General features: G+C 48.0%; 1 protein-coding gene, 2 long non-coding RNA genes and 1 other non-coding gene across 7 annotated transcripts; 3 read left to right on the top strand and 1 right to left on the bottom strand.

Annotated features, from left to right (window-relative positions):
• Nucleotides 1-1,845: 1,845 nt before the first annotated feature.
• On the bottom strand, nt 1,846-11,665 carry LOC140421861 (uncharacterized). Its single transcript, XR_011947136.1, has 3 exons — nt 9,969-11,665; nt 9,129-9,235; nt 1,846-5,231 (listed from the first exon to the last, which is right to left on the bottom strand). It is a non-coding gene; the product is annotated as an uncharacterized lncRNA (long non-coding RNA).
• Nucleotides 10,252-21,215, top strand: LOC140421871 (uncharacterized). Its single transcript, XR_011947145.1, has 2 exons — nt 10,252-10,378; nt 20,758-21,215. It is a non-coding gene; the product is annotated as an uncharacterized lncRNA (long non-coding RNA).
• trnak-cuu (transfer RNA lysine (anticodon CUU)) lies at nt 11,293-11,365 on the top strand. The gene has a single exon. It is a non-coding gene; the product is annotated as a tRNA-Lys (tRNA).
• A 6,537-nt stretch (nt 21,216-27,752) lies between the features above and the next one.
• LOC140421810 (uncharacterized) lies at nt 27,753-45,604 on the top strand. 4 transcript variants are annotated; one of them, XM_072506736.1, is made up of 3 exons: nt 27,753-27,809; nt 34,027-37,983; nt 39,371-45,604. In XM_072506736.1, exon 2 carries the CDS (start codon nt 34,383-34,385, stop codon nt 35,250-35,252), a length of 870 nt encoding a protein of 289 aa, XP_072362837.1. In that variant the 5' UTR covers nt 27,753-27,809; nt 34,027-34,382; the 3' UTR covers nt 35,253-37,983; nt 39,371-45,604. The 4 variants fall into 4 exon arrangements, with proteins under 4 accessions (XP_072362837.1, XP_072362836.1, XP_072362835.1 ...); XM_072506735.1 differs by lacking the exon at nt 34,027-37,983 and having other exon boundaries at nt 27,769-27,809; XM_072506734.1 differs by lacking the exon at nt 27,753-27,809 and having other exon boundaries at nt 35,256-37,979.
• The last annotated feature ends 15,344 nt before the right edge of the window (nt 45,605-60,948 follow it).

Below are 60,948 nucleotides of genomic sequence, written 5' to 3'. Positions count from 1 at the left end.
GGGGGGGTTATTGTTTGTAAGGGGAAAAAATTATGTTGTTTAAAAACTTTAATAAATATATTTTTTTTTAAAAGAGATTATGAAGGGATTCAATAATCCAACAGGAATTTCAGTAGAAACCTCTTTACTGAGTGAGTGATGGGAATGTGGAACTCACGACCACAGCGAGTGGTTGAGGTGAACAGCATGAATACATAAAGCTAGATACATACATGATGGAGAAAGAATAGAAGATGCTGATGGGGGAGATGTAGAGGGGTGGGTGGAGGATCATGTGGAGCATAAATACTGACACAGACCACGGCTAACCTCAGCCAGTATGGGAATTTAACCTGTGCTGTTGGTGTCACTCAGCACGAACCAGCCAACTGAGCTAACCGATCCCCGTGTAAATCTGTAATAATTCCTTAAATATTAGTGATTGCCTGTCTCCCACCTGTAGCCACCTGGGTTGGCCAACTCCCGACGTAAAATGGAGAACAGCAAAGGTTGCAGGGAAATTCAGCCAACAGAGGCAGAAACTAGCAGGTGCAAGTTACTGTGTATTAAACTCTGCAAAAGCCCAGACAGCATCGATACAAGCAGCCTTCTGCATAATAATGCAGCAGCCATCTACATATTAATGAGCAATCCCCGGGAACAATCGAAACATTTGGGATAAACAAAGCCAAGCCAGACTCCTCGGCGCCAGCAGGAGCCAACACAAAAGAGGTTAACGGACACCTCAAGACCGCCCATCGATCAGGGAACCGCTCCAGTATTGGAGACCTCAAACCAAGCGATTGGAACAAAGTCCAATCACTTGGAACCAGGTACAGGGTCCGCCCCGAAAGGTGGGAAGCCCCTGGGGACTATAAAGTTAAGCCCCCAAGTTCAAATCATTTTTCTTGACCGGGTCACTCAACAACCCGAACCAACCCTTAACAATGACCGGTGCAGCTGCCGCCGAGATCCAGTAAGTCTTAAGTCAACGCTCGCTACGAGATAGGCGCTCCTAGCTACCAATCCGTACCAACTTCGAATCCCGCAGACTCAGAACCCGAACGAAAGGCCATTTGTTCCCCTGACCTGGTGGGCCAGTCCGAAGCTAAGTATAGGCCTGTTAGTTGTAGAAATAGCTTAGACGTAGAATTTATGCATGAGTAGCGATTACTGTGTATAATAAATGTGCTTTGATTTGAATCTTACTAATTGGTGTATTGAGTCATTGATCATTACTTGAACTTGAACCTCGTGGCGGTATCATAAAGATACCTGGCGACTCGAGAGCAAAGGTTATAAAACAGCCAATTGAACCAACCAAAAGTTAGCAACACACCATCCTATTTAATGTAGTTTCCCAGTGCACCTCAGAGAACTTGCCCCTCATACCCTGATGGTTTTCTTCTGTGAGAAGCACCAAGATTAATTAAATAAAACAACCGTGTAACCACCTTAGACCATCTTCATGACAATGTGGCATGATTTTTGGGGTTTCCAAACAGAAAAGAGAAAGAAACATCTTATAACCTTCAACAGAATGAACAAAATGCAGTCCTGGATGTAATTGAGAACAGAAACAGTAACAGCAGAATCCAATCCCTGTAATCAGTTGTAAACTTGTTGGTGTCTCTGAAAGTGTGATGAATTACTAAATCCCATCGCATATTGAGAGCAGGTGAATGGCCTCGCCCCAGTATGAACTCCCTGTTGTCACGGCAGATGGCATAACCGAGTGAATCACGCAAATAGACGTAAATGGGTGTGAGGTAATCGGGATTATGGAGACATGTCTCCAGGGGTGGAAACTGAATATATTCAGTATTTAGGAAGGACAGACAAAAAGGAAAGGCAGTGGCGTGGCACTGCTGGTTAATAATAATAATCTTTATTCTTGTCACAAGTAGGCTTACATTAACACTGCAAAGAAGTTACTGTGAAAATCCCCTAGTCGCCACACTCCGGCACCTGTTCAGGTATATTGATGGAGAATTCGGAATGTCCAATTCACCTATGAGCACATCTTTCGGAACTTGTGGGAGAAAAGCGGAGCACCCGGAAGAAAACCAGCAGACACGGTGAGAATGTGCAGACTCTGCACAGACAGTGACCCAAGCCGAGAATCGAACCTGGGACCCTGGCGATGTGAAGCAACAGTTCTAACCACTGTGCTACCCATGTCACCCATGGTTAGAGGAAAATAATACAATAGTGAGGAAGGATATTAGCTCTGACAATGTGGAATCTGTATGGGTAGAGCTGAGAAACACCAAGGGGCAAAATAATAAGTGGGTGTCGTATATAGACCCCAAACTGCAGTGGTGATGTTGGGAATGGCATAAAACAGGAAATTAGGCTGATTGTAAAAGTTTCTATAGGAACGTGAAGAGAAAATGATTGGTGAAGACAAATATAGGTTCCTTACAGTCAGAAACAGGGGAATGTATAATAGGGAACAAAGAAATGGCTGAGCAAATAAATACATACTTTGGTTCGGTCTTCACATATGAGGGCACAAATCAGAAATGTTGGGGACGCAGGATTTAGTGAGAGGGAGGAACTGAAGGAGATCAATATTAGTAGAGAAATGGTGTTGGGGAAATTGTTGAAGGATGATAAATCACCAGGGCCTGATAATTTGCATCCCAAAATACTTAAGGAAGTAGCTCTAGAAATAGTGGATGCAACGGTGGTCATCTTCCAGGATTCCATAGACTCTGGATGAATTCCTGCAGATTGGAGGGTGGTTTATGTAACTCCGCTATCTAAAAAGCGAGATAGAGAGAAAACAGGGAATTATAGACCAGTAAACCTGACATTGGCAGTGGGGAAAATTCTGGAATCCATTATCAAAGATGTTATGGCAAAGCACTTAGAAAACAGTGTCAGGATCGGACAGAGTCGGCATGGATTTATGAAGGGGAAATCATGCTTGACAAATCTATTGGAATTCTTCGAGGATGTAACTGGTAGAGTTGACAAGGGGGAGCCAGTGGATGTGGTATATTTGGACTTTCAGATGGCTTTTGACAAAGACCCGCAGAAGAGATTAATGTGTAAAATTAAAGCACATGGGATTAGGGGTAGTGTATTGAGATGGATAAAAACCTGGTTGGCAGACAGGAAACAAAGAGTAGGAATTAATGGTCTTTTTCAAGTTGGCAGACAGTGGCTAGTGGGGTACTGCAGGGATCGGTGCTCGGACCCCAGATATTCACAAGATATATTAAGAATTCACCTCCCTGCACATCTTTGGGTTCTGGGGGTGAGACCCATGCAGACACGGAGAGAGCTTGTCTCCACACGGACAGTGACCTGGGGCTAGAATTGAACCTTGGTCCTCAATGCCGTGAGGCAGCAGTGCTAACTGTTGCGCCACACTATATATTAACGATTTAGATCAGAGAACAAAATGCAATATCTCCAAATTTGCAGATGACACCAGGTTGCGTGGCAGGGTGAGCTGTGAGGAGGCTGCAGAGATCCTACAGTGTGATTTGGACAAGTTTGAGTGAGTGGGCAAATGAATGGCAGATACAGTATAATTTGGAGAAATGAGAGGTTATCCACCTTGGTAGCAAAAACAAGGCAGACTATTAGCTGAATGGCCATAAATTAGGAGAGCGGAATGTGCAACGAGACCTGGTTATCCTCGTACACCAGTCACTGAAGGTAAACATGCAGCTACAGCGGGCGGTAAAGAAGGCAAATGGTATGCTCGCCTTCATTGCGAGCAGATTCGAGCACAGGAGCAGGGATATCTTGCTGTCATTATACTGGGCCTTGGCAAGGCCACACCTAGAATATTGTGTGCAGTTTTGGTCTCCTTATCCGAGGAAGGATGTTCTTGCTGTAGAGGGAGCGCAGCGAAGGTTTACCAGAAGGATTCCTGGGATGGTGGGACTGACGTATGAGAGATTGAATCAGTTAGGATTGTATTCGCTGGAGTTCAGAAGAATGGGGGATCTCATAGAAACCGATAATATTCTAACAGGACTTGACAGGGTAGATGCAGGAAAGATTTTCCCGATGGTGGGAGTGTACAGAACAAGAGGTCGCAGTCTGAGGATACAGGGCAGACCATTTAGACAGAGATGAGGAGAAATTTCTTCATCCAGAGAGTGGTGAGCTTGTGGAATTTGTTACCACAGGAAATAGTTGAGGCCAATACATTGTATGTTTTCAAGAAGCAGTTAGATATAGCACTTGGAGCGAAGGGAATCAAAGGATATGGAGGGGAAAGCGGGATTAGCTATTGAGTTGGATGATAAGCCATGATAATAATGAATGGCAGAGCAGGCGCAAAGGGCCAAATGGTCCCTTCCTGCTCCTATTTTCGATGTTTCTCTGTAATCCCTTCCCACACTAAGAGCAGGTGAATGGCCTCTCCCCAGTGTAAACTCGCTGGTGTCTCTGCAGGTTGGATAACTGTGTGAATCCCTTCCCACACTGAGAGCAGGTGAATGGCCTCTCCCCAGTGCGAACTCGCTGATGTCTCTGCAGGTTGGATAACTGAGTGAATCCCTTCCCACACTGAGAACAGGTGAATGGCTTCTCCCCAGTGTGAATTCGCTGATGCTTCTGCAGGGTGGATGAATCAATAAATCCCTTCCCACACAGAGAGCAGGTGAATGGCCTCTCCCCAGTGTGAACTCGCTGGTGTCTCTGCAGGGTGGATAACCGAGTGAATCGCTTCCCACACTGAGAGCAGGTGAACGGCCTCGCCCCAGTGTGAACTCGCTGGTGCGCCTGAAGGGTGGATAACTGAGCGAATCCCTTCTCACACTGAGAGCAGGTGAACGGCCTCTCCCCAGTGTGACTGCGTCGATGAATCTCCAGCTTAGATGGGCATCTGTATCCCTTCCCACAGTCCCCACATTTCCATGGTTTCTCCATGTTTTGGGTCCCCTCGTGACTCTCCAGATTGGACAGTCAGTGGATGCCTTGTCTACACACAGAACATGTGTGCTGTCTCTCCTCACTGTGAATGGTGTGATGTTTTTTCAGGCTGTGACCAAGTTGAAGCTCTTTTCACAGTCAGTTCACTGGAACACTCTCACTCGGGTGTGAGTTGTGTGGGTCTTGGTGCTTTTCCAGTCACACTCACGTTTAAAATTTTTTGAAGCTGACAGATTGGCCAAACATTTCTCCTTCTCGCCGATGATATTCAGGTCAGAAAGAATCGAGTGAGTTTGTCACATCGAGACGTGATGTTTGAGATTTCGGTCTATAATTCCTCCCCTTCCAATATCCTTTAAAAACAATTTACAAAAGTCATATTTATTAGTACAGGAGAACAGACAATTCTAGTTCCTATGGAACATTATTTCCTCTCTCATTCTCCAAAAGCTGTAAATCTCCATCCCACACAATCTCCCTCCATTCTTACTCTACTGTATCTAATATTCACCCTCCCAATTCTCCTGAAGGTGCTGATTCATGTTGATTGACAGATCCAAGCTCAGCTCGCTGTTTCCTGACCAGGACACAGAGATTATAACAGGAGCAAGAGTAGCCATTCGGCCCACCGAGTCTGCTCAACCATTCAATGAGATCCTTGGCCGATTGACTTCAGCACTATTTTCCCCACACGATCCCCATATCCCTCGATATCTTCAATATCTAGAAACCTGTCAATATTTGTCTTGAACATACCTGATGACTGAGGCTGTATATTCCTCTGGGGGTAGAGAATTCCAAAGCTTCACCACATCCTCGAGTGAAGAAATCCCTCATCTCAGCTTTCGCTCTATTTTCCTACCTGTTCCCCAGAACCCTTAACTCCATTGTCAATAAAATATCTGTCAAACTTGTGCTTCAATATATTCAATAACCCCCAGATACAACTGGTCCCTGTGGAAGAGAAATCCAAAGACTAAAAACCCTCTGAGGGAAGAGATGACTGGAAATCTATAACGTAGCCACAGTCTTATATTACAAGACGTTTACTTTATTACAGAACCGTAATAATATATCTAATCTATGCCATGTAACAATACGGGACATATCTCTGTCCATTATTAATTTACGGTCCAGTGAAATGTCAGCCATCTCCTTGGGAACCCATCCTTTTAATTGTGAACATTAGTAAAGAGACCATCCCTTTCAGACAGACAAATAAATATGTCAAGCTGAGGGAGAGACCGAGACAACAAGGGAGAACAATAAATCAGAGGTCTCTCGGATGGCAAGGAAGGAAACCCTGGCAGGTGGGTGGGGAGGATTTTAAAAAAAACCGCTGGAGGTCCCAAACCCCCAATAAGACCCATTGATTTTATTGTCAGTCTGCAGACAGGAGATGGAGAACTGAACCCAGGCAGAGGAGAGGGAGGGAGAAAACTGGTGGTGGAGGAAAGAAATGGTGCAGAAGGGCAGCACGGTGACGCAGTAGTTAGCACTACTGCCTCATGGTGCCGAGGTCCCAGGTTCGATCCCGGCTCTGGGTCGCTGTCCGTGTGGAGTTTGCACATTCTCCCCGTGTTTGCGTGGGTTTCTACCCCACAATCCAAAGATGTGCAGGGTAGGTGGATTGGCCACGCTAAATTGCACCTTAATTGGAAAAAATGAATTGGGTACTCTAAATGTAAAAAAAAGAAGAAATGGTGCAGATGGGTTTGGATTTCAGCTCAGGGAGGAGGGTGAGTGTGTGGGACTGGGATTGACAGCTTTGGGGGAACAAGAGAAGAAAAGATGTTCCAGAGAAACTAGAATTGTCTGTTCAGAATTTCTATCCTGGACTGACAGTGCTGACTTTTGTAAACTCCTTTTATCGGGGGTTAGAAGGGGAGGATTTACAGATGGAAACTCAAATCAAACTTCACATCAAGATTTAACAGAGTCACTCCATTCATCAGGACCCGAATATCATTGGCCTGTGAATGTGGAAGAAGAAATGTTTGTCTGGTCTGTCTGTGGGAAAAGATTTTCCAAGATCAGTGTGACTGCAAAAAAAACCCCGATACACACACACTCGACCAGAGTGAGCGTTCCAGTGAACTGACTGTGGAAAGAACTTTAACCAGTTACACAGTCTGAAAAAACATCACACCATTCAGAGCGGGGAGAGACCCTCCTCTTGCTTCGGTGGAGACAAGGGCACCACGATAGCACAGTGGGTAACATTGTTGATTCACAGCGCCAGGGACCCGGGTTCGATTCCCGGTTTGGGTCATTGTCTGTGCGGAGTCTGTGCGCTCTCCCGTGTCTGTGTGGGTTTCCTCCAGGTGCTCCTGTTTCCTCCCACAAGTCCCCCAAAATATGCTTGTTTGGTGATTTGGACATTCTGAATTCTCTCTCTGAGTACCCGAACAGGCGCCGGAGTGTGGCGACTATGGGATTTACTCAGTAACCATTGCAGTGTTAATGTAAGCCTATTTGTGACACGAATAAAGTTTATTACTCAGTTAATCGTCAAACGTGGAGAGGGACTAGGACACCAGCAGCATGCTGAAACCGTGGAATAAGGAGCTGGTTTAGCACAGGGCTAAATAGCTAGCTTTTAAAGCAGACCATGGCAGGCCAGCAGCACAGTTCAATTCCCGTACCAGCCTCCCCGAACAGGCACTGGAATGTGGCGACTAGGGGCTTTTCACAAGTAACTTCATTTGAAGCCTCCTTGTGACAATAAGCGATTTTCATTTCATTTTTCATGTGGGGACCGTGGGAAGGGATTCAAGTCCCCATGTGAGCTGGGGACTCATCACCACAGTCACACCGGCGACAGACCATTCACCTGTTCGGAGTGTGGGAAGGGATTCACTCAGTTATCCGAGTGAGGATTTACCAGGATGTGGGAGCCGAGCTGGTGAGGAAGCGAGCGGCCTTTAATAAGGTTCAGGCTGCTCTGTCTCAGAAAGGAGTTTGATTCGGGGTGGTATACCCGGCAAAGCTGCGGGTTACAAATGAGTCCAAAGACTTCCATTTCGCGACACTGGAGGAGGTGAATGCCTTTATTATAAAGCATTTACTGGGTCCAGTTATCTGTATTGGACAAGATCTACATTCCCTGTGGGGTGGGATGGGTGTTGTGATATACTGTATATAATTTTTGACATTTTCTGATAGAATCTGTTTTTCTGTGTGGAGATGAAGAGAGATTTTCTTTACAAAGCACAACTTAGATCTATGGGGAGGGGTGGCGGTAGGGGGCCCCCGTTGGAAATTGAGTCTAGTAAGGGACTGCATTCTGAAGTATGTTTTATTCTCAAAGTGGGCAATATTGTTGTTTTTATTTTATTGGTTATAGATTCATGTGTCTAGGTGGGGCGATGGTGAAAAATGGGAGAGGGGGATCAGTTTGCTGGTGATGACGATAAAACTGTTTTTGTTTTACTCTGAAGATGTGTTTGCGTGGCGGTCATCTTGGGTGGATCCTTGGCCTGTACTTTTTGAAGATTTGCTGGATAGTCCCTCACGGTGGAAATGGCTGATTCCGTGATGGGGGTTGGTGCAGAGACCCTTGATTCAGCTGGTCACCTGAAACGCAAGGGGATTGAGTGGACCAGTGAAGGTCGAGGGTTTTCGCTCACCTAAAGAATCAAAATGCTGGTGTGGTGTTCTTGCAGGAGACTCACTTGCGGGTTAGAGATAAGACCAGACTGCGGAGGGGTGAGCCAATTGTTTCACTCGGGCTTTGACGAAGGACTCGAGCTGCTGCAATTCTAATCAATAAACAGATCCCTCTTCCGGTCACTGGGATCATTGCGGACACTAATGAGAGTTACGTGGTGGTCAGTGGGTCATTGGCGGGTACATTGGTGGTGCTGGTGAATGGCTAAGCCCCAAACTGGGCCGATCTGGCATTTGTAAAAAGAAATGGTTGGGATCCATCCCAGACCTGGATACACGTCAATCAATGCTTGGCGGAGACTTCACTTGTGTACTGGATCTGGAAATGGACTGGTCCAAGCCCATTCAACCGCTATAAATACACAATAACGGAGTGGAATCTGGACGGACCATCTGGCATGACCCAGGCACCGGAAACGATAACAGCAAACCCGGAAAAAAGATAAATCAATCTGTTCCCATCAGTAGATTGTAAAAGAATTATGGGACACAGATTTAAGATTGTGAGCAAGATCTACAGGGAGGATATGAGGAAGACATTTTACACAGTGAGTGATAATGATATGGAATTCAATGCTTACACACAAAGGTCGATAATCTCCAGGTCCTGGTAACTCAAACAGTGGTGTTAGAATTTGATGTGAGGATTGGTTGTGAATTTCCTGTCTGCAAAACCCTAGCTAAGTCCCTGTGAAAGAAGATTACAAAGGCATCACAGTCAGTCCAGAAATAAAATTTGGGAAAGATAAATACTTCTCCCAGTTTGTATTTGCTGAGTATAAATCCTCCCCTACTAATCCCCTGTAAAAGGAGTTTCCAAAATTAATCACTGTCAGTCCAGGATAGAAATTCACAACATTCTCCCCTCCTGCTCCCTGGTCCAGGATGACCGTTCATGCCCCCCCACCCACCCCTCTCCCCCCCACCCCTCTCCCCCTCCTTGAGGGTGATGTTGACTCAGGGTTGTGAATTTCTACCCTGGGTCTTCATGTTGCTGAACAGAGCCGCAGAGCTTTGGACACATGGGACAGGATGTCTAATAAGACAGTGATATCTGGAGAGCAGGATTGGCTTCCTTTTCTTTCCATCTCTGCCACCGCTTTCCATCATCAATAAGACATTGAGACTCAAAGACTAATGCAGTTTGATGGACAAGTTGTCTCCATTCTGAACAATGGGGAACAAGCTTCTCCCACTCATTGAAACATCGCCCCGACAAAGATGACAAACGCGCATGCGCCCTGATGCACATCCAATAAAGATGGCGGCCGTTAACCTGAGCCGAATATGAGGAGCTGCAGCTCCACTCAGTACAAACTGGGTACCGGAAACTCTTTTCCTTTTTAAAAAAAAAAACTTTTTATTGGCATTTCTCATATTTATAAACAATCATGAACTCTCTTCCGAAGTTTGCGGCTTACAACAGCTTTACACAACGTTTCAGCCCACCCCCACAATCTCTCGCTCCCTCCATATTGTTAATCGCCTCTCACGATTTTGGATCTGAAGACACAGCCCTTCTGCATCGCCATTACCCACACTGCGCATGCTTCAATCACAGCGGGCCCCGCCCCTCATTCACTCCGATTGGTTGGAGGTCTAGCCGCTTTCGGTCGGTCCTCCAATCCTGCCCCTCCACCTCCTATTGGTCCGGAGCTGCCGTCAATCACCCAGGCATTGTGACGGTTCCAGATGGTGAGAGCGGCCACAGGCTCAGGCTGACTCGCTGATTGTCCAATAATAACAGTGAGAGTCTCAGTGGGACAATTAGAAAATAATCGTGGAGATGGGGCCCAGAGGAGAAACAGCAAAGGATTCACTGACATTGAGGGTAACAAACACAGTGTCTATTCCAATAATAAGAGTCAGGCTGCAGTGTGTGAGTGAACATATCATTGGATCCAATGTAGAATCATAGAATCCCCCCAGTGCAGAAGGAGGCTATTCGGCCCATCGAGTCCGTAGCAACCCTCTGAACGAGCACACTATCTTGGCGAATTCCCCACCCTATCCCCTTAACACCTCCCGGGGACAATTTAGCACAGCCAATCCACCTAATCTGCACATTCTTGGACTGTGGGAGGAAACCAGAGCACCCAGAAAGGAAATCTACGCAGTCGCAGGAAAACTCCACAGAGACAGTGACCCAAGGTCGGAATTAATCATAGAATCTACAGTGCTGAAGGAGACCATTCGGCCCATTGAGTCTGCACCCGCGTTACCTGATCTGGCCAACTCACTGAAATGTGGTTAATTCTGAATTGCCCAGCAAGCCACTCAGTTTAAGGACAATTAAGAATGGGCAACCAAGCTGGTTTGCCCGTGACACTCACACCCCATAAAGAATAGAGAAAATCAAAGGGCTGTTTCCAGTGCCGGTTCCCACAGAATCAGTACTGGTCCCTTCACTCCTGGTTTACATCATTGATTTGAAAGTAAATGTAGGAACAGGAATAAGAAGTTTACATGTGACACAAAAATGACTAAACACTAGTGATAGTGAGTAAGAGAGCTGGAGGGAAAACAAGGCAAAGGATTACATGATAAATGGCAGGACAGGACTAGTTAGGCCAGAGCTAGATTCCTGTGCACAGGAAGATTGCACCAGAGAGAGTACAGAGGGGATTTAAGAACATTGACCAGAAATTGAAAATGTTTGCTCAGAGGAAAGTTTGGATAAACTGGGGCTGTTTTCTTTGGAACAGAAAAGACTGAGGGGAGACCAAAACGTAATTTTGAAAAGCAGCCTGGCTAGCTCAGTCGGCAGAGCATGGGACTCTTAATCCCAGGGCCGTGGGTTCAAGACCCACGTTGGGCGATTCAGCTTCTTTAATCTGAGAACATTGAGCTGGACTGTTTTATGGGTGGCACGGTAGCACTGTGGTTAGCATTGTTGCTTCACAGCGCCAGGGTCCCAGGGTTCAATTCCCACTTGGGACACTGTCTGCGCAGAGTCTACAGGTTCTCCCAGTGTCTGTATGGGTTTCCTCCCACAAAGTCCTGAAAGACACGCTTGATAGGTGATTTGGACATTCTGAATTCTCCCTCTGTGTACCTGAATAGGTGCGTGAATGTGTTTATGGGGATTTTCACAGTAACTTCATTGCAGTGTTAATGGAAGTCTACTTGTGACAATAGTAAAGATTATTCTAAATGTATAAAAATTCTGGAGTTTCATGGTGGCACAGTGGTTGTGTGTCTGCGTGCTGGGGATCCGGGTTCGATCCTGGCCCCGGGTCACAGTCTGTAAGGAGTTTGCAAATTCTCCCATTTTCTGTGTGGGTTTCACCCCCACAACCCAAATATGTGCAGGTTAGATGGCTTGGCAAAATTAAATTGCCCCTTAATTGGAAAAAAATATAAATTTATATTTTAAAAAAATTCTGAGGGATCTAAATAGATTGGATAGGAAGGTCCAATTCCCTTTGGTTGAGGGATGCATATCAAAGGGGGCAGAGATTTAGGGAAGGACTAGGAGGTTTAGACGGTGGTGAGGATCTGTGACACGCTGTCTGAAATGATGGCAGAAACCCTCATAACATTTAAAAAGTATTCAGATAGACATTTGAATTGATGGAACTTAAAAAGCTACAGACCACAATCTGGAAATTGAGATTAGGCTGAATACCTACTTTGTAGCCACGATGAGCTGAATGAAATGCAACAGGATCAACAAACTTTAACAAAATCCCGGATAGTAACTCTCACTACGAAAAAGGTCAGCAGTTTGCCCAGTTTAGCTGCCAAGTGTGCTCATGCGGGAATTTTAAAATGTACCTGCAGACATCAGAGTACAACAGCAAATTATTTAACTTCTCCAATGTGATTGGTGTAATTAGTCTCAAATTTAACCCGGAATGGTCATTTACATTTTCCCGTCACTCTCATATCTGAAATCTTTGCCCTCAGACAGAACAGACAAACCATTTTACCTCCCAATGATTTTCAGGTCCTGATGAATCGAGTAACTCAGTCAGAGGATGATGTGATGTTTGGTTTGAAGTTCCCGTTAGTAAATCCTATTTCTAAAGGAGTTTCCAAAGGAATTTCACTCTCAGTCCAGGAGAGAAATTCACAAGATTCTCTCTTCCGGCTTCCGGGTCCAGGACGGCCGCGCATGCGCCGAGAAAGATGGCGGCCGCGCAGGGGTCTTGCTGCATATCGCCCCCTAAACAGATGACAGCCGTTAACAGGGGCCGATCAGAGAGAAAAACACCGATGCGGCGCCCCATTCGGTGCAAACACCGAACTGTATCAAGAGTGCCGGAACCAATTTATCACCCTGAGGAACTTAATGGCATAATGGCGGATAAGACTACCCGGAATGCCAGGCGCGGATGAATACGCCCTATCTCCATCACAGGAGCCATAACGCGTCGTGTGTCAGAATGCCCCGCCCCCGGAAGTCGCTTCTCTGTGCGGAGCATGCGCGGTGCTGCTCCTGGCTGAGCGCAGCCGCAGTGAGAGTTCGAGAGCCGCTGCGAGCGGGGACAATGGTGAGAACCCAAACCCCCCCCAATAAGACCCATTGGTTTTATTGTCAGTCTGCAGACAGGAGCTGGAGAACTGAACCCAGGCAGAGGAGAGGGAAGGAGAAAACTGGGAGCGGAGGAAAGAGATGGTGAGATGGGTTTGGATTTCAGCCCAGGGAGGAGGGAGAGTGTGTGGGACTGGGATTTACAGCTTTGGGGGAACAAGAGAGGAAAAAATGTTCCAGAGAAACTAGAATTGTCTGTTCAGAATTTCTATCCTGGATTGACAGTGATGCCTTTTGTAAACTCCTTGTACAGGATATTCGAAGTGGAGGATTGGCCTACAGAAAATTCAAACCAGACTTCCGGGTGCGGCTATGCAGAGCTAGGTCGCATATTCGGCAGCTCCTGCTTGGAACGGACTTTTGGGCTCTTTTACAGGGCCCCCACGGTATTTGTTTGACATTTCCCGGTGTGGGAAGAAGGCTGCAATATTCCCCCGGCAGTGTCCCCCAGGAAGGGTATGTCTCTTGGTTGCCAGACACACGCAGAAACAGTAAAAGATTTAGCTGCAACTGCAGGATAAACAGGGCCTCTTCCAGCATGCAGGCGGGGGAAGGGCAAGCTTAAAGCTGCAAGCTGACCTGAGGGCATGTATCAAAAGTGAATTCTAGCAGCAGAGGGAACAACTGTGAAAAGACCTCATCAAGGCCACTGAAGGGACCTCCGGTTGCGGTGATGCCTAGCTAGCCGCACGCTTCGGCGGCTCCAGCTCCGACGGACCTTCGGGCTCTTTTAAGAGCCCCAACGGGGAATTTTTCGACGACGCAACCCGGTGTGGGGCGTGTGAGAAGGGAGTCCCCCCCAAACGAAGGAGGAAAAAACCGGCGGCGGCGGCTGCAGCGCGAGGAATCGTCGACCAAAGGGTCAGAAAGAGAGAAGTACAAGATGGCGGCGGAGAAAGCACAGGCGACATGGGGGCCTGAGCATGAAATTGTGAGACGGTGCGTGGAGCTGCTGAAGAGGGAGGTGCTGACCCCGTTGCTACAGGCAATTGAGGGGCTCAAGGAGACATTAAAGACCCAGGAGACAGAGCTCCGTGTGGTGGAGCAGAAGGTGACAGATATTGAGGACGAGATCCTGGGCCTGGCGGTTAAGACACAGACGCACGAGGCACTTCATAAAAAGTGTACTGAAAGGATCGAAGCCCTAGAAAATGGAGCGCGAAGGAAGAACCTTTGGATACTGGGTCTCCCTGAGGGTGTGGAAGGAGTGGACTGTGGAGCGTACGCAAGTACGATGCTGAGCTCACTGATGGGTGCTGAGGCCCCTACGGGCCCCTTGGAGGTGGAGTGGGCAAATCGGATTCCGGCGAGAAGACCAAAAGCGGGAGAACCACCCAGGGCGATAATCGTGCGATTTTACCGTCTTAAGGATAGAGAAGAGGTCCTGAGATGGGCTAAAAAGGTGCGGAGTAGCAGATGGGAGAATGCAGTGGTACGGGTATACCAGGATTGGAGTGCGGAGGTGGCGAGAAGGAGGGCGAGCTTCAACCGAGCCAAAGAGGTGTTGCATAAAAGGAAGGTGAAGTTCGGGATGCTGCAGCCGGCAAGACTATGGGTCACGTATCAGGAGAGACACCATTATTTCGAGACGGCGGAGGAAGCATGGACCTTCATCAAAGAAGAGAAATTGGATCGGAACTGAGGGACTGATGCTGCAGGAAATGTTATTGTTAATGTTACGGTGGAAGTTAATTGAGAAGGAAACAGGGAAGGGGACATTGGGGAAATGTGGGCGCCGGTGAGGGGGGGAAAGACGGGACATAGTTGGAGAATGGGGAAGGGGAGGGGGAGGGGAAAGGGAGCTGCGCCATGAGAGGCGGGTCAGGTAAAGGGATGTTCCCGCACCAGAAAGAATAAGGCGGGAAGACAGGCGCAAGGCGGATGGGAGTTCCCCACATCGGGGGGGTCGAGGAGTGAGCAGGAGTAGCCGGGGTCAGTTGAAGTCAGCTGACTTACGGAAGTAATATGGGGGGAGCAATCATGCTAGGAAGAGATCTAGCGGGGAGGGAGGGGGAGGGGGGGGTGTGGGGGACAACTGGGTTGCTGCTGCGGAAATCCAAAAGGAAATGGCTAAAGAGTGGGTAGCCGGGGATGGTGTGCGACGCTGGGGGAGCGAGCGGGAGCGCAGAGGCGGGATATGGGACTGGCCTAGAGAAGGTAATGGCTAGTCGACACGGGAGGGGGGCAGGTAGCCCCCTAGTGAGGCTGATCACGTGGAACGTGAGAGGCCTGAACGGACCGATAAAAAGGGCCAGAGTGCTCGCGCATTTGAAAGGACTAAGGGCAGACGTGGTTATGCTCCAAGAGACGCACCTAAAGGTGGCGGACCAAGTTAGGCTAAGGAAAGGATGGGTGGGACAGGTGTTCCACTCAGGACTGGACGCAAAGAATAGAGGGGTGGCCATTTTGGTGGGGAAACAGGTCGCATTTGAAGCAAAGAACATCGTAGCAGATAGCGGAGGTAGATATGTAATGGTGAGTGGCAGGCTGGAGGGAATGGAGGTCGTGTTGGTTAACGTGTATGCCCCAAACTGGGACGATGCGGGATTTATGAGACGGATGCTGGGGCGTATACCGGACCTGGAGGTAGGAAACTTGATTTTAGGAGGGGACTTTAATACGGTGCTGGACCCGGGGCTAGATAGATCCAGCTCAAGGACCGGAAGAAGGCCGGCAGCGGCCAAGGTACTTAAGGGGTTTATGGACCAAATGGGGGGAGTGGATCCATGGCGATTTCTTAGACCTAGGGCTAGGGAGTTTTCCTTCTTCTCCCATGTCCATAAAGTGTACTCCCGGATAGATTTTTTTGTTTTGGGAAGGTCGTTGATCTCTAGGGTGGAAGAAGCTGAGTACTCAGCCATAGCGGTTTCGGATCATGCCCCACATTGGGTGGACCTGGAATTAGGAGAGGAAAGGGAGCAGAGAACACTCTGGCGATTAGATGTGGGACTGATGGCGGATGAGGGAGTGTGTGCAAGAGTGCGGGGGTGTATTGAGAGATATCTGGAGGTCAATGACGACGGCGAGGTCCCTGTGGGAGTGGTATGGGAAGCACTAAAAGCGGTGGTCAGAGGAGAGCTGATCTCCATTGGGGCCCACAAAAGGAAAACAGAGGCCAAGGAAAGGGAAAGATTACTGGGGGAGATTTTAAGGGTGGATAGGGAATTTGCAGAGACCCCGGAGGAGGAATTGTACAGGGAGAGGAGACGACTCCAGACGGAATTTGACCTTCTGACCACCAGAAAGGCGGAGGTACTGTGGAGGAAGGCACAGGGGAGGAGGTATGAATATGGGGAAAAGGCGAGTCGCCTGTTGGCTCATCAATTGCGAAAGAGGGCAGCAGCGAGGGAGATAGGAGGAATTAGAGACGAAAGGGGAGACACGGTGCGAAGGGCAGGAAAGATAAATGAGGTGTTCAAGACCTTCTATGAGGAACTGTATAGGTCTCAACCCCCAGAGGGAGAGGAGGGGATGCGGCAGTTCCTGGACCAATTGAGGTTCCCGAAAGTGGAGGAGCGGGGGGTGGTAGGCCTGGGGGCACCGATTGGGGTGGACAAGGTTATTAAGGGACTGGGAAGCATGCAAGCAGGGAAGGCCCCAGGACCAGACGGGTTCCCGGTGGAGTATTACAGAAAATATGTGGACTTGTTGGCCCCGTTGATGGTGAGGATGTTCAATGAGGCCAGGAAAGGGGGGACTCTACCCCCGACGATGTCGGAGGCGACGATATCGTTAATTTTGAAGAGGGATAAAGATCCGTTGCAGTGCGGGTCCTATAGACCCATTTCATTGTTGAACGTGGACGCCAAATTGTTGGCAAAGGTACTGGCATCGAGGATAGAGGACTGTGTCCCGGGGGTGGTGCACGAAGACCAGACAGGGTTCGTAAAAGGGAGACAACTGAATGTTAACGTGCGACGACTAATAGGGGTGATAATGATGCCCCCAGTGGAGGGGGAGGCAGAGATAGTGGCGGCAATGGACGCAGACAAGGCATTTGATAGGGTGGAGTGGGAGTATTTATGGGAAGTGTTAAGGAGGTTTGGGTTTGGGAACGGGTTTATTAGCTGGGTTAGACTTCTTTATGGGGCTCCAACGGCAAGCGTAGTTACAGGTCGACATAGATCGGAGTATTTCCGACTATATAGGGGAACAAGACAGGGATGCCCGCTGTCTCCATTGTTGTTCGCGTTGGCAATTGAACCTCTGGCCATGGCGTTGAGAGACTCCAGGAAATGGAGAGGGGTGATTCGAGGGGGAGAAGAACACCGAGTCTCGCTATACGCGGATAACCTACTGTTGTATGTGTCGGACCCAGCGGGGGGGATGATAGAGGTTATGCGAATTTTGAGGGGGTTCGGGGATTTCTCGGGGTATAGGCTAAACATGGGGAAGAGTGAATTATTTGTGATACATCCAGGGGACCAGAGTAGAGAGATAGAAGGCTTGCCTCTAAGGAAAGTGGAAAGAAACTTCCGATACCTGGGGATTCAGATCGCTAGGAGCTGGGGAACCTTGCACAGACTTAATCTGACACGGTTGGTAGAACAAATGGAGGAGGACTTCAAGAGGTGGGACATGCAGCCTCTATCGCTGGCGGGCAGGGTGCAAGCAATTAAGATGATGGTCCTCCCGAGGTTCTTATTTGTATTTCAATGTCTCCCTATACTAATCACTAAGACCTTTTTTAATAAAATAGACAGGAGCATCACGAGCTTCGTGTGGGCAGAGAAAGTTCCGAGAGTAAGGAGGGGGTTCCTTCAGCGTAGTAGGGACAGAGGAGGATTGGCACTACCGAACTTGGGCGATTACTATTGGGCCGCCAATGTGGCAATGATACGTAAATGGATGATGGAGGGTGAGGGAGCGGCGTGGGAAAGACTGGAGAGAAAGTCCTGTAAAGGGACGAGTTTAGAGGCGCTGGTGACGGCGCCGCTACCGATCTCACCTAAAAAGTTTACCACGAACCCGGTGGTGGCGGCAACATTGAATATCTGGGGACAGTGGAGGCGACAGAGAGGGGTGCGAGGAGCCCTGGTGGGGTCCCCAATCAGGAACAACCATAGGTTCGCCCCAGGAAGAATGGATGGAGGATTTCAGAGCTGGTTCCAGTTGGGAATTAGGAGGGTGGGAGATTTATTTATAGATGGGACTTTTGCGAGCTTGGGAGCATTGGAGGAAAAGTATAAGTTGCCCCGGGGAAATTTCTTGAGATATATGCAGGTGAGGGCGTTTACTAGACAACAGGTGAGGGAATTTCCGTTGCTCCCGACACAGGGGATACAGGACAGGGTGCTTTCAGGGGTGTGGGTCGGAGAGGGCAAGGTGTCAGAGATTTACCGAGAGATGAGGGAAGAGGGGGAGGAGTCGGTGGGCGAACTAAAAGGAAAGTGGGAAGAAGAACTAGGGGAGGAGATAGAGGAGGGTATGTGGGCTGATGCCCTAAGCAGGGTAAATTCCTCTTCCTCATGCGCCAGGCTTAGCCTGATTCAATTTAAGGTGCTACATAGAGCACACATAACGGGAGCAAGATTGAGCAGGTTCTTTGGAGTGGAGGACAAATGTGGGAGGTGTGGCGGGAGCCCGGCAAACCACGCACATATGTTTTGGGCATGCCCGGCACTGGAAGGGTATTGGAAGGGAGTGACGGGAGTGATTTCGCGGGTGGTGAAGGCCCGGGTCAAACCAGGCTGGGGGTTAGCTCTATTTGGAGTTGCGGAAGAGCCGGGAGTGCAGGAGGCGAAAGAGGCCGACGTTGTGGCCTTTGCGTCCCTAGTAGCCCGGCGCAGGATCCTACTCATGTGGAAGGAAGCGAAACCCCCGGACTGGAGGCCTGGGTAAATGATATGGCGGGGTTCATTAAACTGGAGCAGATAAAGTTTGCCCTGAGAGGATCGGCTCAAGGGTTCACCAGGCGGTGGCAGCCATTTCTCGACTACCTAGGGGAACGTTAGAGGGAAGACAGATGACCAGCAGCAGCAACCCAGGGGGAGGAGGGGGGGGGGGGTGCGGTTTAGTTTAGGTCAAAGATAAAGGGGTTTTGTTACTTGTGTATTGTTTAAAATTTCTGTATTGTTATTGTTGCGTTTGCTTTGTAAGAGGGGAAAAATTGTTTGGGAAAAAATTTTCAATAAAACATTTATAAAAAAAAAGAAAATTCAAACCAAACATCACATCGAAATCTGACAGCCACTCAATTCATTAAGAGCTCAATATCTTCAGTCTTTGAATTTGGAAGGAGACGTGTTTGTTCTGTTTCAGCAGTGTGACTGCAAAAGCACCGAGACCCACCCCCAATGAGAGTTTTCCAGTCCGCTGACTGTGGAGAGAGTTTTAACCAGTTACACGGCCTCAAAAAAAGTATCACATCATTCACTGCAGGGAAAATTAAACGCTTGTTTGTGTGTGGACAAAGCTTCAACCAGGAGAGACATAAAGACCCCTCACCACGGAGAAACTGAGGAAATGTTCGGACTGTGGGAAGGGATTCAGTTCCCCATCACAACTGGAAGTTCATCGTCGCAGTCACACTGGGGACAGACCGTTCATCTGCTCCATTTGTGGAAAGGGATTCACCCATTCATACAACCTTCTGACACACCAGCGAGTTCACACTGAGGAGAGGCCATTCACCTGCCCTGTGTGTGGGAAGGGATTCACTCAGTCATCCCACATTGTGACTCACCAGCTTGTTCACACTGATAAGAGACTATTTACATGTCCTGACTGTGAGAAGAGTTTTAAATGTAAAAACTATCTGCTGACACATCAACGTATTGATACTGGGGAGAGACCGTTCACCTGCTCCGTGTGTGGGAAAGGATTCATTCAGTCATCCCACCTGCAGACACATCAACTTGTTCACTCTGATAACAAATTTTTTAACTGTCCTGACTGTGAGAAGAGCTTTAAAAACAAAAAGGATTTACTAACACACCAATATGCTCACACTGGGGAGAGACCATTCACCTGCTCTGTGTGTGGGAAAGGATTCAGCCGTCCATCTGCCCTACTGAACCACCAAAGAATTCACACTGGGGAGAGGCTATTCACTTGCTCTGACTGTGGGAAAGGATTCATGAATTCATCCAACCTTCTGATACACCAGCAACTTCATACAGGGGATAGACCATTCACCTGCTCTGAATGTGGGAAGGGATTCACACGTTCATACAACCTTCTGACACATCAGCAGGTTCACAGTGAGCAGAGACCGTACACTTGCTCAGTGTGTGGGAAGGGATTCACTCGTTCATCCAACCTATTGAATCACCAGTGAGTTCACACTGGGGAGAGGTTGTTCACCTGTTCTGTGTGTGGGAAGGGATTCAGTCAGTCATCCAACTTTGCTGATACACCGGAGAGTTCACAGTGGGGAGAGGCCGTTCACTTGCTCCATATGTGGGAAGGAATTTTCTCATTTATCTTATCTTCTGAAACACCATCAAGTTCACACTGGGGAGAGGCCATTCAACTGTAATGTCTGTGGAAAGGAGTTTACTCACTCATCCCACCTGCTAACACACCGAGTTCACAAGCGACTACAAGGTTTAGATTATACCCTTATTGATGCTGTTAATCATGTACAGGACTGAATAATGTTCACTCTGACAGTCTTAATCTGCTGGTGAGGTTTATTATTCTGAATAAATGTGTTTGAAACATTGTTGCAGATTTTTGTCTTTCCCACCTGAGTGCTGAACATCACCTGCCTGGAGCTCAGAAAGGACAATCTGGGGAAGGATCATACAGCAGGAACAGAACTTCAACCTGAACACAGTCCTTCAGGGTCACATTGAGAGGGACAAACATCACTTTGGTCTTTCTCATCTCTCTTCACTGTCAGCAAAGTCCCCGTGTGGGTTAACCCTGAGGCGTGTAAGAAATGTTTCCCAATCACTCTCTTCCATATCTCAGAGTTCCTAGACACGGAACAGAAGCACCTTTACAACTGTGTTTAGAGTCAGGAAGAACAATGGTGAATGCTGGAAACGTGCTGTCAAATCAGAGATTGGTGTAAAACTGTGATGTTCCTGATTGAATGTAAAGCAGCTGGTTTAAGTTTCCAGACTGAAAATGTGTTTGTGTGACAGTCACAATGAATTAATTGAATAGAAATCTACTTAAAATAGATTGGTTGAAGTCTGCATTAAAATAGCAGCTGGAGGAGCTCACAGGAGCCTGGTAACTGCTGGGACAATTAGACAACAGTTTGATTCCCAGATAAACGAGCTGAGGCTTGTGTCCAAGAATTCCCAGTTTTCATAGAATCATAGAATTTACAGTGCAGAAGGAGGCCATTCGGCCCATCGAGTCTGCATCGTCTCTTGGAAAGAGCACCCTACTTAAGCCCACACCTCGACCCCATCCCCGTAACCCAGCAACCCCATTGCACATTTTTGGACACTGAGGGCAATTTAAGATTAGGCCAATCCACCAAACCTGCACATCTTTGGACTTGTATGCTTCCCACATTCTGCCCTTTTAAATGAGTCTCACTCCTACCAGCCTTTAACAATCAGAAACATAACAGAGAAAAAGGCGAAGCTGTGTCTGCCCCTTTAACTGGGAGCTGAACAGTGTCAGAGCCCCGACTGTCCCTTTAAGAATGAGTGATGTGTTCAGCTGAAGATTCCTGTTGGCCGTTTTCTGAGTAGTCTCCTTATTCTGATCATTCTCAGTGATCCTCGGGTATGTGAACCTGCTCTCATTCACTGTTCTCTCTCATATTCTCACTTAACCTCTCTCCGCTCTCACACTCACTCATTTCACATACCTCCCACATCTCTCTATCTTTCTCTCTGACACTCACTCCTTTAACCTTTCTATTTCAGAGAGCGCCTAAACTTACTTAATTTCTCTCTCTGAAGAAGCACCGAATACACTGAACCTCTCCTCCAACATCTCATTTATGGAGACTCAATCCTTTCTCTCTCTATCTCCCACTTTCTCTCTCTCTCTAATTGGCTCTGACTAACTTTAAATCTCCTATTTTCTAATAACCCTCTTTGAGGAAAATTTAATTTTGTATAATGTCCCCTCATTTCTCCCAGTGATAATCCTCAGTCCATCTTCCTGTTCAGTGAATATGTTAAAAATCTAAATAACCTCCTATTTTAATGTTTAAAATGGGAATGGAGGTGAATGTAATGCTGAGACCGGCAGCAATATGTGTGGGTGTTCTTGATGCTGTCAGAGTGAGTTCATCCTCACAGGCAGGAAGACTGTTCATGGTGATAACATGAAACTGACACCTGCTGTTTCATTCTCAGGGAACACAACTTCCTGTTTCTCTGCTGCCGGTTCCAAACCGCACATCTCACTTCTGAGCTGAAAATAAATCCAGGGACCACAATCTGGTGAGAACACCTGTCAAGGCGGCCTATATCTGTCCACAGAGTCACACAGATCACATTGTGGTGACATTTACAAATGAGCCGGTTATTTCTGTTCAGAGTCTCCATTCCCGGACAGAAGCGGCTGTGACTGTGGATCAGTCGCTGAGTTCCCTCTGCTCTCTGTAGCTGGGAACTGATAACCTGCTCCCTTATATTTTATATCATTCTTTCTGTGTTACTTGTTTCCTCTATTTCTCAGCTTTTATCTCTCGCCACCTCATCTTTCTGCTGTTTAAAATATCATTTTTTTTCTCACAGTTCTTCTGTCTCTCCTTTCCTCTGTATCTCTCTCTCTCTCTATGTCTGTCTGTTCCTATTTAATAGAGGTGTTGAATTTCATGAGGGTGTTGTAATAGATTAAAGAAAGAGGGAGAAAACCAGTAAATGGTGGGAAAACTCAGCAGTTCTGGCAGCATCGGCACTGAGAGAAACCGAGTTAACGTTTCGAGTCCCTGTGACTCAGAGCAGGAGAAACATGGATTGTCCCTCAGATCAGGGAAGGTGAAGTGGAGATTTAATAGAGGTGTTTAAAATGAGGAATGATTTGTGATGGTGTCGATGGGTAGAAACTGTTTCCCAAGAGCAGGAGGGTTTGTAACCAGAGGACACAGAGATTTAAGATATTTGACAAAAGAACCCAAGGGGGTGATGAGGAGAATTGTTTTTACACAGTGATGTGATGTGATCTGGAATTCACACTGACAGGCTGCTGGAAGCAGATTTACAGTAACTTTCAAAGGGAGTTCCACTTTTGCGGGTAAATTGGCAGTTTTAAGGTGAATCAGATGAATTCGACAGTTCACTCAGAATCTCTACAGTGCAAAAGGAGGCCATTCAGCCCATTGAGTTTGCACTATACCTAGGCCCAATCCCCCATCCTATCCCTATAACCTCACCTAACCAACACATTTTTAAACACTAAGGGGAGGTTGATCATGGCCAATCCACCTAAGTTGCAAATCTTTGAATGGTGGTAGGAAACCCATGCAGACACTGGGAGAAAGTGCAAACCCCACACAGACAGTCACCCAAGGCCGGAATTGAACCAACGTCCATGGTGCTGTGAGGTAGCAATGATGCCCTTTGCGACAGTCTGAATTTTCCTCTCCTGATGTTTTACCATTGATCTTTTCAATCACAATGTGTCTCAAAGAGAAGATTGAAACTTTGGTTTTAGTGTCAGATATATTTCCTGTGTGACTGTATGAATCGAGAACCACTAGAATGATTTCACTTCCTCTACAGATGCACCTCAGATACCAGAAATTGCTGGAATTCCACAAGTCCTCATTGCTCTCACCTTGGGTAGAACAGCTCTGAATCAGGTGGAGTCAGTCACACGTGTCTCTGTCATGATGTTTCCATTCCTATTTTATCATACACCTCCCAGTGACACTCATTGTAACACAGAAACATCAAATTATCATTGCTACCTTGCATCTTGCCCTCCTATCATTGTCTAATGATAACAGTGACAGAGTAACACACACCAGAATTGGAATGACAGGCAGGTTATTGTCTAATAATAACTGACAGAATTATTATCTGGGATCCTGGATCTGGGAAGCAACAGTGCAACCCACTGTGCTACCTGACGTCCTAGATTGGCCCAGGTAGGGTGATATTTCATAGGGTCGGTGCAGATTCGATGGGCCGAATGGCCTCCTTCTGCACTGTAGGGACTCTTAGAACATGGAACATTACAGCGCAGTACAGGCCCTTCGGCCCTCGATGTTGCGCCAACCTGATTACCACTCTAAAGCTCATCTACACTATTCCCTTATCATCCATATGTCTATCCAATGACCATTTGAATGCCCTTAGTGTTGGCGAGTCCACTACTGTTGCGGACATAGAACATTACAGCACAGTACAGGCGCATGATTCTACATTGGATCCAATGATATATTCACTCACACATTGCAGTCTGACTTGTTATGGTACAAAGTCTTACAACTCCAGGTTAAAGTCCAACAGGTTTGTTTCGATGTCACTAGCTTTCAGTACGAAGTCTTACAACACCAGGTTAAAGTCCAACAGGTTTGTTTCGATGTCACTAGCTTTCGGAGCGCTGCTCCTTCCTCAGGTGAATGAAGAGGTCTGTTCCAGAAACACATATATAGACAAATTCCAAGATGCCAAACAATGCTAGGAATGCGAGCATTAGCAGGTGATTAAATCTTTACAGATCCAGAGATGGGGTAACCCCAGGTTAAAGAGGTGTGAATTGTCTCAAGCCAGGACAGTTGGTAGGATTTCGCAGGCCAGATGGTGGGGGATGAATGTATTGTGACATGAATCCCAGGTCCCGGTTGAGGCCGCACTCATGTGTGCGGAACTTGCCTATAAATCTCTGCTCGGCGATTCTGCGTTGTCGCGGGTCCTGAAAGCCGCCTTGGAGAACGCTTACCCGGAGATCAGAGGCTGAATGCCCTTGACTGCTGAAGTGTTCCCCGACTGGAAGGGAACATTCCTGCCTGGTGATTGTTGCGCAATGTCCGTTCATTCGTCGTCGCAGCGTCTGCATGGTCTCGCCAATGTACCACGCTTCGGGACATCCTTTCCTGCAGCGTATGAGGTAGACAACGTTGGCCGAGTCGCACGAGTATGTACCGCGTACCTGGTGGGTGGTGTTCTCACGTGTAATAGTGGTATCCATGTCGATGATCTGGCACGTCTTGCAGAGATTGCCATGACAGGGTTGTGTCGTGTCGTGGCCACTGTTCTGAAGACTGGGTAGTTTGCTGCAAACAATGGTTCGTTTGAGGTTGCGCGGTTGTTTGAAGGCAAGTAGTGGGGGTGTGGGGATGACCTTGGCAAGATGTTCATCGTCATCAATGATGTGTTGAAGGCTGTGAAGAAGATGACGTAGTTTCTCCGCTCCGGGGAAGTACTGGACGACGAAGGGTATTCTGTTGGTTGTGTCCCATGTTTGTCTTCTGAGGAGGTCGGTCCGGTGTTTCGCTGTGGCGCGTTGGAACTGTCGATCGATGAGTCGAGTGCCATATCCCGTTCGTACGAGGGCATCTTTCAACGTCTGTAGATGTCTGTTACGCTCCTCCTTGTCTGAGCAGATCTTGTGTATACGGAGCGCTTGTCCATAGGGGATGGCTTCTTTAATGTGTTTAGGGTAGAAGCTGGAGAAGTGGAGCATCATGAGGTTATCCGTGGGTTTGCGGTAAAGCGAAGTGCTGAGGTGACCGTCCTTGATGGAGACGAGTGTGTCCAAGAATGCAACTGATTTTGGAGAGTAGTCCATGGTGAGTCTGATGGTTGGATGGAACTTATTAATGTCATCGTGTAGTCGTTTCAGTGATTCTTCGCCGTGGGTCCAAAGGAAAAAAATGTCATCGATGTATCTGATGTATAACATCGGTTGAAGGTCCTGTGCGGTGAGTAGGTCCTGTTCAAACTTGTGCATGAAGATGTTGGCGTATTGGGGGGCGAATTTGGTCCCCATGGCTGTTCCGTGCGTCTGGATGAAGAACTTGTTGTCGAAGGTGAAGACGTTGTGATCCAGAATGAAGCGGATGAGTTGCAGAATTGCGTCTGGAGATTGGCAGTTGTCGGTGTTGAGTACTGAGGCTGTTGCAGCAATGCCGTCGTCATGGGGGATGCTGGTGTAGAGTGCCGAGACGTCCATTGTGACGAGGAATGTTCCTGGTTCAACTGGTCCATGGGTGCTGAGTTTCTGTAGGAAGTCCGTCGTGTCGCGACAGAAGCTGGGTGTACCTTGTACGATGGGTTTCAAGATGCCCTCGATGTAGCCAGAGAGGTTCTCACACAGGGTCCCATTGCCTGAAACGATAGGGCGGCCTGGTGTGTTGGCCTTATGTATTTTTGGGAGGCAGTAGAGATCTCCAATGCGGGGAGTACGTGGGATGAGAGCACGTAGGGGGCCCTGAAGATCTGGATCCAAGGTCTTGATCAGTCTGTTAAGTTGGCGGATGTGTTCCTTGGTCGGATCTGCGGGTAACTGTCTGTAGTGTTCTTGGTTGTTCAGTTGTCGGTATACTTCTTTGCAGTAGTCCGTTCTGTTCAGTACGACAGTGGCCCCCCCTTTGTCTGCTGGTTTGATGACGATGCTGTGGTTGGTCTTGAGAACGCGGATGGCATTGCGTTGTGCTTGGGTGACGTTCGGGGTTGTCTTGTGAATGCGACTGATGAATCTGGCATTGACGCGACTCCTGACGGCTTGAGCATACATGTCGAGTCTAAGGCAGCGGCCTTCCGGAGGGGTCCAATTCGACTCTTTCCTCTTCGGTTGCCGCACCGCAGATCTCTAGCTTTCAGAGCACTGCTCCTTCCTCAGGTGAATGAAGAGGTACGTTCCAGAAACATATATACAGACAAATTCAAAGATGCCAAACAATGCTTGGAATGCGACCATTAGCAGGTGATTAAATCTTTACAGAATGAACGGACATCGCGCAACAATCACCTGGCAGGAATGTTCCCTTCCAGTCGGGGAACACTTCAGCAATCAAGGGCATTCAGCCTCTGATCTCCGGGTAAGCGTTCTCCAAGGCGGCCTTCAGGACCCGCGACAATGCAGAATCGCCGAGCAGAAACTTATAGCCAAGTTCCGCACACATGAGTGCGGCCTCAACCGGGACCTGGGATTCATGTCGCATTACATTCATCCCCCACCATCTGGCCTGTGAAATCCTACCAACTGTCCTGGCTTGACACAATTCACACCTCTTTAACCTGGGGTTACCCCATCTCTGGATCTGTAAAGATTTAATCACCTGCTAATGGTCGCATTCCAAGCATTGTTTGGCAGCTTTGAATTTGTCTATATATATGTTTCTGGAACAGACCTCTGCATTCACCTGAGGAAGGAGCAGCGCTCCGAAAGCTAGTGACATCGAAACAAACCTGTTGGACTTTAACCTGGTGTTGTAAGACTTCGTACTGTGCTCACCCCAGTCCAACGCCGGCATCTCCACATCATGACTTATTATGGGAACAGACACTGTGTCTGTTCCTCTCAAAGTGAGTGAATCCTTTGCTGTTTATCGTCTGGGCCCCATCTCCACTATTATTGTCTGACTGTCCCACTGAGACTCTCGCTGTTATTATTGGACAATCAGCGAGTCAGCCTGAGCCTGTGGCCACTGTCAGCATCTGTAACCGTCACAATGCCCGGGTGATTGACGGCAGTTCCGGACCAATAGGAAGAGGAGGGGCGGGACTGGAGGACAACCGGGAGCGGCTGGTTCTCCAACCAATCGGAGTGAACGAGGGGCGGGGCCCGCTGTGATTGAAGCATGCGCAGTGTGGGTAATGGTGAAGGAGAAGGCCTCTTTTCAGATCCGAAATTGGTAAGGGGCGTTTGACAATATGGAGGGAGAGAGAGATCGCGAGAGTGGGCGGAAACGTTGTGTAAAGGTGTTGTGAGTCGCAAACCTCGGAAAAGGTTGCGGGACCCAGTTTGTACCGAGCGGGGCTGCAGCTCCTCATATTCGGCTCGGGTTAATAGCCGCCATCTTTATTGGATGTGCATCAGGGCGCATGCGCGTTTGTCATCTTTGTCGGGGCGATGTTTCAATGAGTGGGAGGAGCTTGTTCCCCATTGTTCAGAATGGAGACAACTTGTCCATCAAACTGGATTAGTCTTTGAGTCCCAATGTCTTATGATGCAAAGCGGTGGCCGAGATGGAAAGAAAAGGACGCCAATCCTGCTCTCCGGATTTCACTGTCTTATTAATCTCTCTCTCTCTAATTTCTCTCTCCGCCCTCCCCATATGTCTACATTGTGTTTCAAAAAGAAAATCTCCCTTAGTCCGCACACAGAAAAACAGATTTATCAGAAAATATCAAAAACTATATAGAGCTTCTCACAACACCCACCCCACCCCACAGGAAACATAGATCTTGCCGAAAAGTGATAAACGGACCCCAGTCCAAGCTTTACAATGAAGCCATTTGCCTCCTCCAGTGTCTCAATGGAAGTCTTTGGACTCATGTGAGCCGCAGATTTGCCGGGTGTACCACCCAAATTAAATTTATTTCTTACATAGAGCAGCCTTATTAAAGGGGGCTCGCTTTCTCACCAGCTCGGTTCCCACATCTTGGTAAATGCTCAGTAGGATAACTGAGTGAATCCCTTTCCACATTCCCACGGTTTCAGCATGCTGCTGGTGTCCTTGTCGCTTTCCACGTTTGACGATCAGTTTGTGTCTTGTCCCCACAGAGAGAATGTGTATGGTCTCTCCCCGCTCTGGATGGGTAATGTTTTTTCAGACTGTGTAACTGGTTAAAGCTCTTTCCACAGTCAGTTCCCTGGAACATTCTCACTCGAGTGTGTGGATCGGGGTTTTTTTCGTTCACACTGAACTTGAAAATCTATTCCTACAGGCAGAACAGACAAACATTTCTTCTGCCACATTCACAGGCCAATGATATTCAGGTCCTGATGAATGGAGTGACTGTTAGAGTACCCAATTTAATTTTTCCAATTAAGGGGCAATTTAGCATGGACAATCCACCTGTCCTGCACATCTCTGAGTTGTGGGGGCGAAACCCACGCAAACACGGGGAGAATGTGCAAACTCCACTCGGACAGTGACCCAGAGCCGGGATCGAACCTGGGACCTTGATGCCGTGAGGCAGCAGTGCTATCCACCACGCTACCTTGCTACCCAACTCTGTTTAATCTTGACTACCGACGCCAGCCCCCGGATCGCCTTGCCCAGTCCCCGGAGCTCCTGACCCGACCCCCGATGGCAAAACCCGGCCTGGCCCAATGCGACCCCGAGAGAGCCGACCTGGAGACGCCCTCCCAACAACCCGACCTACCTGGTGATGGAAAAAGGAAAAATCCACATGGAGGCCCGACCGGGCCTACTTCAAGATCCAACCCCAGGAGCGCCCAGGGAGGGATCAGACCATGGGACCAAGCCCAACCTGCCTCAGGAAGCCCCTGGCCATGACGCAGGACCCCCCAAAACGGCAGAGACCACGCGCGAGGACCCAAATGCGCTGCAAGGTATTCCCACGCCCGCAGAACGCCGGGACCGATCCAGATCGCAAACATGCCCCCCTAGCAACCCCTCTACCTCAACCAGTGCCCGGGACCCTGCCAGACGTGACCCCAGATACGTAAACAGCGCCCTGGTCCCCGCCAGCGCCCTGGACCCCGCCAGACGCAACCACCTACCTTCCACAAGAGCTGACGTCGGCCATCGGATCCCAGGATCATCCAGCAGCAGCCGCCGACCGAGGAAGCGAGGGAAACGCGGCGGTCTGAAGGTTAGACTGAAACAACGCGGTTTCAAGACCCCTCTCCCCAGCATACTCCTGGCAAACGTCCAAGCGATCGAAAACAAGCTGGATGAACTTAACGCCAGACTTACCTCTCAGAGGTGCTCTGTTTCACAGAGACATGGCTCACCCCCGCCTCACCGGACTGTGCCATACAACCTGAAGGCTTCTCAATTCACCGGGAGGACCGCACGGCATCATCAGGCGAAGCGAAGGGTGGAGGGGTGTGCCTCCTCATCAACTCCTGGTGCTTGGATGTGGCGACCTCCTGCTCCCCGGACCTGGAATACCTGACCGTGAAGTGCCGCCCATATTATCTTCCACGTGAGTTCACCTCAGCCATTATCACAGCAGTCTACATCCCACCCCAGGCAGAAGTGAGGAAGGCGCTGGACGAACTATACACAGTTATAAACAACTACGAAACAGAACATCCGGAGGCCTTGTTCATCGTGGCCGGAGACTTTAACAAGGCCAACCCCAAGAGTACTGCCAAAATTCCACCAGCACATCTCCTGTCCCACCAGGGGCGACAACACTCTTGACCACTGCTACTCAAAAATCAAGGGTGCCTACCGTTCCATCCCCCGACCGCACTTTGGGAAATCAGTCCCTGAGACGGTGCTCCTTCTCCCGGAATACAAGTAGAAACTCAAGCGGGAGAATCCAGCTAAGAAGGTTGTGCAGTGCTGGTTCGAGAAGACAGAAGAGCTCTTAGGTGACTGCTTAGAGACAGTGGACTGGTCCATATTTAAGAACTCAGCGACCAACTTAAATGAGTATGCCACCACCGTCACAGACTTCATCAGCAAATGCGTGGACGACTGCGTGCCAAAGAAAGCAGTACGTGCGTTCCCCAACCGGAAACCATGGCTCAATCGCGAGATTGACTCCCTACTGAAGGACAGATCTGAGGCGTTCAAGGCAGACGACCCTGACCTATACAAGAAATCCAGGTACGACCTCCGCAAAGCCATCCGAGATGCCAAGAGAGAATATCAAACCAAGCTAGAGTCACAGACAGACTCTCAGCAGTTGTGGCAAGGACTAAACAACATAACGGGCTACAAACCGAAGCCGAACAGTATCTCTGGCAGCAGCGCACCCCTCCCCGATGAACTCAATGCATTCTATGCTCGGTTCGAGCAGGTAACCAACAATCCGCTGTCGAGTGCCCCAGCAGCCCATAATTCACCCATACCCACCATCACAGCTTCCGAAGTCAGATTGGTCTTCCTGAAAGTGAACCCTCGGAAGGAGACGGGCCCGGACGGGATCCCTGGTCGTGCACTTTGAGCCTGCGTGAACCAGCTGGCAGAGGTATTCGCGGACATCTTTAACCTGTCCCTACTCCACTCCGAGGTCCCCACCTGCTTTAAGAAGACCACCATCATACCGGCACCAAAGAAGAACCAGGCAACGTGCCTCAATGACTAGCGTCCAGTGGCCCTGACTTCAGTCGTAATGAAGTGCTTCGAGAGATTGATCATGAAGCGCATCACCTCCATACTCCCAGAACGCCTTGATCCACTACAATTCGCATACCGCTGCAACCGGTCCACATCGGACGCCATTTCCCTGGCCCTACACTCATCCCTACAGCATCTCGAAAACAAGGACTCCTACATCAGACTCCTGTTTATTGACTACAGCTCCGCCTTCAACACCATAATCCCAGCCAAGCTCATATCAAAGCTCCAAAACCAAGGACTTGGCTCCCCACTCTGCAACTGGCTCCTCGATTTTCTGACCAACAGACCACAATCAGTAAGAATGAACAACAACACCTCCCCCGCAAGGCTGCCTACTTAGCCCCCTACTCTACTCCCTGTACACACACTACTGCGTGGCAAAACTTGGTTCCAACTCCATCTACAAGTTTGCTGATGATATGACCATAGTGGGCCGGATCTCGAATAACGACAAGTCCGAATACAGGCGGGAGATAGAGAACCTAGTGGAGTGGTGTAGCGACAACAATCTCTCCCTCAATGCCAGCAATACTAAAGAGCTGGTCATTGACTTCAGGAAGCAACCCCTGTCAGCATCAACGGGGCCGAGGTGGAGATGGTTAGCAGTTTCAAATTCCTAGGGGTGCACAGCTCCAAAAATCTGTCCTGGTCCACCCACGTCGACGCGACCACCAAGAAAGCACAACAGCGCCTATACTTCCTCAGGAAACTAAGGAAATTCAGCATGTCCACATTAACCCTTACCAACTTTTACAGATGTACCATAGAAAACATCCTATCGGGCTGCATCACAGCCTGGTATGGCAACTGCTCGGCCCAGGACCGCAAGAAACTTCAGAGAGTCGTGAACACCGCCCAGTCCATCCCACAAACCTGCCACCCATCCATTGATTCCATCTACACCTCCCGCTGCCTGGGGAAAGCGGGCAGCATAATCAAAGATCCAACCCACCCGGCTTACTTACTCTTCCAACTTCTTCCATCGGGCAGGAGATACAGAAGACTGAGAACACGCACGAACAGACTCAAAAACAGCTTCTTCCCCACAGTCACCAGACTCCTAAATGACCCTCTTGTGGACAGACCTCATGAACACTACACCCTGTATGCTTCATCCAATGCCAGTGCTTATGTAGTTACATTGTATATGTTGTGTTGCCCTATTATGTATTTTCTTTTATTCCCTTTTCTTCCCATGTACTTAATGATCTGTTGAGCTGCTCGCAGAAAAATACTTTTCACTGTACCTCGGTACACGTGACAATAAACAAATCCAATCCAATCCAATGTGAAGGTTGATTTGACTTTCCATCTGTAAATCCTCCCCTTGTAATATCCTGTAAAGGAGTTTACAAAAGTCATCACTGTCAGTCCAGGATTGAAATTTTGAACATACAATTCTAGTTTCTCTGGAATATTTTTCTCCATCCCACACACTCTCCCTCCTCCCTGGGCTGAAATCCAAACCCATCTCACCATCTGCACCATTTCTTCCCTCCACTCCCAGTTTTTTCTCCCTCCCTCTCCTCTGCCTCGGTTCAGTTCTCCAGGTCCTGTCTGCAGACTGACAATAACATCAATGGGTCTCATTGGGAGTTTAGGGCCTCCAGTCGGTGTTTGTGAATCCTCCCCACCCACCCACCTCCCAGGGTTTCCCTCCTTCCCAGAGATCAGAGTCCTCATTGATGATTTGAGCCCAAACAGGAGCCACGATAAATTGTCCCTTAATTGGGAGAAAAAGAATTACATGAAGGTTCGCGGCTCCACAAACAGGTTGACGCATATATTTGACTGACTAAAAGCCTGGTGCTTAGCACTGCTGCCTCACTGCGCCAAGGACCAGGGTTCAATCCCGGCCCCAGGTCGCTGTCCGTGTGGACTTTGCACATTCTCCCTGTGTCTGAATGGGTCTCACAGGATTGGCCACGCTAAATTGCACCGTAATTGCAACAAAAAAAAATGGTTACTCTAAATTTATTTCAAAAATGGATTTACTTCAAAAAGGAGGTGGGTTCCCCAGGAGATGGCTGACATTTCGGGGCACATTAAATTAATAATGGACAGAGATATGTCTCGTGTTGTTGTGTGGTACAGATTAAATGTATGATTAGATGTTTGTAATAAAGTAAATGTGCAGCTCCGTTTTAGATTTCCAGTCATCTCTTCCCTCAGAGGGTTGTTAGTCTTTGGATTTCTCTTCCACAGTGACCAGTTGTATCTGGGAGGCATTGAATGTATTGAAGCACAAGTTTGACAGATATTTTATTGACAATGGAGTTAAGGGGTATGGGGAACAGGTAGGAAAATAGAGAGAAAGCTGAAATGAGGGATTTCTTCACTCAAGGATGTGGTGAAGCTTTGGAATTCTCTACCCCAGAGGAATGTGGAGCCTCAGTCATCAGGTATATTCAAGACAAATATTGACATGTTTCTAGATATTGAAGATATTGAGGTATATGGGGACCGTGTGGGGAAAATGATGCTGAGGGTAGATTGACCAAGGATCTCATTGAATATTTTTGCGGTCTCGGTGGGCCGAATGGTCTACTCTTGCTCCTGGTATAATCTGTGTCCTGGTCAGGAAGCAGTGAGCTGAGCTCGGATCTGTCAATCAACATGAATCAGCACCTTCAGGAGAATTGGGAGGGTGAATGTTAGATACAGCAGAGTGAGAATGGAGGGAGAGTGTGTGCGATGGAGATTTACAGCTTTTGGAGAATGAGAGAGGAAATGATGTTCCACAGGAACGAGAATTGTCTGTTCTGAATTTCTAATTGATGTCTTTTGTAAATTGTATTCAAAGGATATTGGAAGAGGCGGAATTATAGACAGAAATCTCAAACATCACGTCTCAATGTGACAAACTCAATCGATTCCTTCTGATCTGAATATCATCGGCGAGAAGGAAAATGTTTGTCTGATCTGTCGGCTTCAAAAGATTTTAAACTTTAGCGTGACTGGAAAAGCACCAAGACCCACACAACACACACCCGAGCGAGAGTGTTCCAGTGAACTGACTGTGAAAAGAGCCTAAACCAGTTACACAGTCTGAAAAAACATCACACCATTCACAGTGCGGAGAGACAGTGCACATGTTCTGTGTGTAGACAAGACTTCCACTGATTGTCCAATCTGGAGAGACACGAGGGGACCCAAAACATGGAGAAACCATGGAAATGTGGGGACTGTGGGAAGGGATACAGATTCCCATCTAAGCTGGAGATTCATCGCCGCAGACACACTGGGGAGAGGCCGTTCACCTGCTCTAAATGTGGGCAGGGATTCACTCAGTTATCCACCCTGCAGTCACACCAGCGAGTTCACACTGGGAAGGGACCGTTCACCTGCTCTTATTGTGGGAAGGGATTCACTCAAGCATCCCACCTGCAGACACATCAGCGAGTTCACACTGGGGAGAGGCCATTCACCTGCTCTCAGTGTGGGAAGGGATTCATTGATTCATCCACCCTGCAGAAACATCAGCGAATTCACACTGGGGAGAGCCCATTCACCTGTTCCCTCTGTGGGAATGGATTCACTCGGTTATCCAGCCTGCAGTCACACCAGCGAGTTCACACTGGGGAGAGGCCATTCACCTGCTCTCAGTGTGGGAAGGGATTCACTCAGTTGTCCAGCCTGCAGTCACACCAGCGAGTCCACACTGGGGAGAAGCCGTTCACCTGCTCCCAGTGTGGGAAGGGATTCAGCCATTCATTCAACTTGCGGAAACACCAGCGAGTTCACACTGGGGAGAAACCATTCACCTGCTCTCAGTGTTGGCAGAGATTCCGTGCTTTATCCACTCTGCAGAGACATCGGCGAGTTCACACTGGCGAGAGTCCATTCAGCTGCTCTCAGTGTGGGAAGGGATTCACACAGTTATCCAGTCTGCAGAGACATCAGCGAGTTCATACTGAGGAGAGGCCATTCACCCTCTCTCAGTGTGGGAAGGGATTACATAAAAACATAGAAAATAGGAGCAGGAAGAGACCATTTGGCCCTTTGCGCCTGCTCTGCCATTCATTATGATCATGGCTCATCATCCAACTCAGTAGCCTAATCCCGCTTTCCCCTCCATATCCTTTGATCCCCTTCGCCCTCATATGAGATCTACCTTATATCCTCAGACTGCGACTTCTGGTTCTGTACACTCCCACCATTGGGAATATCTTTCCTGCATCTAATAATAATAATATTTTATTGTCACAAGTATAAAGTTAATGTGTAAAGCCCCATGTCACCAAATTCCGGTGTGTATTAGGATCAGCTGGTACGGGAATTGAACCCGCGCTGCTGGTTTTCTTCTGCATCACAAACCAACTGTTTAGCCCACTGGGCTAAATCAGCCCGATCTACCCTGTCAAGTCCTATATTCAATATTATAGGGTTCTATGAGATCCCCCATTGTTCTGAACTCCAGCGAATTCAAACCTAACTGATTCATTCTCCCATATGTCAGTTGCACCATCCCAGCAATCAGTCTGGTAAACCTTCGCTGCACTCTCGCTAGAGCAAGAACATCCTTCCTCAGATAAGGAGACCAAAACTGCACACAATATTCCAGGTATGGTCGTGCCAAGATCCTGTATAATTGCAGCAAGATATCCCTGCTCCTGTACTTGAATCCACTCACAATGAAGGCTGGCATACCATTTACCGCCTGCTGTAGCTGCATGCTTACCTTCAGCTACAAAAGAACAAAGGAAAGTACAGCATGGGAACAGGCCCTTCGGCCCTCCAAGCCTGCGCCGAGCATGCTGCCCGTCTAAACTAAAATCTTCCACACTTCCGGGGTCCGTATCCCTCTATTCCCATAGAGGATATTCAGGTCCTGATCAATTGAGTGACACTGTCAGATCTGAATGTGATGTTTGGTTTGTGTTTCCTGTCTGAAAATCTTCTCTTAAAGCCCTGGAAAAGGAGTTTGCAAAGGTCACCCTATCAGTACAGGATAGAAATTCAGAACAGTTAATTCCAGTTTCTGTGGAACATTTTTGTCTCTCTTCTTTCCCCAAAGCTGTAAATCCCCGTCCCACACACTCTCCCTCCTCCCTGGATCTGAAATCCAAATAAAGTATTAGATCATTATTTCTGTATCCTTTTACCAAAGTTATAAAATTAGAGGTAAGAATATGCTTTACAAATCACTTCATTCATGACTTGTGACAGACATTAATCTGAATCACCCTGACTGAGCAGACAGAATAACAGATGTTGACCTTGTGTCCAGAACTGATTGTGTGGAGATTTGATGAGCAATCGCAAAGGTCGTTTCTCCAAATCTTCCAGGGTTTCCTTCGTTCTTCCTCTCCCTCTTGAACTAAGTTATACCGGATATCAGACTCAAGATCCATTCTGGTTCTCTTCCTGCTGACTAAATAACTTCAATCAAATATGGAGAAGACTGAATCCACTGTTCGGTCCCTGCTCCAATCTCCATTTCTGTCATACCGACTCCATCCCTCTCCCTGGCAACAGTCTGAGACTTAGCCAGTCTCTTCATAAACTTTGTTTCACATTTGAACCCAATATGTGCTTCTGACCTCATAGAATCATAGCCTTTACAGTGCAGAAGGAGGCCATTCAGCCCATTGAGTCTGCACCGGCCCTTAGAAAGAGAATCCTACCTGAGCTGACATCTCCACGCTATGCCTGTAACCCCACCTACCCTTTTTAGACACTAAGGCAATTTAGCATGGCCAATCCACCTCACCTGCACACCTTTGGAGTCCTGTCTGTGCTATCTCCAAGACTTCCTGTTTCTACCTACGTTACATTATCCGGCCTCTCTCCTGTGTCTGTGCGTCTTGGGCTGAAACCTCCGTCATGCCATCGTAACCTCCTGATTCGACAACTCTATTTCACACATGGCTGCTCTCCCACATTCTACCTCTGTAAAAGTAAAGCCATCCAAAAATCTGCTACTCGTCTCGTAATTCACAGCCAGTTCCTGTCTCTCTCCCTGTCTCTGCAATCTCCTGCAGCCCCAGAGATATCTGCACAGCTCTGATCCTGAACTCCTGATTCAAACTACTCCGCCCTGGTTTGAAGTTCTTCGGCCCCAAGCACTGAATTCCCTCCCGAAACCTCCCCGTCTCCACCTCACTCACCTCCTTTCAGACTCTTTAAAACTCACCTCTTTGACCAAGTTTTTGGTCACCTGCCCTAATATCTCCTTTTGTGTCTGGGTGTCTCACTTTGTTTTATAATGTTCCTGTGAAGTTGACTGGGATGATTTATGATGTTAAAGGTGTTATATAAATAGAAGTTGTTGTTGTTGACTGTAACCCTGACCTCCTGCTTTACAAAATCCCATTGGTTTCACAACAAACTCTATCTCTGATGTTTTGCCCCCTGCGGGTTTGCAGCCTCTATAAAGACGGCGGCCGGTAACTCAGGCCTGTCACCGGGAGCAGGCCGCAGCTGTCCCCCCGCTCGATGCAAACCCGGGCCCGGAAACTTCTTATTGGGGTTTGGAGCCTCCACCGGGTTTCAGTGAAACCTCCCGGCCGCGTCCAGCATCGGCACTGCGCATGCGCAAGCTCAATGCCCAGGGAGTGATTGACGGCAGCTCTGGACCAATTGCAAGAGGGGCGGACCTGGAGGACCGAGTGGTGACAGCGGGTCCTCCAACCAATCGGAGTGAATGAGGGGCGGGGCTGAGCCCGGTCTCCCACGGGAGCTGGAGCATGCGCAGTACCGATGACAACTCAGGATTCAGGCGGTCGGGTGGAAATCCTCAGCCGGTCAAATTCGGTGGGTGAGTCATCAGGGAGGGATGGAGCAAGCGGATGGGTCGGGAGGCTTCATAAACACCCTGCGCAGGCGAAGCCCCGAATACGAAGCTAGGATACAGCGTCTGAACCGGCGAAAGCTGCTCGGGCTTTTCCCCGAGACAGGCCCGGGTGGCCGGGTACATGCGGAGGGAGCGCGAGCCCAGGCGTTAGCCGCCTTCAATTCACTCTGATTGGCTGGAGGACCAGCCGCTTTTGTTCGGTCACCCAGCTCCGCCCCCTCTTCCTATTGGCCTGGACCCGCCGTCAATCAGTCCCCTGGCATTGGGAGCTGGAGCAAACCCTTCACCATCATTGTCAGCTCCCTGGTTTGCAGCTGCGGGGCTTCTCCCTCCCTCCCGGGAACAGGCCCAGGTTAACGGGCACCATCCTGCTTCAGACACTGGAGGATGGTTCACATCAGAGGATGGGGGAGGGGGACAAGAAATAAGAGCTTACACTTTGCACTCAAATCAATGAAGACACTGATCTCTGGCAAGGAAGGAAACCCTGGCAGTTAGGCGGGGAGGATTCATAAACACCCGCTGGAGGCCCCAAACCCCCAATAAGGCCCATTGATTTTATTATCAGTCTGCAGACAGGGGCTGGAGAACTGAACCCAGGCAGAGGAGAGGAAGGGAGAAAACTGGGAATGGAGGAAAGAAATGGTGAGATGTGTTTGGATTTCATCCCAGGGAGGAGAGAGAGTGTGTGGGACTGGGATTGAGAGCTTTGGGGGAACAAATGTTCCAGATAAACTAGAATTGCCTGTTCAGAATCTCTATCCTGGACTGACAGTGATGGCTTTTTTAAACTCCTTTTACAGGGGGTTTGAACTGGAGAATTTGCACAGAACAAACTGAACCCAAGATAAAGGGTTGTCTCTGCGAATTCTATACTGCATTGACAGTGATAACTTGTAACATGAGAGATTACAGCTCTCAGGAAAGATTAATTGGGCCTTCTTTCTATCGACAACAACAAATTTATCAGTGAACTGCTATAATCTTTTAAATTATCAATAGTTTGGAAAGGAACGATGTGAGAGAGTGACCATCAATAAACAAGTCATAAATATAGGATAGTTATGAATAAATCCGAGGGGACAATACGGACAAAATTATTTATTACAGGTTCAGAATGTGCAACTCATTACCATGAAAAGGAGTTGAGGAAAGTGCTGAGATGTTTTCAAAAGGAAACGGGACAAACACATGAGAGAAAATGGAATCGAAAATCAGCTGAAAGGCTGTGATTTGATCGGTGTGACAGTCGGGGATGTGTGCCGAGTACTGACAGCAGCAGAATCTGTGACAGAATGGCCTGTTTGTGTCTTATATATTCACAATATTTCAATGTAATCTCCTTTCACAGAATATTTGCAGATGCAAATGCCATGTCGAGATCTGACAGAGTCACTTGATTCATCAGGACCGGCCTTTCAACGTGGAAGGAGAAATGTTTGTCTGTTTTGTCTTTCGGAAAAAATTTCAAAAATCACTGTGATTGGAAAAGCAGCGAGACACAGACATCTAAGTAATTTTCCACAGTTAGCTGGAACTGAGCTTTAACCAATCACAAAGCATGAAATTAAATTGCAGCATTTACATCAGGGAGACACCGCACTCTGGCTTCAACTGATGATCCAAGCTGGAGAGACATAAGGACATTCGCACCAAAGGAATCAAGAAGCAGCAATAGGACATTCAGCCCTGTGAGCCTGTTGCACCATTTAATAACATCACGGCTGGTCTGATAGTGACCTCAAATCTGCATCCCACCTACACCTGATAACTTGTCGATAACGATGATGAAACCGTGGAAATGTGGGGACTGTGGGATGGGATTCAATTACCCGTCTCAATTGGAAACTCATCGACGTATTCACAGTGGGGAAAGGCCGTTCACCTGCTCGGTGTGTGGGAAGGGATTCACTCGGTCATCACACCTCCTGAACCACCAACTTGTTCACTCTGATCAGAGACCTTTTAAATGTGCTGACTGTGAGAAGAGCTTTAAAGGCAGAAATGATTTACTGGCACATCAACGCACTCACACTGGGGAGAGGCCATTCACCTGCTCGGTGTGTGTGAAGGGATTCACTCAGTCATCCCAGCTCCTGAGACACCAACTTGTTCATAATGATGAGAGACCTTTTAAATGTGCTGACTGTGAAAAGAGCTTTAAAAGCAGAAATGATTTACTGATACATCAACGCACTCACACTGGGGAGAGGCCATTCACCTGTTCCTTGTGTGGGAAGGGATTCACTCAGTCATCATTCCTCCTGAGCCACCAACTTGTTCACTCTGATCAGAGACCATTTAAATGTGCTTACTGTGAAAAGAGCTTTAAAAGCAAAAAGGATTTACTGACACATCAACGCACTCACTCTGGGGAGAGGCCATTCACCTGCTCCGTGTGTGGGAAGGGATTCACTCAGTCATCACTCCTCCAGAGCCACCAACTTATTCATAATGATCAGAGACCGTTTAAATGTGCTGACTGTGAGAAGAGCTTTAAAAGGAAAACGTATTTACTGATACACCAACGCACTCACTCTGGGGAGAGGTCATTCACCTGTTCCGTGTGTGGGAAGGGATTTACTCAGTCATCAATCCTCCTGAGACACCAACTTGTTCATACTGATCAGAGACCTTTTAAATGTGCTGACTGTGAGAAGAGCTTTAAAAGGAAAACGTATTTACTGATACACCAACGCACTCACACTGGGGAGAGGTCATTCATCTGCTCCGTGTGTGGGAAGGGATTCACTCAGTCATCAGTCCTCCTGAGGCACCAACTTGTTCATACTGATCAGAGACCTTTTAAATGTGCTGACTGTGAAAAGAGATTTAAAAGTAAACAGAATCTGCTGAAACACCAGCGAGTTCACACTGAAACAGAATCATAGAATTTACAGTGCAGAAGGAGAGCATTTGGCCCATCAAGTGCACCGGCCCTTGGAAAGAGCACCTTACTTAAGCCCATACCTCCAACCTAACCCAATACCCCACCTCACCTTTTTGGACACGACGGGCACTTTAGCATGGCCAATCCATCTAACGTGCACATCTCTGGACTGTGGAGGGAAAGCGGAGCACCTGACAGTAACCCACACAGACACTGGGACAAAGCGCAAACTCCGCACAGACGGTGACCCAAGCCGGGAATCAAACCTGGGACCCTGGAGCTGTGAAGCAACAGTGCTAACCACTGTGCAACCATGTGCCCCACACGTGGGAGCGGTACTGGGGAGAGGCTGTTTAACTGCTCTGTGTGTGGGAGGAGATTCACTCAGTCAAAACAACCTGCACAGACATCTGCAAATTCACAGGCAACAGCAGGGTTTGGATTCAGCTGTTGTTGCTGCTGTTAGTCACATCCAGGACTGAATAATGCCTGGATGTCTGTTTCCAGTGGGGCTCCACAGTTTTCCTGTATATATCAATGATTTAGACTTAAATGTATGCACCAAGATTATACAAAAGTTGCTCGTGTTTCAGACAATGAGGGAGGAAGCCATGGACTGGGTCAGGTAGACAGAAAAGTGGTAAATGGAAATTTTGATAATGAGAGGTTAGGAACACACTTCAGTTAACTCCCGATAAAAATAGGGTCACTTCAGGATAATGGAAAAAACTGATTGGTGGGGAAGCTACAAATAATCCTTTTTTAAAACAAATAAATTCAGACCCAATTATTACTTTTTTTTCCAATTAAGGGGCAATTTAGCCTGGCCAATCCACCTAACCTGCACATCTTTGGGTTGTGGGGTGAAACCCATGCAGATACGTGGAGAATGTGCAAACTCCACACGGACAGTGACCCAGGGCCGGGATTCAAACCCTGGTCCTCAGCGCCGTAGTCCCAGTGCTAACCACTGCTCCACGTGCTGCCCTAGCTACAAATAATTCTAATAACTTTATTGAACAGTTCTCAAATGGAAAGGCACGTGACCACATTAAAACTAAGGATCTGCAATAGACGTTTGATCTAGCAAGTCATATTTAGGGCAAGTTTATAAACAAAGGGCATTCATTTAATATGATGAGAAAAAGAAGCAATGCTGAGCAAGGCTAGGAGAGTGGGCAAAGAAGTGGCAGATGGAATACAATGTGGAAAAGTTTAAGGTTATGCACTTTGGAAGGAGAAATGGAGGCATAGACTATTTTCTAAATGGGAAAATGCTGAGCAAAATCACGAGCACAAAGGGACTTGGGAGACCTTTTTCAAGATTCTCTTCAGGTTAACGTGCAGGTGCACTGCAGCCTCACGGCGCCGAGGTCCCAGGTTTGATCCCGGCTCTGGGTCACTGTCTGTGTGGAGTTTGCACATTCTCCCCGTGTTTGCGTGGGTTTCGCCCCCACAACCCAAAGATGTGCAGGGTATGTGGATTGGCCACGCTAAATTGCCCCTTCATTGGAAAAAATGAATTGGGTCTCTAAAAAAAAATGTTTAATGTAAAAACAAAGGGTTAACGTGCAGGTTCAGTCGGCAGTTAGGAAGGCAAATGCAATGTATTCATGTCGAGAGGGCTAGAATACAAGACCAGGGGTGTACTTCTGAGGCTATATAAGGCCCTGATCAGACCCCATTTCGAGTGTTATGAGCAGTTTGGGCCCCGTATCTAAGGAAGGATGTGTTGGCCTTGGAAAGGGTCCAGAGGAGGTTTACAAGAATGATCCCTGGAATGAAGAGCTTGTCATATGAGGAACGGTTGAGGACTCTGGATCTGTACTCGTTGGAGTTTAGAAGGATATGGGGGATCTTATTAAAACTTACGGGATACTGTGAGGCCTGGGTAGAGTGGACATGGAGAAAATGTTTCCACTTGTGGGAAAAACTAGAAGGACACAATCTCAGACTAAAGGGGCGATCCTTTAAAACAGAGTAAGAAGTCTTACAACACCAGGTTTCAGTCCAACAGGTTTGTTTCGACTCACTAGCTTTAGGGGCACAGTTCCTTCCTCAGGTGATGAGGAGAAATCAAAACAGATGAGGAATTTCTTCAGCCAGAGGGTGGTGAATCTGTGGAACTCTTTACCACAGAATGCCGTGGAGGCCAAATCACTGAGTGTCTTTAAGATAGAGGTAGATAGGTTTTTGATTAATAAGGGGATCAGCGGTTATGGGGAGAAGGCAGGAGAATGGACATGAGAAAAATATCAGCCGTGATTGAATGGCGGAGCAGATTTGATGGGCTGAGTGGCCTAATTCTGCTCCTATGTCTTATGATATAAAGAAAAACATTCTGTGCTGCATGTGGGATCATGAATGCACTGCTCGAAAATGTGGTGGAGGCAGATTCAATTGATGCCTTGAAAAGAGAATTGGACAACTATCTGTTACTGTCAGATCAGCCATGACCTTATTAAATGGTGGAGCAGACTGGGCTGAATAGCCAACTCCAGCTCCTTGCTCATCTGTTCATGTCTTTTGAGGAAAAAAATATCTGCAGAGTTCAGGGCCAATGACAGGGGATTGTGTCTGTTGCAGAAAGTTGGCACAGATACAATTTGTTGAGTGCCTTTGTTTTGTGCTGTCACCTTTCTATGCCTCTGTGTTATGAGGGAAATGCAGTGCACCAATGCAAGAGAGGCAGATTGCTCCCTCGATATGGATTGGACTGGATTTGTTTATTGTCACGTGCACCGAGGTACAGTGAAAAGTATTATTCTGCAAGCAGCTCAAACAGATCATTTTGTACATGAAAAGAAAGGAAATACATAATGGGGCAACACATGGTACACAATGTAAATATATAGACAAAGGCATTGAGTGCAGCATACAGGAGTGTAGTAATCAGGTCAGTCCATAAGAGGGTCGTTTAGGAGTCTGGTAACAGCGGGGAAGAAACTGTTTTGAATCTGTTCGTGCGTGTTCTCAGACTTTTGCATCTCCTGCCCGATGGAAGAAGTTGGAAGAGTGAATAAGCTTGGTGGGAGGGTCTTTAATTATGCTGCCCGCTTTCCCAAGGCAGCGGGAGTGTGGAGAGAGTCAATGGATGGGAGGGAGGTTTGTGTTATGGACTGGGCTGTGTTCACTACTCTCTGAAGTTTCTTGTGGTCTTCGGCCGAGCAGTTGCCATAGCAGGCTGTGATGCAGCCAGATAGAATGCTTTCTGTGGTGCATCTGTAAAAGTTGGCAAGAGTCAGTGTGGACATGCCAAATTTCCTGAGTTTCCTGAAGACGTATAGGCACTGTTGTGCTTTCTTGGTGGTAGCGTTGATGTGCGTGGACCAGGACAGATTTTTGGTGATGGAAACCCTGTGGCCAAGTGCAGGAGAGGCTGGTTGTTGGGCAGTGTGAGCTGAACATACATGGCTGGATAAAGACTAAAGCAGATGTCAAGACCCTTGGAGTGAAAACAGCTCTGGAGGGAGTGGGTCAAAAAACCTGGGGAGTTGCATTTTGCATGAATCGTGAGTGACCCAGTCACAATTATGAACATTAAAAAAAACTATCACTGGTTTGATGAGATGATTTACCGTGTCCCAGGTGTTGTAAATACTGTACATACTGTAGATCAGCCTGCTTGCTGCCCATGTCTAAGTGATATCTTATCAGAATAATGTGCTTCTGTATTAAATAAAGTTCCAAACCTCTCATTGTGCTTCATGCCCAGAATCTTGCCTAACTGTGGATCTTCTGTTTTACTGACTGGGAAATAGAATCTTCCTGTTTACTAATTGCTCCCTATGGTGGCTGTGTTACCCAGAATCCCCCGCGCTGCAGAAAGTTCCCGATCAGTGAGTGTACGAGGCCAGCGCGCAGGTGCAGTGTGGGTGTGTGCTCTGAGCATGCTCAGTGTCGGTCATGGTGAGAGAGTGAGGAGGAGCTGGGTTGAACACAACAGTGAGCTATACCCCTGTGAGAAGGGCATCTCCCAGTCTCTGTTTGACTCTCCGGCAGCTTCCTGTCATGGTTGAGTTGGACAAGGAACTCTCATCATTTGAGCTGGAAAAGGCCATTGATTGCTGACCAAACAAGACCGGCAAGGATGGAATTCCAGCTGAACTGCTCACACACAGAAAGTCCCATCGACTGTCACACCTTCCTGCCCTCCCCTTTTGGGCTGTGAGACTGGTCCACGGAACATGTGTGATGCAATAAAAAAACAGCAGTGACAGAGGAGACAGCATCAACTACAGGGACATCTCACTCCTTCGAGTCAGGGGAAGACCTTCACTTGGGTGATGTTTAAAAGATTCATCTACTTGCAGACTGAGTTTATCCAGAAGCACAGTGCGGTTTCTGTGCTGACAGATCTACAGTGAACATGATCTTCTCCACACACCAGCTACAAGGGAAGAGAACAATTGGGATTTGACCTAAAGCGTTTGTGCTGAGAAAGTGAAATGTTCTGATTACTGAGTGAAAGTAAAGCTTTCAGTGCGAATCACAATTTACTGGTACAATTGGAAAAGGCACCAAAACGTTTCAATCTCTGAAGATAAACTTCAGCCTTGAAGTTATGTTTCGGAGCTCACAAGCTGTGGGAAGCTTTGTGAATGTTTCCTCTTTCCTTTTGTAAACAAGCAGAGAAGTTAACCCTTTCCCCTGACAGCACGGCAATGATTTGAAATAAAGACTTTGCCTTTTAAAGATTTGGCTTCATCCCATTTGTTGGGGTCATATTTCCGGCTGCGGGAATCATCGTGGGCGGGATGAAAATTTGCTGGAACATTTTTAAAATAATAATCTTTAGTCACAAGTAGGCTTACATTAACACAGCAATGAAGTTACTGTGCAATGCCCCGAGTCGCCACATTCCAGCGCCTGTTCGGGTCACAGAGGGAGAATTCAGAATGTCCAAATTACCGAACAGCACGTTTTTCGGGACTTGTGGGAGGAAACCGGAGCACCCGGAGGAAACCCACGCAGACACGGGGAGAACATGCAGACTCCGCTCAGACAGTGACCCGAGCCGGGAATTGAACTTGGACCCTGGTACTGTGAAGCAACAGTGCTAACCACTATGCTACCGGGCCGCCCCTTTAAAGGTCCTTTATCTTGGGCGGGAATTTCCGGTCTGGGTTTGGGAAGGTGGGAGAGTGCGACTGGAAAATCCCACCCGTTATCTTTCAAAATAAAATTTGTGAAAATGGGAAATGCGGGAGTTATCTCTGAACTGATTGGAAATATCTGGACCTGTGTTTCTGAATGTCCCACTTGGAATAAAAGAGAAAAGTCACACCATCAAACGGGAATTGGAATAACTCAGCCTGGGTATAGTTCAATAGAACAGATCAACCTATCAGGGGGAGATGATGGGCTGGGGGTAAAGTCACTGGACTAGTCGGCCAGGACAATGCTCTGGGGACATGGGTTCAAACCCCATCATAGTTACTGGAGGAATTTAAATTCAGTTAATGGAAGCTGGTCTGGGTTACCATCTGGTTCAGTAATGATTCTGCTGTCTTTACCTGGTCTGGCCGAACCCTCAGTGAGGTGCTTGACTCTGAAATGGTCTTCAGGCAATTAGGAATGGCCACATCTCATGAAAAAAATACTTCTTAAAATAATCTGACATCCAGGTACATTCCAGTACATGAAAATAGTCAATCTCTCGGTGATGTTTGTATCTTTGCCTCTGCATTTTTTAACAAAACTATGTTTGATAGTCTGGCTAATACCGAGGCATTGCACCATGCAGGGGGTGGGGTGGGGGGTGGGGGAGAGGCGGGGGGGTGAAGAGATAAGTCAAGATCTTGAGACAGACACCACTGCCCCCGCTGTGAGTGTGCAGATATGATTTGTTACATATGGAGTAACTGACATGAGAAATGCAGGGTGAGCCTGCAATGAATAATAATAATCACTTATTGTCACAAGTAGGATTCAATGAAGTTACTGTGAAAAGCCCCTAGTCGCCACATTCCGCCGCCTGTTCGGGGAGGCTTGTACGGGAATTGAACCCGTGCCGCTGGCATTGTTCTGCATTACAAGCCAGCTGTTTAGCCCACTGGAGACACTGATCTGGGACCAGTAAACCATTCTGAGGAGATTGTCACCTCCAGCCCCGGAGATCAGCATCTCACCTCGAGCCACTCAGTATCCCCCTGATGTGGGACAAGTAAACTGGTTTGTGATGCAGAGCCAGGCCAACAGCGTGGGTTCAATTCCCATACTGGCTGATCAAGGGTCATATGTCTTCTGTCTATTTAGCTGGTGCATTATATCTAAACTGTTGCTTCTTAATCAACTGCTTTAAAATCACCTATGATTTTGACCCCCTTTTTCGATAATCTGTGACTCCAGGACACTTGTCTATGAGAGTTAAGGGAAGGTCTGAGAACTGAAATAATTCAGAGTAATGATGAGGTGTTAGTTGTGGCTCAGTGGTTACATTCTTATCTCGGAGTCAGGAGGTTGTGGGTTCAAATCCACCTCCAGAAACATGAGCATCAAATCCAAGTTGATATTCTGATGCAGTCCTGAGGGAGCACTGCACTGTCAGAGGTCCTGCCTTCCAGATCAGACCTTCAACTCTGGGCCCATCTGCCCTCAGTTGGGTGTAAAAGTTCCCATGATGTTATTCCAAAGAGCAGGGGAGTTCTCCCTGGTTTACTGCTTAATATTCATCCCTCAACAAACATCACTGAACATCATTTGGCCTCTCCTTCGATAGCTCAGCTGGTAGAGCGGAGAACTGTAGATGATTGAAACTGACATACTTAGGTCGCTAGTTCAATTCCGGCTGGAAGGAAGTTTCCCTTCCCTTTGTGGGCAGCACGGTAGCATTGTGGTTAGCACAAGGGTCCCAGGTTCGATTCCGGCTTGGGTCACTGTCTGTGCGGAGTCTGCACGTTCTCCCCGTGTGTGCGTGGATTTCCTCCGGGTGCTCCGGTTTCCTCCCAGTCCAAAGATGTGCAGGTTAGGTGGATTGGCCATGCTAAATTGCCCTTAGTGTTCAAATTGCCCTTAGTGTTGGGTGGGGTTATTGGGTTATGGGGATAGGGTGGAGGTGTGGACCTTGGGTAGGGTGCTCTTTCCAAGAACCGGTGCAGACTTTATGGGCCGAATGGCCTCCTTCTGCACTGTAAATTCTATGATTCTCTGGTCACAATCACATTTCTGTTTGTGGGATCTTTCTGTGCACATTTGCTGACTGTATTTCCTACATTACAACAGTGACTACACTTCAAAAGAACCTTATTGTCTGTGAAGCACTTTGGGACATCCTGAAGTTGTAAAAAGCGCTATATAAATACAAGTCTTCCATTAACAAAGGAGAAAAGACCCAACAATGTAACAGTCGGTAACAGGACATCAACCAGTCTCCTCTAATCTTAGAGAAATCAAGGACTCCAACACTGTGTCTTTGACACAAAGCTGATTTAATTCATCTCTATCCAGAACATTAAACTCCAGTTACAGGAATTATTAACATCAACTGAAACAAACTCCAACTGTCAGAATGAACATGGTTCTGTCCTGGATGTGATTTCGGTTCAGTCCTGGATGTGATTAATCATCAATAACAGCAGAGTCCTGGAGGCACTTGTGAACTTGCTGGTGTGTTAACAGGGTGGATGACCAAATGAATCCCTCCCACACAGGGAACAAATGAACGCTCCCTCCCAGGTGTGAACTTGCTGGTGTGTCAGCAGATTTTCTTTTCTTTTAAAGCTCTTCTCACAGGCGGAACATTTAAAAGGTCTGGTGTCAGAGTGAACAAGTTGGTGTGTAGTGAGGTGGGTTATTCGAGTGAACCTCTTCCCACACTCAGAGCAAGTGAATGGTCTTTCCCCGGTGTGACTGCGGCGATGAATTTCCAGCACAGACGGGGATATGAATCCCTTGCCACAGTTCCCACATTTCCACGGTTTGTCCATGGTGCCGGTGTCCTCGTGCCTCTCCTTTTGGGGTTATGGGGAGAGGACAGGGTAAATATACCTGGGTGGGGTGCTCTTTTGTACGGTTAGTGCAAACTCAAAGAACAAAGAAAAGTGCAGCACAGGAACAGACCCTTCGGCCCTCCAAGCCTGTGCCAGACCATGCTGCCCGTCTAAAATTCTGCACATCCAGGGTCCGTATCCCTCTATTCCCATCCTATTCATGCATTTGTCAAGATGCCCCTTAAACGTCACTATCGTCCCTGCTTCCACCACCTCCTCCGGTAGCGAGTTCCAGGCACCCACTACCCTCTGTGTAAAAAACTTGCCTCGTACATCTCCTCTAAACCTTGCCCCTCACACCTTAAATCTATGCCCTCTAGTAATTGACCCCTCTACCCTGGGGAAAAGCCTCTGACTATCCACTCTGTCTATGCCCCTCATAATTTTTTAGGTCTCTGTCAGGTCGCCCCTCAAACTCCGTCGTTCCAGTGAGAACAAACCAAGTTTATTCAACCGCTCCTCATAGCTAAAGCCCTCCATACCAGGCAACATCCTGGTAACTCTCTTCTGCACCCTCTCTAAAGCCTCTACATCCTTCTTGTATTGTTACAACCAGAATTGAACACTATACTCCAGGTGTGGCCTAACTAAGGTTCTATACAGCTGCAACATGACTTGCCAATTTTTATACTCAATGCCCCGGCCAATGAAGTCAACCATGCCTTCTTGACTACCTTCTCCAGTGTGTTGTCCCTTTCACTCGATGGGCCTAATGGCTTCCTTCTGCACTGCAGGCGTTCTATGATGCTGCCAGACCTGTTGAGTTCATCCAGCAGGGGGCAGCACCGTAGCACAGTGGTTACCACTGTTGCTTCACAGCTCCAGAGGCCCAAGTTTGATTCCCACCTTGGGTCACTGTCTGTGCGGAGTCTGCATGTTCTCCCCGTGACTGCGTGGGTTTCCTCCGGGTGCTCCGGTTTCCTACCACGGTACTGAAAGACGTGTTGTTAGGTAATTTGGACATTCTCCCTCTGTGTATCCGAACAGTCGTTGGAGTGTGGCGACGAGGGGATTTTCACAGCAACTTCATTGCAGTGTTAATGTAAGCCTACTTGTGACAATAATAAATATTATTATTTCCTGTTTTTACTCTATACGACACACATTTTTAATCCACTAATTATATTTATTGAACCACTATACCATCAACTACTGGGACCGGGGGCAGCACGGTAGCACAGTGGTTAGCATTGCTGCATCATGGCGCCGAGGTTCCAGGTTCGATCCCAGCTCTGGGTCACTGTCCATGTGGAGTTTGCACATTCTCCCCGTGTTTGAGTGGGTTTCGCCCCCACAACCCAAAGATGTGCAGGGTAGGTGGATTGGTCACACTCAATTGCCCCTTAATTGGAAAAAATTAATTGAGTACTCTAAATTTATTTTAAAAACTACGAGGACCAGTGTGTTGATGTTTCAGCAATTCTGTAGGATCTCAGTCTGATCTGATGGGTCTGTCTGGTAGTATTTCCCTGGTACTGTCCATGCATTTGTGTGTTTGTGTATTTTAGGGAGCAGGTAGAACTTCTTTCGTTCTGCCTGTTGTAACTCAGATATTCCATCTGTTTTTGGTCAATGTGTCTGGAGTCTTTAAGTTCTTCCAGTCTGTCTCCAATTCTGCTTACTGTCTCTGGTATATGGGTATAGGTAGCTTGGTGTTGTCTAGTTGTCTGTCTTGTCTCCAGCATGTATTGACTCTCACTAATGACTGTGCTCCTTCGGCACTGAGGACCTGGGTTCGATCCCGGCCCTGGGTCATTGTCCGTGTAGAGTTTGCACATTCTCCCCGTGTCTGCGCGTGTTTCACCCCCCCCCCCCCCCCCACCCAAAAATGTGTCGGTTAAGTGGATTTGCCACGCTAAATTGCCCCTTAATTGGAAAAAAAATAATTAGGTACTCTAAATTTAAAAAGATAAAATAATGACTGTGCTGCTGTCCTTATCTTCTAGTCTTATTGACATATCCATGTTGGATCCAAGCTCCCGGATTGTCTGTCTTTCTCTCCGGGTGAGATTCTGTTTGACTCTTGTATTTCACTGTGACAGGGCAGGGACCTGATTGAAGGGATTCAAACATGGGAGTTCTGGGAAAGACAGGCAAGGATTTTGGAGGTGACAACATGTTCAAGGAGTTTGGAGAGGAGAGGGAGGTTGAAGATGGGGCAGTAATTTTTAAGGATGGCAGGGTCAAGGGTTTGTTTTATTGAGGAGGTGGTGATGACGGTAGATTTGAAGGACAGAGGGACAGTACCTGAAGGGAGAGAAATGTTGACAATATCCATGGACACAGGGTAGTTGGCTGATCAGTAGCTCAGCGGGAATAGAGTCGATGGAGCAGGAGCTGGATCTCATGGACAAGATGAGCTCTGAGAAGGCATGAGGGGAGATGGGAGATAAACTAGAGAAAGATGTGGGTTCAGGGCTCGGGAAAGGATGAAATTTAGAGACAGTTTGGTTCAGTGGGCTCGTGGTAGGGAGGGAAGCAGCAGAGGCAGCTGATCGGATTTACTGAATCTCAGTCACAAAGAAGCTCCACAAGCTCCTCACACTTCTTGTTGGAGGTGAGGATGGAAGAGACAGGGGAGAGCGAGACTACTTCAAAGGAACTAACTTGTGTCAGAGATATTAAAAAGTTTCAGCACACTGCGTATGTCACACAAATCTAATTTATTTGACTTTTATCCAGAATATTAGCCCCTGTAAATGGGCTGGAGTTTGTTATTAGCAGAAATGGACCCAAATGAACATGGTTCAGTCCTGAATGTGAGTAACAACAAGATCCAATCACTGTGGTTACTTGTGGCCTCGTTGGTGTCTCAGCAGGTTGGATAACTGAGTGAATCCCTTCCCACACTCGGAGCAGGTGAGTGGTCTCTCCCCAGTATGAATTTGACAGTGGTTCTGCAAGGTGGATGACTGAGTGAATCCCTTCCCACACTTGGAGCAGGTGAATGGCCTCCCCACAGTGTGAATTCGCTGATGTGTGGAGAGAACGTCAGAGCAGCCTTCTCGAAGGTCAACCCACGGAAAGCCAATGGCCCAGATGGGGTACCCGGATGAGCACTCGGGTCTTGCACGGATCAGCTGGCGGGAGTATTCGCAGACATCTTCAACCTCTCTTTACAACAATCGGAGGTCCCTATCTTCTTCAAGAAGACGACCATCATCCCTGTACCAAAAAAAAGCTAAGCAGCGTGCCGAATTGACTATAATCCAGTGGTTCTGACATCCATCATCATGAACTGCTTCGAAAGGTTAGTCATGGCACGAATCAACTCCAGCCTCCCGGATTGCCTTGATCCACTACAGTTCGCCTACTGCAGCAACAGTCCACAGCAGAGACCATCTCCATGGCCCTGCACTCTACCCTGGAACACCTAGATAACAAAGATACCTATATCAGACTTCTATTTATCGACTACAGCTCAGCCTTCAACACCATCATTCCTACGAAACCCATCTCCAAACTCCGTGGCCATGGCCTCAGCTCCTCCCTCTGTGACTGGATCCTGAACTTTCTAACCCACAGGCCACAATCAGTAAGGATGGGCAACAACATCTCCTCCACGATCATCCTCAACATCGGTGCCCCACAAGGCTGTGTCCTCAGCCCCCTACTATACTCCTTATACACCTATGACTGTGTGGCCAAATTCCCCTCCAACTCGATTTTCTAATTTGCTGATGACACCACCGTAGTGGGTCGGATTTCAAACAATGACGAGACAGAGTACAGGAATGAGATAGAGAATCTGGTGAACTGGTGCGACGACAATAATCTCTCCCTCAATGTCAACAAAACGAAGGAGATTGTCATCAACTTCAGGAAGCGTAGTGGAGAACTTGCCCCTATCTACATCAATGGGAATGAAATAGAAAGGGTCGAGAGCTTCAAGTTTTTAGGTGTACAGGTTACCAACAGCCTGTCCTGGTCCCCCCATGCCGACACTATAGTTAAGAAAGCCCACCAACGACTCTACTTTCTCAGAAGACAAAGGAAATTTGGCATGTCAACTACGACCCTCACCAGCTTCTACAGATGCACCATAGAAAGCATTCTTTCTGGTTGTATCACCGCTTGGTATGGAGCATGCTCTGCCCAAGACCGCAGGAAACTACAAAAGGTCGATAATGTAGCCCAGTCCATCACGCATCCCAGCCTCCCACCCATTGATTCTATCTATAAGTCCCGCTGCCTCGGAAAGGCAGCCAGCATAATTAAGGACCCCACGCACCCCGGACATACTCTCTTCCACCTTCTTCTGTCAGGAAAAAGATACCAAAGTTTGAGGTCACGTACCAACCGACTCAAGAACAGCTTCTTCCCTACTGCCATCAGACTTTTGAATGGACCTACCTCGTATTAAGTTGATCTTTTCTCTACACCTTGCTATAACTGTAACATTATATTCTGCAGTCTCTCCTTCGTCCCTATGTACGGTATGCATTGTTTGTACAGCATGCAAGAAACAATGCTTTTCACTGTATACTAATACCTGTGACAATAATAAATCAAATCAAATCAAAGAAAGGATGAATGAGCAAATCCCTACCCACACTTGGCGCAGGCGAATGGCCTCTCCCCAGTGTGAATGCGCTGATGTACAGTGAGGTTAGATAATCGCCTGAACCCAGTCCCGCAGTGAGAGCACCTAAACGGTTTCTCGTCAGTCTGAACACGTTGATGTCTGATCAGTTCCCCAGAACTTTTATAGCACTTCCCGCAGTCTGGACATTGAAACGGTCTCTCCCCAGTGTGAACTCGCTGGTGACTCTACAGCTGGGATGACCGAGTGAATCCCTTCCCACACTTGGAACAGGTGAATGGTCTCTCCCCAGTGTGAACTCGCTGGTGTGTGGACAGAGTGGATGAGGGAGTAAATCCCTTCCCACACTTGAAATGAAAATCACTTATTGTCACAAGTAGGCTTCAATGAAGTTACTGTGAAAAGCCCCTAGTCGCCACATTCCGGCGCCTGTTCGGGGAGGCTGTTACGGGAATTGAACCGTGCTGCTGGCCTGCCTTGGTCTGCTTTCAAAGCCAGCAATTTAGCCCAGTGTGCTAAACAGCCACTTGAAGCAGGCGAATGATCTCTCCCCAGTGTGAACTCGCTGGTGTGTGGACAGAGCGAATGACTGAGTGAATCCCTTCCCACACTTGGAGCAGATGAATGGTCTCTCCCCAGTGTGACTGCGTCGATGAATTTCCAGCTTGGATGGGACAGTAAATTATTTCCCACAGTCCGCACATTTCCACGGTTTCTTCTCAGTGTGACTGCATTTGTGGCTTGTGAGGCCTGATGATCGACTGAATCCTCGTCCACACACACATGTGTACGGTTTCTCCCCACTGTGAACAATGCTTTTTCCTTCCATGTTCAATGATATTCCAATGATATTCAGGATATGATAAACTGACGACTCTGTCAGATCCTGATGTGATGCTTGGTTTGAGTTTCCAGACTTTGAAGCCTCCTCTTCAAACACCCTGTGAAATTGGTATAAAACAGAAAATACGGAGTGAGTGAGAACCCACAAAAACACAAAGGCAGGTTGTGAAATTGAGCTGAATGAATCTGGTCATTTGTGGGGCCGGCACTGGGTACAAGTGACCATGAAAACTGCTGGATTGTCATAAAAACCCAACTGGCCTCTTTGGGAGGAGAGAGAACGAGGTGAAGAGGGATTTTGTATATCTACAAGACATATTAAGAGAGTAGTTAGCAAAGCAAATTTGATCTTGAGCTTCATAAACAATAATATACAATTGATACAGAAACTATGCTTCTGGTGGCACAGTGATTAGCACTGCTGCCTCACAGCTCCAGGGACCCGGGTTCTATTCCGGCCTTGGTGACTGTGTGTGTTGAGTTTGCACTTTCCGTGTCTGCGTGGGTTTCCACCTGGTGCTCAGGTTTCCTCCAACAGTCCAAAGAAGGGAAAGTTAGGTGGATTGGCCTTCATAAATTGCCCCTTAGTGTCCAGGGGTGTGCAGGCTAGATAGGATTATGGGGTGGCATAGTGGAACAGTGGTTCGCACTGCTACCTCACAGCTCCAGGGTCTCAGGTTCAATTCCAGTCTCGGGTGGCTGTGTGGAGTTTGCATTTTATCCCCGTGTCTGCATGGGTTTCCTCCGGGTGCTCCAGTTTCCTCCCACAGTCCAAAGATGTACAGATTGTGTGGATTTGCCTTGCTAAATTTCCCCTTAGTGTTGAAAGATTAGTTGGAATTGGGGTTTCGGGCACAGGGTAGAGGTGTAGGCTTAAACTTAAGTAAGGTGCCCTTTCCAAGGGCTGGTGCAGACACGATGGGCCGAATGGCCTCCTTCTGCATTGTAAATTATACGATTCTATGATTCTGCAGTCTATAAATGTTTATAAAGCTCTGGTCACCAATCTTCAGGAAGAATGTGAAGATTCTTGGAGAAGATGCAGAGGAGATTTATCAGAATGGTTTCAACAAAGGAGGTTGAGGGGAGATTTGATTCAGATACACAAGATTATGCCAGATTTCCATTGGGTAGTCAAAGAAATTGTTTCCATTCACTGATCGTACAAGCACTAGGGACACAGATTTAAAGTTTTGGGTAAAACCTGGATTGAACTATATAAGATCCTGAGGGATCTTGACAGGGTGGATGTGGAGAGGATGTTTCCTCTTGTGGGAGAATCTAGAACGAGAGGGTCACTGTTGCAAAATAAGGACAGTACAAAGTCTTACAACACCAGGTTAAAGTCCAACAGGTTTGTTTCAATTAAACTTTAACCTGGTGTTGTAAGACTTCGCACTGTGCTCACCCCAGTCCAACGCCGGCATCTCCACATCATGGCAAAATAAGGAGTCGCCCATTTCAGATAGAGATCAGGATATTTTTTTCTCTTGAGGATTCCAAGACGGGATGGCACAGTCATTAGCACTGCTGCCTCACAGCACCAGGGTCCCGAGTTCAATTCCGACCCTGGGTGACTGTGTGGAGTTTACATGTTCTCCCCGTGTCTGCGTGCGTTTCCTCCGTGTGATCCGGTTTCCTCCCACAGTTTAAAGGAGCTTTTCACAGTAATTTCATTGCAGTGTTAATGTAAGCCTACTTGTGACAATAAAGACAGTTATAAGATTATTATTATCGATGTGTGGGTTAGATGGATTGGCCATGCCAAATTGCCCCTTTGTCTCCAACGATGTGAACGTTGGTGGGGTTACAAGGATGGGGTGGGCCTGGGTGGGGTGCTTTTTTGGACGGTTGATGCAGACTAGATGGGCCGAATGGGCTCCTTCTGCACACCAGATTCTATGACTTTGGAACTTCCGTTCTTAAAATGAAGTGGAAGTAGAGTCCTTGAATATTGTTAAGACAGAGATGGACAGATTCTCGATAAGCAAGGGGGTGAAAGCTTATCGGGGTCGGCAGGAATGTGGAGTTGGGGTTAAAATTTTTCAATGATGGAGCAGGCTCGAGGGGCCGACTCCTAGTTTGTGTGTAAGGAGCAGGCTCGAGTGACGGACTCCTAGTTTGTGTGTAAGGAGCAGGCTCGAGGGACCGACTCCTAGTTTGTGTGTAAGGAGCAGGCTCGAGGGGCCGACTCCTAGTTTGTGTGTAAGGAGCAGGCTCGAGGGGCCGACTCCTAGTTTGTGTGTAAGGAGCAGGGTCGAGTGATGGACTCCTAGTTTGTGTGTAAGGAGCAGGCTCGAGGGGCCGACTCCTAGTTTGTGTGTAAGGAGCAGGCTCGAGGGGCCGACTCCTAGTTTGTGTGTAAGGAGCAGGCTCGAGGGGCCGACTCCTAGTTTGTGTGTAAGGAGCAGGCTCGAGTGATGGACTCCTAGTTTGTGTGTAAGGAGCAGGCTCGAGGGACCGACTCCTAGTTTGTGTGTAAGGAGCAGGCTCGAGGGGCCGACTCCTAGTTTGTGTGTAAGGAGCAGGCTCGAGTGACAGACTCCTAGTTTGTGTGTAAGGAGCAGGCTCGAGGGGCCGACTCCTAGTTTGTGTGTCAGGAGCAGGCTCGAGGGGCCGACTCCTAGTTTGTGTGTAAGGAGCAGGCTCGAGTGATGGACTCCTAGTTTGTGTGTAAGGAGCTGGCTCGAGGGGCCGACTCCTAGTTTGTATGTAAGGAGCAGGCTCGAGGGTCCGACTCCTAGTTTGTGTGTAAGGAGCAGACTCGAGGGGCCGACTCCTAGTTTGTGTGTAAGGAGCAGGCTCGAGGGTCCGACTCCTAGTTTGTGTGTAAGGAGCAGGCTCGAGGGGCCGACTCCTAGTTTGTGTGTAAGGAGCAGACCCGAGGGGCCGACTCCTAGTTTGTGTGTAAGGGGCAGGCTCGAGGGGCCGACTCCTAGTTTGTGTGTAAGGAGCAGGCTCGAGGGGCCGACTCCTAGTTTGTGTGTAAGGAGCAGGCTCGAGGGACCGACTCCTAGTTTGTGTGTAAGGAGCAGGCTCGAGGGACCGACTCCTAGTTTGTGTGTAAGGAGCAGGCTCGAGTGACAGACTCCTAGTTTGTGTGTAAGGAGCAGGCTCGAGGGGCCGACTCCTAGTTTGTGTGTAAGGAGCAGGCTCGAGTGACAGACTCCTAGTTTGTGTGTAAGGAGCAGGCTCGAGGGACCGACTCCTAGTTTGTGTGTAAGGAGCAGGCTCGAGGGGCCGACTCCTAGTTTGTGTGTAAGGAGCAGGCTCGAGTGACAGACTCCTAGTTTGTGTGTAAGGAGCAGGCTCGAGGGGCCGACTCCTAGTTTGTGTGTCAGGAGCAGGCTCGAGGGGCCGACTCCTAGTTTGTGTGTAAGGAGCAGGCTCGAGTGATGGACTCCTAGTTTGTGTGTAAGGAGCTGGCTCGAGGGGCCGACTCCTAGTTTGTATGTAAGGAGCAGGCTCGAGGGTCCGACTCCTAGTTTGTGTGTAAGGAGCAGACTCGAGGGGCCGACTCCTAGTTTGTGTGTAAGGAGCAGGCTCGAGGGTCCGACTCCTAGTTTGTGTGTAAGGAGCAGGCTCGAGGGGCCGACTCCTAGTTTGTGTGTAAGGAGCAGACCCGAGGGGCCGACTCCTAGTTTGTGTGTAAGGGGCAGGCTCGAGGGGCCGACTCCTAGTTTGTGTGTAAGGAGCAGGCTCGAGGGGCCGACTCCTAGTTTGTGTGTAAGGAGCAGGCTCGAGGGACCGACTCCTAGTTTGTGTGTAAGGAGCAGGCTCGAGGGACCGACTCCTAGTTTGTGTGTAAGGAGCAGGCTCGAGTGACAGACTCCTAGTTTGTGTGTAAGGAGCAGGCTCGAGGGGCCGACTCCTAGTTTGTGTGTAAGGAGCAGGCTCGAGTGACAGACTCCTAGTTTGTGTGTAAGGAGCAGGCTCGAGGGACCGACTCCTAGTTTGTGTGTACGGAGCAGGCTCGAGGGGCCGACTCCTAGTTTGTGTGTAAGGAGCAGGCTCGAGGGGCCGACTCCTAGTTTGTGTGTAAGGAGCAGGCTCGAGGGGCCGACTCCTAATTTGTGTGTAAGGAGCAGGCTCGAGGGGCCGGCTCCTAGTTTGTATGTAAGGAGCAGGCTCGAGGGGCCGACTCCTAGTTTGTGTGTAAGGAGCAGGCTCGAGGGGCCGAGTGGCCTGCTCCTAGTTTGTATGGAAGCATGCAGGTACAGCAGGCAGTAAAGAAGCAAATGGTATGTTGGCCTTCATAGCACGAGGATTCGAGTCGAGGAGCAAGGATGTCTTGCTGCAATTATACAGGGCCTTGGTGAGGCCACACCTGGAATATTGTGTGCAGTATTAGTCTCCTTATCTGAGGAACGTTGATCTCGCTAAAGAGGAAGCACAGCAAAGTTTTGCCAGACTGATTCCTGGGATGGGAGGGACTGACGTATGAGAGATTGAATCGGTCGGGATTGTATTCGCTGGAGTTCAGAAGAATGAGGGGGATCTCATAGAAACCTATAAAATGTGGATGACACGGCGGCACAGTGGTTAGCACTTCTGCCTCACATCACCGAGGACCCAGGCTCGATCCTGGCCCCGGGTCACTGTCCGTGTGGAGTTTGCACATTCTCCCTGTGTTTGCATGGGGCTCACCCGCACAAACTCAAAGATGTGCAGGGTAGGTAGATTGGCCACGCGAAAATTACCCTTAATTGGAAAAAAAAGGAATTGGGCACTCTAAATTTATATTTAAAAAAAGAAACCCATAAAAGTCTGACAGGATTAGACAGGGTAGATGCAGGAAGGATGTTCCCGATAGTGGGTGTGTCCAGAACTAGGGGGCACAGTCTGAGGATAATGGATAGACTATTTAGGACAGCGATGTGGAGAAATTTCTTCACCCAGAGAGTGGAGAACCTGTGGAATTCATCGCCACAGGAAGTAATTGAGGCCAAAACATTGTATGTTTTCAAGAAGTAGTTAGATACAGCACTTAGGGCGAAGGGGATCAAAAGATATGGGGGAAAAGCGGGATTAGACTATTGAGCCGAATCAGCTCTGATCGTAATGAATGGTGGAGCAGGCTCGAAGGGCCAAATGGTCTCCTCCTGCTCCTATTTTCTACGTTGCTCCATATCTATGCATGTAAATGGTCCAGGAGGTATGAGGAAGAATGTTTTTACACAGCCAGTGGCAATGACCTAAAACTTGCTGCCTATGATGGAGTTTGGAAGTAGACACAATGAATGATTTTTTAAAAAATTGGCTAGATCCCTGAGAGAAATGAAGCTGTGAGGATACAGAGACAGAGCAGGAGAATGACTCTGACTGGATTGCTCCAGATAATAATAATATTTATTAGTATCACAAGTCAGCTTACATTAACACTGCAATGAAGCTACTGTGAAAATCCCCAAATCACCACACTCCGGCGCCTGTTCGGTATACACAGAGGGAGAATTCAGAATGTCCGGACAAGCACGTCTTTCGGGACTTGTGGGAGGAAAGCGGAGCACGCGGAGGAAACCCACGGGGAGAACGTGCAGACTCCGCACAGACAGTGACCCAAGCCGGGAATCGAACCTTCACCTCTGGCATTATGAAGCAACAGTGCTAACCACTGTGCTACTGTGCCGATTAGAGAGCTGGCATGGACTCGATTGTGTGACCTCACCTTGTAATTTAACCCCGGGGGTTCAGATATCACTCGGATAAATCTGTGCTACACTCCCTCCGAGGCCATTCTATCCTTCCTCAGGCTTGTTGCCCAGAACTGAACACAGTTCTCCAGGTTTGGTCTAACCAGGGTTTGTGAATCTCGGGGCTTTTCAAGTCACACTGAGACCTGAAATCTTCCCTCACAGACAGAACAGACAAACCTTTTACCTTCCACACCCAGATGCTGCTGAAATGTAGTTTCCAATGAACCGAGTGGCTCTGTCAGATTGCGATATGACGTTTGGTTTGCGTTTCCCGTCTGTTAAACCTCCACTTCCAGTATCCTGTAAATTTACAGAAACCTCACTGTCAGTTTAGGATAGAAATTCACGACATTCTCTCCTCATCAACTTTGATTAAATGTATTCCTGGAGGTTTGATCACATGACCTGCCCCCCCATCCTCCAGCCATTAATCGGTCAACACATCCATCCTTGTGACACACTGCCTTACTCGGCCAACTGGGAAGCAAAAGGAGTCATTACCTTAGAGGACAGTGTTTGGCTGTCAGACAATCAACCTTTATCCAATTTTTAATAATTTTATCTCAGCTGAAGAGAGATGTTGAAAAAAATTTTTTTTGCTGCCCTAATGATTTTCCAGAGACCCAAAAATATTTTTCACTGTCCTTTTAAAAAAATTTTGTGTACCCAATTTGTTATTTCTAATTAAGGGGCAATTAGGCATGGCCAATCCACCTACCCTACACATCTTTGGGTTGTCGGGGCGAAACCCACGTAAATACGGAGAGAATGCGCAAATTCCACACAGACAGTAACGCAGAGCTGGGATCGAACCTCGGACCTCGGTGCCGTGAGGCAGCAGTGCTAACCACTGTGCCACCGTGCCCCCCCTCTCACTGTCCTAATGATTTCCCAGGTATGAATCTCACCAAGACAGAAGGAAAAATTTGAATTCATTGAAAGTTTACTGATGACCATGAAACCATT

The sequence above is a fragment of the Scyliorhinus torazame genome, chromosome 5 (assembly GCF_047496885.1).
Source record: "Scyliorhinus torazame isolate Kashiwa2021f chromosome 5, sScyTor2.1, whole genome shotgun sequence".
Lineage (NCBI taxonomy): Eukaryota > Metazoa > Chordata > Chondrichthyes > Carcharhiniformes > Scyliorhinidae > Scyliorhinus > Scyliorhinus torazame.
This window is presented reverse-complemented; position numbering and strand designations above follow the sequence as displayed.

Bases quoted from the DNA above. Each gene is read 5' to 3' on its own strand.
- LOC140421810 (XM_072506735.1), top strand. From the start codon at position 39,804: ATGATGAAACCGTGGAAATGTGGGGACTGTGGGATGGGATTCAATTAC.